This window comes from Sminthopsis crassicaudata, chromosome 3 (assembly GCF_048593235.1).
Source record: "Sminthopsis crassicaudata isolate SCR6 chromosome 3, ASM4859323v1, whole genome shotgun sequence".
NCBI lineage: Eukaryota > Metazoa > Chordata > Mammalia > Dasyuromorphia > Dasyuridae > Sminthopsis > Sminthopsis crassicaudata.
The window spans coordinates 496,226,462-496,298,550 of record NC_133619.1 but is presented as its reverse complement, the minus strand read 5'-3'; the positions used below and the strand labels follow the sequence as shown (position 1 = coordinate 496,298,550).

The 72,089-nt window shown below is 34.2% G+C and overlaps 1 long non-coding RNA gene across 1 annotated transcript; it reads left to right on the top strand.

The window, feature by feature from the left end:
- The first annotated feature begins 15,667 nt into the window (after nucleotides 1-15,667).
- On the top strand, nucleotides 15,668-58,841 carry LOC141559728 (uncharacterized). Its single transcript, XR_012487538.1, has 5 exons — nucleotides 15,668-15,731; nucleotides 23,765-23,901; nucleotides 37,560-37,711; nucleotides 55,308-55,426; nucleotides 58,615-58,841. It is a non-coding gene; the product is annotated as an uncharacterized LOC141559728 (long non-coding RNA).
- Nucleotides 58,842-72,089: the final 13,248 nt, after the last annotated feature.

Below are 72,089 nucleotides of genomic sequence, written 5' to 3'. Positions count from 1 at the left end.
ACTGATTCCCAACAAATGGTCAGCCATATACATGGGTATTTTACAAATTGCACTAGAGTAGCTTACTTTTTCTCCTCCCTTATCCTGTAATACTTTATCAGCTTTTAATTATGTGATTAAGGTGTTAACAACATTTGTATTCTCAAAGCACAAATGTTAGTCTGAAATCCATGACTGCTGGGCATATATATCACAAGACATCTTGAAACCATCATGAAACATTACAAACATTAGACAGAAAGAAGCCTTATATTATTTCTCATTGCAGCATTAAGACAGTTTCTAATTTGTAATTATCCTCCATTTATGTTAGCATTTTTCTCTCTGGTGATCTTCAAATGACTGGATTAGAAATACTTATTAGTCATTCAGTAAAGTTATGAGATTATAGCCATTGTGCTGTGGTAGAAGAAAAGGAAGTCATAGCTAAAGAGTTTCTTTTCATTTAAACGTTAGTTTAGTTATAAACATTGTTTAAAAATTAATATATGGAATTAATAAAATTCATTTATCATTTAACACAGCACTTTTCATTAGCCAATAGAAAAATTAAATATTTTATGTGATAACTAATTATTCATTTTTGATGTTTGAATAGGTAACCACATTTTTCATAATCTGTGTACACTGGTACTAGTAACATTTATCTGTAGGAGAGTGTCTTAATGTCTATAAATTCTTATAAAACAAAGTCATTTTAAGTAATATTCATTTGGTACAATTGTATTAATTGTGTTTTACATTTATTGAGTCAATATTAAAATAATTTTGTATATTTGTAGAAATAAATTTTTATTTTTTTTAAAGTTATAACAGTCCCAATGGATTGTTGGGGTTGGGAAAAAAAGACTTATGAGAAAAAATGTCAAAATATGCTAATTAACAATCTCAAAGTATTCATTTAGATTCATCACATTCTGATGAGGAAATTAATATTTAAATTGATATCAATTGAGATATCACTCAAAAGCTCTTGATTCTTAAATAATCCACAGATATTTAAAATACCTAGATTGTGACAGATATGGAAAAAAGGAATATGATGAATACATTAAATTTGTTTTTTAATTTCTTGGCAATAACAGATATTCATGTTTACATTGCTTTTTTCTGTTATGTAGTCAAAATACAAGTTATCCTAATTAATAAGCCTGTTAATTTTTTAAGTAGAAAGAACAAAATTTGAAAATACACAATGTTGGTTCATTTATTTCTTTTTTTTTTTTTTTTTTTTTATGCTAAAAGCTCTACAAAGTGTAAGCACAGAAGGACCTTTTTTTTTTAAATTCATTTTTCCGGTTCATTTATTTCTATGAATAAATAAGAAAGTGGAAAATCAATTGAAGTTTCATATTTAGTAAATTATCAAATTGCACAAAGTTGGAAAGCTCATACTATCTCAGGAAAATACATTTTTCCATGTGCCAAAGTAATTGCTAAATATATATTTGAAGAAAATTCTGTTATGAAGTTAAAAATAATCACATGATATACCAAGAAAAAGTCAAAATGAGTACATAATTTAGATGTGAGGAAGAATATCACAAGCAAATTAGGGGGGCATAGAAAAGAATTGCCTGTTAAATCTATGGAAAAGAAATAGAGAGTGTCATAGGAGATAAAATGAATTATTTTCATTACATGAAGTTAAAAGTTTTGTACAATAAAATGATGTAGCCAAAACTAGAAGAAAAGTAGAAAACAGTAGAGGAGAGAGAAGAGAGCAGGTAATTTCACCACAAGTTTGTTTGGTAAAGATCTTATTTCTCAAATACATAAAGAGCTAAGTCATTAGAAAAAAGCTCTAAATCACTATTGACTAGAAAAAATATCAATTAAAATAATTCTGAGATATCACTTCATACTTATCAGACATAATGGAAAATGACAAATGCTAGAGGGAATATGGAAAATTGGTACAATAATACAATGCAGGTGGAGTTATGAACTGGTCCAACCTTTCTGGTTGAAAAATTTGGAACTATATCCAAAGGCTTTAAAAACTGTGCATACCCCTTAACCCAGAAATATCACTACTAGGTCTGTATCCCCAAAAGATTAAAAACAAAAAGGAAAAGAGACTATGTGTAAAAAAAGATAAACATTTATATAATCTCTTTTTGTAGTGGTAAAGAATTTGAAATTTAGGGCAATGGCTGAACAATTAGTGATACATAATTATGATAGAATACTAATACACTATAAGAAATGACAAAGGAAATGATTTCAGAAAAACCTGGGAAAGCATATAAAATGATGCAAAGTGGAATGAACAGAACCAAGAGAATACTACACACAGTAATATCAATATTCTAACAATGATCAACTGTGAAAGATTTTACTCTGATCAACACAATGATCTATGACAATTATAAAGGATTTGTGATTTTTAAAAAAGCTATCCACATCTAGAGAGGGAACTGATGAACTCTGAGTACATATTGAAGCATATTTTTTCAATTTATTTTTCTTGCTTTTTTTTTTTGCAACATGGTTAATATGGGAATATGTTTGTTTGCTTTCTCAATGAGTGGGAGAAGGGTGGAAGGAAGATTGAAAAGCTGGAATTCAAAATTAAGAAATGAATGTTAATTAAAATAAAATCAGAAATGTATAACAATAGTCTTATTGAATATAAATGTTCAATGATGTTGAATTAGTTATTGTAGAAAAAAGTTTTTTAATAAAATTTATTTTTTTCAATTAAATGAAACAACTTATGTTTGTAATGGAGCAATTTTAATTGTATTTGGAAGATATATGCATGAAGTAGAAATGACTTTTTTTTTGCCATCAAGTAATAGGATGTACAACTGGAGGAGACAGTTCTAATCTAATTAATTCATATTTTGAAGAAAAACAAATCACTTAATCTTTTTATGAAATTTGTACAGATGGAACAAAATTAAATATAGAATTTTGGGAGCACTTTGCATATTTAAAAAATTAGCAAAATGTGAGATGAACACACTGTAGCATACATAAAGCAAATTTTGTTATCAATAATAGTGCAACCCAAAAATGTGTTAGGTAATACTGTTAAAATAATTACTTTTATGCAACTAAGACTTATTAACTCTTGAATGTTTACCATCTTATGTGGAGAGATGGGCAGTAAGCATGTTATATGTATTTATGTGTATATAATTATATCTCTATCTGTCTATGTCTCTATAATATGCATATATGCGATAAGAGTCAAATAGCATTTATTTAACACATTGTATGTGCTTAATAATAATAATAATAATAATAATAATAATAATAATAAACAACCCCAAATGGGATCTTCTTGGCAAACATACTGAAGTGGTTCTCTAGCCCATTTTTTAGGTGAGGAAATTAAGACAAGTAGGGTTTAGTGACTTATCCAGGGTAAGAGTCTGTCTATTAGCAAAGAGTTGGACGAAATAGCTCCAGAAAATTTCTTTTATTTCCTCTTCATTGATCATAAATTTGTCTTTTTCATTTTTGATACTAGTAATTTTGTTTTCATCTTTCTTTTCCCCCCTTTATTAGCTATGACTTATCTACTTTATTGTGTTGGGTTTTTTTTTCTTAAACCAGTTCCTAGTCTTATTGATTAATTCATTTTCTTTTTTGCTTTCAATTTTGTTAATCTCTTTTTTGGTTTTCAGGATTCTTGTTGTGATGTTAAATTGCTTTTAAAATATTTTTTCTTGTACTCTATATTGCACACCTAATTTGTTAATCTGCTTCTGGTTACTCCTTTTTCTTTTCCTGATAAAAGTGTTTTGAAATATACACTTTCCCTTAAGTACTATTTTGGCTGCATCCCCAAAATGGTGGCCTATGGTCTCATTGCTATCATTATCTTTAACTAAATTATTGATTTTTTTTCTATAACTGGTTCTTTGATCCACCCTTTTCTTAGAATTAAGCTAGTTTTCAATTTAGATGAAAGTCAGGTTCAAGTATTGCTGCTTTCCTTACTATGTAAACTTCTACTTGTGTAATATGGATGTTTTCCTTTCTCCCCATTCCAGCCAATATATTCCTCTTCCTCTTTCTATCTGTTTTCCTTTTTTAAATCATCAAAATATAGTAGTATTATTTCTAGGTATTTTGCCTAATTAAATTCCCTTTATAGCTCCTGATGTTGATAGAGCTCTGAAAAGACACATGTATCATCACACCATATAAGAATATCAACATATTTACTTTGTTTAGTTCCTTATAACTGTTTTCTCATGTTTAGTTTGTGATGCTTCTTCTGACTCCTGTGTTGGTACAGTGAATAGAAAGAGACAGATCTAGGATCTAGAAGACCTGAATTCAAATCCAGCCTCAGATATTTACTAACTCTATGACCCTTGGCAAGGCACTTAGCCCCCCTTCCTCTTTTTTTTTTCCTCTTAGTTTAATCATCTGTAAAATAGAGATAATATAGCATATATCTGCTAGGGATCTTGTGAAGATTAAATGAGATAATAATTATGTTTAGCATAGTTTCGGGCATATAGTAAATGCTATATAAATGTTAACTATTATATTTTTTCTTTGACTTGAGAACTCTGAGATTTTAGCAATAATATTACTAGTTGTTCTTACTTTGGAGTTTTTTTTTTTTTACAGGAGGCTCAATTTCTATTTTGCCATATAGTTCTAAGGCATCTAGATAGCTTTCTTTCATGATTTAAAAAATATGTGCCTGGTTTCTTTTATTTTGGGTCATGGTTTTCAGGTAGCCTATTGTCTGCCCTTGAGGTATTTTCTAGGTGAGTTTTTTAGCCTATGAAATACTCATCATATTTTTCTCTCTTTTTTTTGAAGTCATTCATTTTTTTATTAATTTTTATAATTATAACATTTTTTGACAGTACATATGCATAGGTAATTTTTTTTATAACATCCCTTGTACTCCCTTCTGTTCTGAATTTTTCCCCTCCTTCCCTCCACCCCTTCCCCTAGATGGCAGGCATTCCCATACATATTAAATATCTTATAGTATATCCTAGGTACAATATATATGTGCAGAACCGAATTTTGTTGTTGTTGTTGTAGTAAAAGAAGAATTGTATTTGGAAGGTAAAAATAATCTGGGAAGAAAAATTTAAAAATAAACAAACAAAAAAATGCTCACACACTCATTTCCCAGTGTTCCTTTTCTGGATGTAGCTGATTCTGTCCATCATTGATCAATTGGAATTGGATTAGCTCTTCTCTATGTTGAAGATATCCACTTCCATCAGAATACATCCTCATACACTATCATTGTTGAAGTGTATAATGATCTCCTAGTTCTGCTCATTACACTCAGAATCAGTTGATGTCTCTCTGTATTCCCTATCACCAAATATTTTGGTGGTGGTTTTTTTTTTCTCATTCTTCTAGCTGACTTTTTGTCATTGGACTTTATGTTAGTTCTGGGTTCTGTGCGCTTGTCAAGAGAATATCTGGGCTATGCTTCTGTTCCCTTGGGTCATTCTCTTGCTTTGTTAGAGTATTGAGTGTTGTTTTCAACACTCAATAGAGTGTTGAATACTCAATAGAGTATTGATTTCAGAGACAGCTTAGGATGGAGGTCCAAATTCTTTCAGGGTTCCCAAAGTGATATGATTCAAATTAAGTTTGTTTATTGCCTTCTTGGTTTGGCAATTTTCTGATACAGGTTTAAGTCTGAATAAGAAGACATCTTTTGGCTTGTCCTAGTTATAAATTTTAGTAGATTACTGCTAGCCTCAGCCACCACTAATTCTCTGGAAAGTGCTGTGGGTTCAGAATAGCTAAACTTCATGTTCCTTTGTATAATGTTCTGGTTCATTTTCTGGACGTCTTTGGACCAGCCTTTGTTCAATAGAGCAATCACCACAAGAATAGCCAGAGATAAAGTCCAAATTCTTAATGTCTCCTTGCCTGGGGCCTGGGCTAGCTTTCTGGAGGCCCTTCAGATGGGCCTTGGTGGTCTCATGGAGATATGAAGGACAGGTCAGCCACCACGGTGGTGGGAGATGGAATGAAAGTCTGAGTCCAAGGCTTGTGCTCCAGCCTCCAACCACCACAAAGGTGGGAGATGCAATGAATGTCTCCCGCTGAGTTTGTCCCAGTTTATATACTCTATTATAATTACATCATCGTAGGTGTGAATCTTGTAGGATAGGTGTCAATCTTGTAGAACAATATTAAGTACTAAATACATGTATTGAACTAGAGAACTATTAATCACCATGCTAAACTAGATAACCATTGTATTATCAATTCCCTCGAATTAACACCTTGTAAGAATCCTTGCCTCAAGTATATTTCTCCAGAGTTCTGGCTCATTACCCTTGGGTATGGTTATTCTACCATAGGTTTCATATTGGGCTAGAAGTCCAGTTCCTCTCTGTTCCTAAAACTAGAGGCATGATATGATTTGTTTCTGAGCTTGTTCTTTGCTCAAGACATGGTGAAAGCCTCCTCTGTGCCTGCACCACCCTAAAGTGACCTGTGAATTTTTTTCTTGGATTTCTCAATAAGAATTAACTTGGGAGTGTTTTCTAGATCTTTGTGATAGAGATTTGATGAAGGAGCTAGATTGTAGTTCTTCAGCCTTCTTCAATCAGCCTTGTCTATTTGAATTGAGAAAACTAAGTAGTTGTCTTCTTCACTGACTCCATTTCCACTAAATGAATGTACAAATGTTATGACATAATTAAAAAACCATCTTTTTAAAATTCAGATGTCTTTTCAGAAAAGAACAGTCAACACATCATTATAGGGTACAAATAAAATAAATTCAGTGTTCAAGACAATAAAACATATGATCAAAAAACTATAATTTTAGGAACACACAATTGGGAACAGTATTGAATGCTTTATGACATTACATAATTTTTTTGGAAAATGAATTATCTTTGAATTATGTTGTTAAGAAAGATACCAGTGACCATCCAAAAATTTTAAAAGCGACTTTCAATGAATATTTTTGGGAAAATTTCAGTGAGTTAAATTATACTAAAAACTAATTTGATATATCTGTTATGTCTCTGTTTATGGATTTGGCAAGAGACAAAAAAGACAATTTAATTCATAATCAATAGGATTTGGACTACAAATATCATTCAAAAATGGCAGCCTTATGAATTTTTGACTAAAATTTTTAAAATGAATTTCTATGTTTCAGCAAGAGAGCTTATAAAATTCCCCTATAACTTTTTACCACTGCTTAACTTCAGGCACAATCAGATTTCAGACTATGTTTTTCTGGTACTTACCCAAACATTGCATAGTTTTGTTCAAGTTAAAAAGTGCAATATTGAAATTAAGTTTATTTGTGATCATTATGTCAAATGTCTTCCAAGTTATATCCTATCCCATCAAAAATGTTATTTATATTCAACAAAATTTGTAAAATAAATTTAATATGAAGTCATATATATAATAGTAAGCAGATGACATCTTTTAATTCTTACAGAATAAGAATTAAAGTAAGAAAGAAGATCATAAATATACTATTTATGATCATCCTGTAATTAGTTTTACAGTCTATATAGTTTTATAAATTATAAATAAAATTACTTTATATTCTATAATTACAAAACATAAATTTTAATTTCAAAGTTTTTATGGCAAAAGTTGTCATTGTAGTTATTTTAAATGCTTTATATATAAATCTAAAATAATATGAGCAATATATTGAATTAGCCTGAGAGTTCACAACATATTTTCTTTTTTTAGTTAAAAGGGATTTGAGAACAAAAATACTGAAAATCACTGATGTATTTCATTACACCAAGTGCAAATTTCCCTCATTTTGCTTTGTTCTTCTATTTAGATGAGAGAGAAGAAAGGACAAAAGGAGAGAAAGAGAGGATATATAACATTGAAAGCCAATATACTTTGAATCAAATCCTATTCCTGCTATTTACCCTCTGTAAAATATTAACCAAACTGTTTAAATTCTTTCAGAATTAGTCTCTTCTTCTATAAAATGAAGTGATTGAACTAAGGTCCCTTCCAGCTCCAAAATCTCTTGATTATTTGAAAGATCTTTTAGAGAGAAGTCAACTATTGTTGCCTATCACCCAAATGGGATCTATTTCTACTGCCAAAGGAAACTCCACTACTCCAAATGATGTCACCTTTATCTCCAAGATGATACCTAGTTTTAGTTGGCTATTGTTCAAATTCCACATCTGCTTTAACAGACTCTACCTGTTTGTTGATTCCTCCTTTCTCACTTCCACTAAAGATATACTTCTCTCATTAAGTTGTACTTCTTTAATATTCTCAAGTAGCAGGACTTTCTTCATGGGTCAAGATGTAAGATTCTCCTTTGTAGGTAACTTCATCATCTTCTTTTGGAAAGGTACATATGACTTACTCAAACAGAATATTAACATGGTTTTAAAGCAGATATCCACTGGTCTTAATGAACTCTTCCTTACAATTTTTGGCAAGGAGAAGGGTAGGCACTCTGAACAAATTCCCATTAATTAATGACCTCCTATCTCTCTGAATTCTAACTTCAAGGAAAGTTTAGAAGGGGCTTTGGGAGCAGGTGCATATCTGTGGTTGAAACTGACCCCATGGAAGCTCTTCTTGGATCATATCCATTGGACCAGAAGCAATGTTCTCCTCCTATAAGTGTTCCCAAGATGAAAGCAAAAACCTGTTTCCATTTGTGAGGCATTTTCATTTACAAGACCTCATCATGAGCTCCAGGGTATCTATATCTAGCTATTAGTTCTGGTCACAGAGCCAGGAGGAGGAACAGGGGGCATTGTGTAGACTCGAGAAAAAAATGGTTGGTGTTTATAAGGCACTCATTATAATGAGATGGTTTGTATACATGCCTAGGTATCTATTTTGGCAGCCACCTGACTGTGGTTGGCCATGGATATATTTCTTAATTGCTCTTGAAATCCTATCTCTTACAGGAAGTCCTACAGATTGATCAGAAGAGAGCTAAGGGGCATTCCAAAACCCCATCTTGTGTAGACTTCAAACTCCCATGTTTTATTCCATAAGATTTTCCACCCTCATTATGCATGTATTATCTGGCTTGAATCACACCTTTTAACACTCTTATTATATGATTCAACAACACACATTTTAAGCGTGTATTTTTAACACATCTTAGTGTTTTGCTCTCCTACTAAATGCTAGCGCCTCAAAGATTGTGATTGTATCTTGTTTATATTCATATCTTCAAATTTTCAGATATATCTGGCATAATACATTATATAGTATGTATGTATACACATGTATATATATATTTTATATAAACATCACTTTGAATATATATATATATATATATATATATATATATATATATATATATATATATATATCACAAGTTGTGTATATGTAGATACAGTAGATCCTCAAAGGAAAGGTAATATTTTTATAAAATGGACTGAAAGTTTAAAAAAAAAAACATGAATATTGATACTTTGAACCTATGGAAAATAGGGGATGAGTTCTCATAACCACCAAAAACTTTTATTTTTCACTAGAGATTGCTAAAAATGCACTTTTTTCTGCACATAATTGTTTATAACAAAATATTAATTCTGATAATATGCATTTTCTTTAACACAGTAACTACATATATGTATAAAATGCACTACACAAAATAAAATTGGTAACATGCAAAATATTTTTCTTACTCTTAATTCCTTAGATTTCTGTGACCATTTGTGGTAACATCTCAATTTTTAAAAACAGACAATATTCACTTTTCATAACACATGAAATCTACAGTACCTAAAATACTATATAGTAAATAAAATTATTAAAACTCATACCTTTTAAACCTGAATCCGACTTTCCACTGTGTCAGACAACAGCATATACTATACTGCTGTAAATTTGCTATCTTGGCCATCTTTTGAAGATCAAGGGTGAGATTGCTGGGACTTTATTTGCTTCTGTCAGAAGATGCCAATACTGTCTGGGTCTTGACATCACTTCTGACACTCTGTTCTTCATGGCTGGTGAATGGCATTGGCGATTATGAAGAACAGACCAGCTTAACATACTTTCTTTTTGTGAATGTAATGAATCATTAATTCATTAATACCAAATTTGAGGCTAACAAGGGCCAGAGAAATTTCAGAATGAAGTTTATCTCTCAGCTTTTTTTTTTTTTTAACACCAAGTCACATCACTGATTCTGCATGCTTGGGCTTAGCACCCAAAAGTTTGATCTAGGTTTGGGGGCCATAATTGCAACATAGAACTTGAATTTTAAAGACAAACAATAAAAATACACCACAAATGCACAAAGAACTCTTTACAATGATATGATGAACAAGACCCGTGAAGCACCTTGTGGGGTACCAGCTGCTCCACAAAGTTGCCCATATCATGACTTTTATTTTTCTTTCTTGCCCATACCTATAATTGTGCACAACTGGCAATGTGAAAGTAAAAGTGAGGTTACCGATAAAATCGCCTGAATGCTTGAAATCACAAAAGTTAAATGTCTCAGTGTTGAAGATTGACTATGTATTCTGCCAATGTGTGTGTGCATAATATATATATATATATACATATATATATATATAAAGGCACTCTATATACTATATACAATAACTATACATTGTCACTATATATGTGTTGTACATATACTATGTACATGCATATATATGTATATATACATATCACTTTTGACTATGTGTATGTATGTATGTATACTATTGATGTATTTGTATATTTGTGTGTATATGAGTGTATGTTATATACTATATCTAGTTTCTTATTCATGTTGCCAGCATATTATGTATATATATATGCTATACACATGTTACAATAGGTACATATACTCTTTATATATTATAATATGTATATACATATACATATAAATGCGTATATGTGTGCCTCCTCCCCTTACCCCAACCTCAGCTAAACAACAAACCATCTTTAATAACAAATTTTTTTAAAGATGAAGAAAGAGAAGTTTGGCAAAATCAGGATGCCAACTGAATCTGATAGTACTTACAATATTCCATATCCAGAATTTCCCACCTCTGCAAAGATGGGAGGCACATTTTTTCAGCTCCTGACCGGGCCAAATTTGGTCACTAATTTCACAAGTCTACTTTAGACTATTAACCCCTAGAAGCCAAGGACTATGTTTAGATATTTCTCCTTGTGTAAACCTTAGTACTGGGTCATTTGTATAAGTGGGTATCTAACACATTCTACTTGACATTGATAACCTTTCCATGTAGCTTTATTGGTTTGAGAAAGATTTGCCATATGCAGGGGCCAGTTTCTCTGGATCAAATTATATTCCAGAACAGTGATAGAGAGATAGTCCAAAAAACAGCTTGCTAATGACTCTGAACAAGATCAGATTTAAAGAGGCGGCAATCCTTTAATCCTAGATGCTATCGCTTCCGCTATGAACCCTGGAGTCCACATACTCATGCAGCTGAGCCTTGGCTACAATTCCCACGCACCTGGTCCGGCAGTGGCAGAGGAGGTTGCCAGTTCCAAAAGCAGCCAGGATGGACCTGCCATGGGGGGGGGGGGTCGGGTCAATCTGTAATTTCAGCCACAGCCTGGTACTTCGAGAAGGTCTCTCTGCTGGCCGAAGTTAGAGTGTTTGAGATGTGGAGATGCTGGGAACCTTAATCCTACCTTGGCACAAAAGGCCTCTGACATTAGCCAGGACTTGTAGCCCAAACATTCTTCTTTATAAATAGAAGGATTGGAATGCAAAGTTTACTGTGAGGGGCACTGAGGCATAGTGCATGGTGACAGAGAGAGGGAATTTCTAAGAGATGCAGAGTCATTTTGAGTGCCGAAGTTCTTGCGGATTGCAATTTCTCAGTATTTACCCTGACCTCATTCTCCCCCTTCCTCCAGCCAAGAATGAATCGTGGACTTATTTTGTTTCTTGCTCCTACCACTAGGACATTTCCAATTAAGCAGTTAAGTATGTGGATACAAACTGAGCTCATTAATAACAATAACAACAACAACAACAACAACAACAACAACAACAACAACAACAACAACAATAATAACAGCTAGCATTTAGATAGTACTTCAAAGTTTGCAATGCACATTACATTATTTTCTCATTTGATCCTCATAAAAAATAGGTGCTTTCATTATATCTACTTCTCAGATGAGGAACTGAGGCTGAGAGAATTTGTGACTTCCCTTAGAATCACACAGCTAGTAAATGTCTGAGGTAGGGTTTTAATTCAGCTGTTCAAAGTCCAGATCTCTATCCAAGTCAAATCAAGGCAAGACAAGAAAAAAAAAATTTATTAAGTTCTGACTTTGTGCTGGGCTGTGTGAAGTCCTGGGAATACAAATACAGAGAGTTCCTGCCCCTCAAGGAAGTTTCATTCTAACAAGGCAAGACAAAACAATGAAAAGAAGCTGAAAAGGGAGGGAAGGAAATCACACAGAGGCTTAGTAGACAATGTACAGAAGGTTAGTAGTACAGCCTGGAGAGACTTGAAGACAAAGTTACCTGGGTGTTAAGTGGGAGTTCTGGGAGGAACCAGTCAATCAGAGGATGGAAGCACAGGGTTCAGTAAATTTATAGGAACAGGAGGGTTCTGGGTCATGGTGAAGAAAATCCAGAGTAGGATTACATCATAGAGAAGAATGAAGGCTATCTACTACATCATGAATTTTCCTAACACTTGAAAGACTTGAGACAACTAAAAAGAAGAAAAGTGATACACATTTAAATTCTTGTATGTATAACTTATGTGTCCATAATCATCAATGCCTATTGATTGATATTAACTGAAATAAAGCAAAGCCTCAACGAATCAGAATTATGCTAGCTAGAAGAGAGGGAAATCCCAAGGAAACAAGCTGATAGTAGGAACTTAAATCAAGAAAGTAACTTTTAGTTTTCAAACTGTCCATGCTTTTTGATTCAGCAGTATTTCTATTGAATTTATATCCCAAAGAGATCTTAAAGGAGGGAAAGGGACCCACATATGCAAAAGAAAGCAGCCCTTTTTGTAGTGGCAGAAAACTGCAAACAGTGGATGCCCATCAATTAGAGAATGGCTGAATAAGTAATGGTATATGAATGTTATGGAATATTATTGTTCTATAAGAAACTATCAGTGGGATCATTTCAGAGAGGCCTGGAGAGACTTACATGAACTGATACTAAGTGAAATAAGCAGAACCAGGAGATCATTATGCATGGCAACAAGATTATATGATGATAATTTCTGATGGACTTCTGATGGAGTGGCTCTCTTTAACAATGAAATGATTGAGGGAAGTTCCAATGATTTTGTGATGAAGAGAGTCATCTATACTCAGAGGGAGAGGACTGTGGGAACTGAGTATGTATTACAGCATAGCATTTTCACTCTTTTTGTTGTTGTTTGCTTGCATTTTGTTTTCCTTCTCATTTTTTTCCTTTTTGATCTGATTTTTCTTGTGCAGGAAAATAATTGTATTTAACATATTTTAACATATTAAACATATATTGGATTACTTGACATCTAGGGGAGAGGTTAGGGGAAAGGAAGGAAAAAATTGAAACAAGGTTTTGCAAGGGTCAATGTTGAAAAATTATCCATGCATGTTTTGAAAATAAAAAGCTTGAATAAAAAAAATGAAAAAAGAGAAAGTAACTTTTAGAATGTCTATATTTAGCTCAATCTCTCATGCCTTCTTCCAAAATAGTGCTATACAATGAATATTAATTTTAGAACAATGACTTTGAATCGCTGAAAAATCCTCCAACTTAAAAGAAAGCATGCTGGGGATATCATCTTAAACAAGGCAGGAAAGTGTAGTAGTATAGAATAGTATAGTGACATATTGATTGATGAGGCTTCTGAGAATGAAGATCTTTTACAATGAAGAGAACTGTGTGTGCTTTTAAAACAATCTACATACCTAGATGGATCATGTATGTCTTAAAATGACTCAATGATACCCTCCCTGCTGAATAACATAGTCCTAATCCTCCCCCTCCCAATTTTTCCCCTCATCCTTCCAGTCTCTAATTTCCTCTATCCTTCTATGAAAAATAGATGGAATCGGCAACATAGGTTCAGAAGAACCCACATGTGATCCAGCTCTGTGGAGCTGGAGGGAGCCTCAGCCTTCTCATTTTATAGATGATGTGCATAATAGTGAAATGTCTTACTTAAAGTTACACAGCACTCATCAAATGACTTCTCAGATATGTCAGTCATTTTACTTGTTGTTTGATTGACTTGAACCAAAATGAATTTTGATGTTACCTTGGGAAACAGAAAAAACAGATATTGAGTTTGAACTTAAAGAAGCTGAGTCTTTATCCTGACTGCCACTTACTATTTGTGTAATATCGGACAAGTCACTTGACTGAACTGAGTTTCTGTCTTCCCATATATTAAATAAAGGGATTGAACTAGCTAAGTCATTGATCTCTTCAAATTCATGATACTGTAACTTCCACCAGGACCTTTATTTTAAACCTGTCTATGACAGTGACATAAAAGATTTATTTTTTAAAGGAATTTCAAACACCAGCAATCCAATCTGGAAGCTGGAAATGTTGGGTTTGAGCAGAAGGTCCTTAAATCATCCAAGAGGGATATCTTTGAAAGTAAATATATAACTTAGTCCTTTTAGAATTTCTGGCAGGGATATAGGAGAGAGGATGGCAAAGAAAATATTTGGGGTCTACTCCTTTCCTCTTAGGTTCCTTTTTCTCTTTTCTCTTTTTTGGGGGAAGTGCATGTTATGTTATATTAGTTATTTAATATCTATTGATTCTATTTTTTGTACCCAAATTCCTTTTCATTGACAGTTTGGAATGCATACCCATACCTCCTATATGAATTCTCTCTCTCTCTCTCTCTTTTTTTTTCCCCCTGAGGCTGGGGTTAAGTGACTTGCCCAGGGTCACACAGCTAGGAAGTGTTAAGTGTCTGAGACCAGATTTGAACTCAGGTCCTCCTGAATTCAAGGCTGGTGCTCTATCCACTGTGACACCTAGCTGCCCCCTCCTATATGAATTCTAACCCTGATTAGTTTCTGAGCTCAGAATGTATCATTGTACTGGTTCTTTTTTATTACCAAAGGTATTACTGCACATTGCAGCAAATTCTTTTTTTAAATCATTGTTTCTTGATTAACTTTCACTTAACCAGATAATTAATTTAAATAGAAATCAAATTTAAAAAAAAAGAACCCTGATATCATGGTCCACTAAGGCAGAATGGCAATTGCTTTCAGAATTAGAATCTCAAAGTATTCCCTGGGGACCCTGAGAGCAGGATCATACAGTCAGCATTTGTTGGAAGCAGTACCCAAACCAACTTTTTCCTTGTTGTTGTTCATCCTTAATTTTTGAAGAGGACCAGTGATATCTATGTTGGGGTAAAACTGAGGGTGGAGGATGTCAGGTGGTGATGTCTTAACTTGCACATGAACTGAATTTAAGTGAGACAGAGTTGCATAAGGTCATCAATCTTATTCTCTCTTCCAGTCATCAAAGTCCAGGGGCAAGACAAAAGACAGGACTGTAAGGGCCCTTTAAATGGGCAGCGCCACAGCGCAGCAGGAGATTTGAGTGGTCCAGAAGTAATCTCTGTGGATATAGGACTGCCCTGTGGGTGGGATCCTGTCCATATTGAAATAGCTTCATAATGGGTGACAGCTCTCTTGCTGATTGGCTTTGTGTGTGACCTCACAGGCCCTTTATGAGCCCACTGCAGACAGCAGTCGAGCTCTTTAACCTGGCTCCCTAGCCTGGGGTAGCCAAGCCAAGCCAAGCGAATGGATAGCCGAAAGAGGTAAGGAGTTTGATAGTGAACATGTGGGTCTTCTGACCAGGAGTTCACTAGGGAACCAACAAGTCAGGGCATCAACCAGGGCATTATGTGAGTAGGTATAATAAGGCTTTTAAGATTACATGTGGCTGTTCTTGAGTGCATTACCGGTTATTAAACTACTATTCAAGAAATTGTGGCCAGAGACCTTTGAAGGCCTCAGAGGAGGCAAGCCGGGTAGAGTTGACACTGCAAAGGACAGTGGTCAAAGGTACTCTGTTGGGCCTAGGGCAGACTAGTAATTGTAACTGCCAGGAGGGCATGTTACACAGGACGACTGGTGATGGTACAGGATGCAGTAGGTGACCTGTGTGTTTTGATGTCTGACCGAGCTGTAAATGCTCTACTGCACCTACTTCAGCTACCTTTTTGGTTGTTGGAACAAATTGTTCTCATCTCCCCATTCTGCTGGAAGAAGTCCTCACACACAAACATTCCCACAATTCTATGATGGATTTGAGGCCTATTGGTTATCCTCCTTCTGGTTTAGCACAACTGCCAATAAGGTAGATTTAACAGGGTATGGTTGCTGTGTATGCTGCAGTTTCTTGGATCCGTGGGTGAGAGCTGGGTAGCAGATGGACACCAAAGGTGGATGTACAGCCCCCAGAAGGGCTCAGCAAGCCCTCATACACGAGGTGCTTGTCTCCCTGAATACCCCACATACATCAAAGCCAAACTCCATATCCATTCAACTATGTTACTTCTCCATGGAAGGAAATCCTTCACAAAAAATATGCAGTCAGATTTCTATCTATACTTCTGGGAAATGAGATGAGGATTATCATCTGATGTAAAGGAATAATAAAATCTCAACTGCATTTGGAGTCAGAAGCCCAGGATTCAAATCACCCTTTTGCCACTTACTGTATGACTCACTGTCATAAAATGCATGTCATATATACCATGCATGTCATACAACTGCCACTGTATAACTTCCAAAGTTCCATTTTTCATCTGTCTCTTGGGGCACTAAGGTACTTACTATCTGTGTAATTTGGATCAAGCCACTTAACTGAACTGAGCCTCAGTTTTCCTATCTGTAAAATGAAGATATTGAACTAGATAATTACAGAAAAGGTGCTGATCTGTATTAGTAGAGGTCTGTGCATACCTTTTGACCCAACAATGTTACTACTGTGCTTATATTCCAAAGAGAATTCTTCATATGAACATTCTTGACCTTTTGTTTGTCCAGATGAATTTTGTTGTTATTTTTTCTAGTTCAGTGAAATAGTTTCTTGGGAGTTTGTTTGGTATAGCACTAAGTATATTAGTTTAGGGAATATTGTCATCTTTATTATATTTGCTGGACCTATCCATAAGAACTTGATACTTTTCCAATTGCTAGATCTGACTTTATTTGTGTGGAAAGTATTTTGTAGTTTTGCTTATATAGTTCCTGAATTTTCTCTTGGCAGATAAATTTCCAAATATTTAATACTACCAACAGTTATTTTAAATGGAATTTCTCTTTGTATCTCTTGCTGTTGGATTTTGTAAGTGATATATAAGAATGCTGATGATTTTTGTGGATTTATTTTTTATCCTGCAACTTTGCTAAAGTTGTGGATTATTTCTAATAGGCTTTTAGTTGATTCTCTGGAGTTCTCTAGGTACACCATCATATCTTCTGTAAAGAGCGATAATTTGGTTTCCTCATTACCTACTCTAATCCCTTTAATCTCTTTTTCTTCTCTTATTGTCAAGGCTAGAATTTCTAATACAATATTGAATAGTAATGGTGATAGTGGGCAATTTTGTTTCACCCTTGATCTCATTGGGAATGCTTCAAGTTTATCCCTATTATATATGATGCTTGCTGATGGTTTTAAATAGATGGTACTGACTATTTTAAGAGAAAGCCCATTTATTTCTATACTCTCTAGTGTTTTTAGTAGGAATAGGTGATGTATTTTATCAAATGCTTTTTCTGCATCTATTGATATAAACATATGTTTTTTTGTTAATTTGGTTATTGATATAGTCAATTATGCTAATAGTTTTCCCAATATTTAACCCACCCTTCATTCCTGGTATAAATCCTACTTGTTTGTGGTGTATTATCTTGGGGATAATCATCTGTAATCTCTTTGCTAATATTTTATTTAAGATTTTTGCATCAATATTCATTAGGGAGATTGGTCTATAATTTTCTTTCTCTGTTTTTGTACTACCTGGTTTAGCTATCAGTACCATATCTGTGTCATAAAAGGAATTTGGTAGGAGTCCTTCATTTCCTATTTTTTCAAACAGTTTACATAGCAATGGAGTTAATTGTTCTTTAAATGTTTGGAAGAATTCACATGTAAATCCATCTGGTCCTGGGGATTTTTTTCTTAGGGGGTTGATTAATAGCTTGTTTTATTTCTTTTTCTAAAATGGAACTGTTTAAGTAATTTATTTCCTCTTCTGTTAATCTGGACAATCCATATTTTTGTAGGTATTCCTACATTTCACTTAGGTTGTCAAATTTATTGGCATAAAGTTGGGCAAAGAAACTCTTGATAATTTCTCCTTTCCTCTTCATTGGTGGATAGTTCTCCCTTTTCATTTTTGGGACTAACAATTTGATTTTTCTCTTTCCTTTTTCTAATCAAATTAACTAAAGGTTTATCTATTTTATTGGTTTTTTCATAAACTCCTTGTCAAATTTTTATTTATTTATTAATTCAATAGTTTTTTTAGTTTCAATTTTACTGTTCTCTCCTTTTATTTTTAGAATTTCAAGTTTGGTATTTGATCAGGGTTTTTTAATTTGTTCTTTTTCTAGCTTTTTTAGTTGGAAGCCCAATTTATTGATCTTCTCTTTCTCTATTTTATGCAAGTAATTATCTAGAGATATAAAATTTCTTTTATTAATGCTTTGGCTGCATCCCACAAATTTTGATATGTTATCTCATTATTGTCATTCTCTTGGATGAAATTATTGATTGTGTCTATGATTTGCTGTTTCACCTATTCATTCTTTACAACAAGATTATTTAGTTTCCAATTTCTTTTTGGTCTATTTTCCCCTGAACCTTTATTGAAGAAAATTTTTATTGCATTGTGATCTGAAAAAAAAATGCATTTACTATTTCTGGCTTTCTGCATTTTATTTCAAGGTCCTTATGTCCTAATATATGGTCAATTTTTGTATAGGTTCCATGAACTGCCAAGAAGAAAGTATACTTTTAATTTTCTCCAAAGATCTATCATATCTAGCTTTTCTAATATTCTATTTATGTCTTTAACTTGTTTCTTATTTATTTTGTGATTTGATATCTAGTTCTGAGAGAGCAAGGTTGAGATCTCCCACTATTATAGTTTTGCTGTCTATTTCTTCTTGCAACTCTCTTACTTTCTTTTGGAATTTAGATGCTATACCACTTGGCACATATATGTTTAATATTGATATTGCTTCATTATCTATGGTACACTTTAGTAAGTTATAATTTCCTTCCTTATCTCTTTTAATTAGATCAATTTTTGCTTTTGTTTGATCTGAGATCAGGATGACTACCCCTGCTTTTTTTACTTCATCTAAACCATAATAGATTCTGCTTCAGCTTTTTATCTTTTCTCTGTATGTATTACTCTGCTTTAAATGTGTTTCTTGTAAACAACATATTGTAGGATTCTGGCTTTTAAGCCAGTATGCTATCCACTTATATTTTATGGAAGAGTTCACCCCATTCACATTAGTAGTTAAAACTACTAATTCCATATTTTCTACCATTTTATTAACCCCAAATTATACTTTTCTCTTTCTTCTTCCCCTTTCCCTTCTCCCCAGTATTTTACTTATGAGCACTACTTGCCTCAAGCAGTCCTCCCCCGTTAGAGATCCTCCCCTTTTTTATATCTTTCTACTACTATTTCTCTTTTCCCTTTTATTTAGCCTACTCCTTCCCTTTTTCCCTTTCCCCTCCCACTTTTCTATAAGATGAGAGATGTTTCTTGGTGTAATCAAATATATCTAATATTCTTTCTTTGGGCCAAATCTGATGAGAGTAAGATTCACACAATATTCGTCATCCTCCCTTCTTTTCCTCAATTATAATATGTTTTCTTTGCCTTTTCCTGAGATGTAATTTCCCTCATTTTACCTCCACTTATCCTGTTTTTTCCTGTTACAATCCCCTTTTCACCTCTAGTTTCTTTTTTTATATTATAACAGTAAAAATCAGATTATACATGTATTCTCAATGTATATCCATAACATGGAATATTATTGTTCTGTAAGAAATGACCAGCAGGAGGAATGCAGAGAGGCTTGGAGGGACTTACATGAACTGATGCTGAGTGAAATGAGCAGAACCAGAAGATCGCTGTATACTTCAACAACAATACTGTATGAAGATATATTCTGATGGAAGTGGATATCTTCAACATAAAGAAGATCCAACTCATTTCCAGTTGATCAGTGATGGACAGAAACAACTACACCCAGAGAAGGAACACTGGGAAGTGAATATAAATTGTTAGCACTACTGTCTCTCTACCCAGGTTACTTATACCTTCGGAATCTAATACTTAATGTGCAATAAGAAAATGGTATTTACACACATATATTATATCTAGGTTATATTGTAACATATGTAAAATGTATGGGATTGCCTGTCATCAAGGGGAGGGAGTAGAGGGAAGGAGGGGATAATTTGGAAAAATGAATGCAAGGGATAATATTATAAAAAAATTTACTCATGCATATATACTGTGAAAAAAAAATGTATATCCATAACAGAAATACAGTTAAGAGGCTTTTTTTTTTTGCTTTTTACCTTTGCATGCTTCTCTATATTTGGAAGTCAAATTTTTTATTTAGCTCTGGTCTTTTTATAAAAAATAAATGGAATTCATCAGTTTCATTGAATGTCCATCTTCTTCCCTGAAAGAAAATGTTCAGTTTAGCAGGGTAATTTATTCTTGGCTGCATTCCAAGTTCCTTAGCCTTTTGGAATATCAGATTCCAGGCCCTTTGATCCTTTAAAGTGGAAGCTGCTAGGTCCTGAGTAATCCTTATTGTGCCTTCTTGGTATTTGAATTGTTTCTTTCTGACTGCTTTTAATATTTTTTTCTTGGTCCAATAGTTCTCAGATTTGGCCATGATATTCCTTGGGGACTTAATTTTGGAGTCTCTTTCAGGAAGTGTTTCGTGAATTCTTTCAATGGTCATTTTACCTTCTATTTCTATTATATCTGGGCAGGTCTCTTTGATGATTTCCTGAAAAATCGTGCATAGGATCTTTTTTCATCATGTATTTCAGGAAATCCAATAATCCTTAGATTGTCTTGCATCTGTTTTCCAGGTCGATTGTTTTCCCAGTTTGATATTTTACATTTTTTTTCTATTTTTTCATTTTTTGGGGGGTTATGCTTGACTGATTTTTGTTGTCTCATTGAGTCATTCATTTTCATTTGTTCAAATCTGAATTTTAGTGAATTATTTTCTTCATTTACTTTTTTTAAAAACTTCTTTTTTGTATTTGTCCAATTGAGCTTTTAAATGAGTTGTTTTGTTCTATGGAATTTTTTTTTCCATTTCATAAATTCTGTTTTTCTGGGAGTTTCTTTTTCCATTTTATCAAATCTAACTTTTAATTAGTAATATGCTTTTCCCATTTCACTAAGTGTATTTTGTAGTGAATTTTCTTCATATAGTTTTTATTATCTTTTCTAAACCCTCTTGCAAATCTTTCATTTCCTTTCCTCATTTTTCTTCTAGCTCTCTTTTAAGATCCTTTTTAATTTCTTCTAGTAGAGCCTTGTGTGATGGGGACCAGGTTATATTGCCTTCTGGGGCTTCATCTAGACACAATCTACCTTTAATCTCCTCAGGGTTTGAAATCTATTCTTCTTTTTTGCCATAAAAGCTGTCTATCGTCAGTGTCCTCTTTACTTTTTTTACTCATTTTTTTTTTTAAAGTTAACGTCCTCCTTTAAAACAAAGGAGGTTTTCCAACCCACCACAGCTGCGCCGAATACATGCTGATTCACTCCCAGTGCTGGGTGGGCATGGCCAGGTCCAATGAAATTCTGGCATTTCTGGGTTCACTATTTACCTTTTGTGTTTATGTTGGATGTTTTCTAACTTCTCTGCTGATCTATTGGTTTTCAAGCAGGAAAGAATAGCCAACACTGCTGTAGATTCCTATAGACTCCTCCCTGTAGATTCTCTGCCATGTGGAGTCTGTACCACCCCAGAGTCAGTAATGCCCTGGGACTCTGTGCTGTCTGCAGTGGTGTTTATGGTCAGCTGTTTGTGTTAGGCTGCCTCCCTCCTGTTTCCAATTGAAACAGATATTTTCTGGTCTGTTTCCTCCCATAAACTCTCTGCCCTGGGACTCTGCACTGTCTGTGCTAGCGTTTGTACTCAGCTGGTTGTGCTGGCTGCCTCCTTCCTGTTTTCAATTGAAACAGACCTTTCATGAAGATCTTCGACATTATCTTCTGATGATAATTTGTTGCACTCTCAATATTTGTGAGTTTTGCAGACCCAGGGCTAATTCAGAGGCTGGATTTCATAATTAGGGTGAAGGTTGGAGAGAAGATCAGAGAGAAATGAGTGTCGTCTCCACCATCATCTTTCATATATATTTTTTCAATAGTATATTATTTTCCAAATACAAGTAAAGGTAATTTTCAACATTCAATTTTAAGACTTTGTGTTTCATATTTTTCTCCCTTCTTCCTTTATTTCTCCACTCCCCAAGACAGCAAATAACCTAATATAGGTTTACTATGTTTTTTGCCCCTATTTTAAGGAAGATTATGGATAGGATTAGAGAAATGAGGGAAGAGTCTTTAGTAATCTCACCTGGTATGTGTGTGTGTGTGTGTGTGTGTGTGTGTGTGTGTGTATATATATATATATATGGAAATTTTCACTTTCCCAAACTGAGTTCAAATTTCAGTCACATGATTAGCTATATCTTCCCTTACAAAACAATAAAGGATGACATATTCTGGAGAGCATGCATTCTTGGGTCACTGGCTGGAATGGAGAGAGATAAGACCCTGGTAAAAAACTCTGTGGAAGGAAGTTTCCAGGATCTTTCATGTCAATTTATGACTTGAATTAGTTGTTGAAATCATAGTTCAGAAGATGTGGCTAGTAGAGGCTCTCAGTTGCCTCAGTTCACGTTGATATTAAATTAATAGGGAGGTACTAAAAATGAGAATTCTATCATTCAGCTTTAGGGTTCTTTCCATCTAACTCTGAGAATTGTGGCTGAAAAGGATCACTGTGGTATTAGGAAATACTGTTTTTTAAGACCCCCATTTCCTGCTACAATTTTTCTCCAAGTTTTCCATCCAAAACTTTTTCAGACTGAATCTACCTCCTGACAAGGGAGGTCATGGATTTAACTGCAGAATAAGATGTATATTTTTGGATTTTACCAATGTGGGAACTAGTTTTATATGGACTTAGCATATTTCTCCTGAGAGTCCTCATTTTCTTTTTAATTGTTCAATGGAGTAGGAGAGTAGGAGGAAGAGATAAATATTCATCAAATAACTTTAAAAATAATAACTATCATTGATTTGTGGAATTTTAGAAAAGGCATTAGTCACTAGTTCTAGATTTTAATCCTGGATTCACCATAGCTTAGTGTTTTACCTTAAGCCAGACCCTTCACTCCTCTGGGATCCAGTTTCATGCTCTGTAAAAATGATCATTACATTAGCTTTCCTGTAAGGTTTCTTCTAGTTCTATAATTCTATCATTTTATACTTTAATATTCTTCAGCTTCAGCCACTGGAATGGTGACAGTGACTCATCAATACTAATGGCAGTTAATGGATTTTGTCATTATTTTTGTCATGTTAAATATCTTATTAAACACTAGAAATTATTGCAGTAAAGTTTTTGTTAATTCATACAAATAATTCTGTAAATTTTGGGGACTACACAAACTCTGAGGGTCCAACCAGCTCAAAAAACTTAAAATCTGACATTATTTATTGATATAAATGTGCAAAAAATGTTTTCTTATCTTTTTCATATGCAGACCTTTTAGTCCTTGAAGATCTTGAAGAAGAAAATATTACACATTTACAAGTGCCAAGTAATATTAAAAATTCAAGAAGCACCAAGCCAGAAAAATAATCTAAGGCAAAATTAGTCAGAGGAGGCTTCTTGGAGGAGGTGAGTCTTAAAATGAATTTTTAAGGGCAAAAGGTCACAGCTGTTCCTTTCCATGTTCTGGAAAGGTGCCCAAACTCTGAGGTTATTCTTGAAGCTACCAGTGATTCCCCCCATCCATCTCTCATCTCCTCCCAGCTTTCTTCACTGATACAGCCAGGCTGGGGACCTCTGCAAGGAGAAGTTGGCATTAATAAACAATAGGATCCATTGAAGGGCCCTGGGAGTCTGGAAAGGAAAGCACAAAAAACTGGACTCTTCAGCTGTCTGCCTGGATGTTGCATAAATGCTGGAGGGGAAAGAGGAGTGGCTGGGTCCCGGTAGTTCACAGCAGTCACAGTCAATCGCTGACTTCGGCCGAGCCAAACCTGCTGACAGGCCCAGCCTCTCCCACCTGTTTTCTCTGGGTCTAGACAAAAGAGGAATGGAGAGAAGGGAAAGGGTGGAGGCCTCAAATGAAAATTAATTAACACTATCTATTTTACCTCCTTCTGTTTAAAGACAATCCCTTAATCCTAGTCACTGGAATCCATATTTTCCCATTGGTCCATGGTAAGTAGGAGAGAGAATGAAGGGCTTAAGAAGCTCCATCACAATCAAATCCTTCCCTGTTGGGTGATTTCCTTCCTGGGTAAACATCACCAAGGATACCAGTGGCTCAGTCAGTTCTATTTCTGAGGAACTGAACATTAGATGGGTGTGGAAAAAGGAGTTAGACTTATTCTTCATGGATCCAGAAGGCATAATGAGGAACAAGGGCTGAAAGGCAGATTTTAGGTAATATTAGGAAAGCCTTCCTAACAATCAGATTTGTCCAAAAGTAAAATGCACTGAGTTCCTAGTCACTGAAAATTTTCAAACAGAGCTTGAGAATTTTCTTCTCCGTGTCCAACATGCGGGAGCACTCTGTGAGAGATTTATATAATGGGTGGTATGTGACATCAGACTCTAATATTCTATAAATCATTACATCAAAAGACTTGATTGTGAGGGGAGGGGGAAAGAAACTAGAATTTTAAAAATCTCTCAGTAGTACTTTTGGTTTAGTGATCTAAGTTGTGCATACATATAGAACACAGATTCAATCTTTGGGGTCTTTGTCTCCAAGAATAATCACATTTTTACCCAGGTTCTCTACTGGGAAGATTAGATTTGTGGCTCATGTTTCTCTATAAGGGCTTTGCTCTTCCTTAAAGTAGTAAGACTAACTAAATACTAGGAAAGAATGGATTTACAAAAGAAGAGTGATTCCAATAAAATAATCTAGCCCCTCTTGCCCAGTCTAATTGTCCTATTCTCATGAACCAATGGCTTTTTTATAAAACACAATTGTGTTTTATAAAACACAGTTCCACTTAGTGTCAGATGACTTGAGAATCTTGCTGAAGACTCAGCAATTTTTGGTCATTTGCCTACTTCTACATGAAGGGGGTTCATTCACCCATAGTTCAAACAAACTATATTCCAGAATATAGAAAGTAATAGAAAATGAGATAGCTAAGCCATTGTCAATAATCCCTAATAGATTTGGAGAACTGAACATGTACCATAGAATAGAGAAAAGGCAAAAATCTTGATTTAAAAGGTGAGTGAAACAGTCTTTGTCCTCTTAGAACTTACAGACTGGTAGGTAGATATAACATATAAATAAATAGCTATAGCAAAAATATTTGTGATAAGCACATAATTTGTATTTATCAACAAAGCCATTATGATGTCATGGAAAGACTGCTGGATTTGTAATTAAGTAGATTTGGGTTTGACTCCCCATTCATACATTCACTAACCGTGTAATTATGGGCAAGTTAATTAACCTCAGTAAGCATCAATTTCCTCATCTGTAAAATGGGGATATCCATGCCAGCACCCACCCTCCTCAGAGGGCTTTTATGAGAAAAACACTTTATAAATCTTAATACATCCCAGAAATATGTTATTATAATATCAAGTCTGAAAGTTAATAATTAAGGAATTTAATTAAAAAATAACCAAAAAAAAAAGCCAGTTTTTGTTCAAATTTTTATACTGGATGTCCTATCCATTAATCTTCTTTCTTCCGGGTTCGGGACATTTGGCCAAATGTTGATCCACCTGGATCAGTTGAAAGTTGATAAGAATTCAAAAAAATTTCACAAGTCTTGGGGGAGGCGATATTAGATATTAATTCATCTAAAAAAATCTGGATTTTTAAAAAATGAACTACAATCTCAATGGATCCACCTTGTGTTATGATAGTCAAGAGTTGCTGAATCCTTAGGCTACACTGGGAAATATAGTATCTAGAACTAGGGAGATGGAGTCCTACTCCACTTTGCCTTATTCAATAATGTCTAGAACTGGACAGTATGCAAAGGAATAGTTATTTTTCAATTGTGATCCCATTGGAAGTTTTCTTATTAAAGATATTGGAGTGGTTCCCTATTTCCTTCTCTAGCTCATTTTACAGATGAGGAAACTGAGGCAGATAGGGTTAAGTGACTTGCCCAGAATCATAATTAGTGAGTGTCTAAGATCAAATGTGAACTCATGAAGCTGAGTTTTCCTGATTTTGAATCCAGTGGTCCATGCACCTTGTCACCTACCTGTCAGAGAATTAATACTTGGCTATGAGTTAAAAGACCTTTTGGCGGTTTGAGTCTTCAGTTTGTTAGTCTTGAGACCTTGGTTAAATCATCTGAGCCTCTTTTAAGAGAAAGCTGGTTGTCTACTTTTGGTAAGTATTGTAGGGAGAATTCCTGTTAAGGTATGGGTTGGTTAAGGTTGACTCAGGAGGTTCCTTCCATAGCAAAATCTATGAGGTCCCGGAATGTTTCCCAGTCTGAAAAAAAGAAGTAATATCTACCCTAGTCAGGTGTAGTAAGGAAGGAACTTTGCAAAGCATGACATAAATATGAGTTATTAATATTATTGTGCTTTAAGTGGCTGGGTGACTCTGATATTAGATATGATTCACTAGTGATTAAAAGAACCGAAGGAATTGAGACAGGACTGCATTCCTGAAGCCAGAGTGTAAAAGGAAGGAGAGTTTTTCAGCCCCTATCAAATCACAAATGACTGGCCTGTGATGTTCCCTACGTTTGGGCTACCCTGGCCTAGTCACAAATATTCACTCAGCTAAATAAAAACATAGGCACAAATTATAGGTAAATAAATGGTTATATCCTACCCAGTGAAATATCTTACTCCTTTTTTTTTTTTTTTTTGGAGGAGTGATCTTAAAGGCTCTTAGAAGGGACTTGCTTCCAAGGAGTCTATAAAATGACTTTTGCTTCTTTTCCTACAAAACCATTGAAGCTTTGAGTTCCAGAGAAATGAAAGATTTTTTTAAGTGGATCCTGGAATAGCATTATAACATGTGTATAATATGCGTATCACATTTGAGAAGTAGCATGGGACTAATGTGGGAAAGGCACTGATTCTAAAGTCAGATGACCTGTATTCAAATCCTGACTTATGTGTCCTCTTTAAGTAAGTCCCTTAATGTTCTTGGGCCTCGAGTTTCCTCATCGGTAAAAGGAAGGGAAGGAATTATATGGTTTCTGAAGAATCTTATAGGCTATAGGAGAATAAATAGACTTTAAGGATCATATAGTTTAATTCTCTCATTTCCTAAATGAGAAAACTGAGTCCCAAGCTCTACCTGCAACATCTCACATCTATTTCTTTCTCTCTATTCACACAATTACTATTCTAATTCAAGATCCCTTTGCATATCTCTTCTGGACTATTCCAATAGCCTATTTTGTCCCCCTGCTTTCAGTCTCTATCATCTCTGACTCATCCTTCACAAGGCTGCCAAATCAATCTTTCTAAGGTACAGGTCTGACTATATCATTTATCTCCTTAAAAATCTTTAGTGACTTTCTATTGCTTGAGAATAAAATAAAACCATTCCTTCCCACCCTCATTGCACATTCTTCTTCTTTGCATACAATAAATTCTAGTCAGTCTAATCTACTAATTGTTCTCTAAAAGTGATGGTTAGTCTCCAGCCTAGGCACATTAATATAAACTGTCCCTCATTCCAGAAATATCCTTTCCTCATCGCTGCCCTCCCAATCTGTATATTTCATTTAACTTCTGGTCAGGTGGTGCCTTCTTCATGGAGCCTTTTATAGCATCATACATACTGGAGGGATCTCAGAAGCAATATTGTCCAGTCCCCTCATTTTACAGATGAGGAAACTGAGGCTAAGGGAAATTAAATGATTTTCCTGGAGTCAAACAATTAGGAAGTTTTGGAAGCAGGATGTAAACTGAGTTTATATCAGTGTTTTATTTACTGCAACATCTAGTGGCTATTAGGTATCATGAATCCTCTCTTTTTCCTCCTATTGCCTATTGCTAGTATCTTCTCTTTCCTTAGGTTACCTTGAATTTCCTTGTACATGGATAGGTAGAAAGTTTCACTGTGGCATATCATTGTATTTGGAATCAGAAGGCTTTAAGTTGTAGTTTGCCATTTACTAACTGCTTGACTTTGTCGTTCCATGATGGGAAAGACATGTCCCTCATTTAGATCTGCTTCCCTGTTAGTAAAAATGAGGTCATTGGACTAAATGACCTAAAAAGAGTCTTCCAGCTCTAAATCTGTTGTCTGTGGTCTACATGGTCCTAACTTTATCTGTCCCCATTAAAAAATCAATCTCTCAAAGGTCAGGGGAGGTTCCATTTAAGTTTTTGCTTCCCTATTAATTTGCCTTGAGCTTAATAAATGTTTATTGATTTGAATTGGAGCTTCTCAAGGTCAAAATGATGGCTTATGAATGCACCTAGACCAGACCTCAGGTCCTATCTGCCTCAGAGGACTAGTATGAAGATAAAATAAAATAATGTATGTAATAAATGCTTCTTGAAGTATTATGCAATTATATTATTTGTACTAAATTTGTGACTTGTTTTGTGTAGGGAACTCCTGCTGAGTTAAATAACCCTTTTTATCCCTATATAGACATCTGTTCTGCAACCTACAGTCTCAGAGAGTTTTTTTGAGAAAACTGAGACATTAGGTGATTTTCCCAAGGTTGCATAGTATGTGTCAAGAATTATGCTCCTAAGTCAGCTTCCCGTGCAAGGCTGCCTTATTCACTATGCTATATTGCTTTTATACTAATATTTCTAATCCAGTGCTATTTTCACTAAGCCATTTTGCTTATTGAGCCACCTTATTGTATGGAGAAAAGGACAAACAGAAGAAAACTTAAGACTAGAAGTCAGAAGCCTGAATCCCTATAAGAATTGAAATAAGACTCCTCCCTAGCCTAAGCTTTAGTTGCTATCTTAAATGGAGTGTGAAGCATATCGACAAGGGTGTCTTGATAATTAGCACACTAGTGAGTGTGTGTCACCTGGGAAATACAAATCACTCTATTTTTAAAGACAGGTAGAACAATTATCTGCTCCTTAAGCAAAAGAGGGTGAGGCAGGGATAACTGGGGCTCAAAGGATCAGGCCAAAGATAGAGACATAATTGTTTTTGTTAACAATGATAATCATTTATTACTACTCAGGCTGAATCTAGGCAGCATCCCCACCCTCAGAGCTTAAATGTTACAAAAGTCCAGTTGAAGCCCTAATGTTTGCAAATGGAAGTTAGAAGGGATGATTTGCAGAGAAAGATCAAAAAAAAGCAGAGAATCAGATTGGAGTATTAGCTACACAGTGACAGGGAGCATCTGTGATTTGTACCATATTTCAACATAATGCTTCAAATAGTATGGAGATTTTAGAGTTTACAAAGTATTTTCCTTATAATGAGAGCATAAGATAGGTACAATAAGTGATGTTTCACAGATGAGGAAATAGGCTAGTTAGCAAATTTAGCACTAGAACCCACTTCTCCTGAGGCTCAGTCTAATTTTTTTATTATACCCCGTGGCCTCTCTTGAGTGGGGTTTCAGGGGAGGGTCAGTTGACTGGGGGAAGAGGAAGATCCAGAATTTTAAAACGGAGTTTAAATATAAGTCTGAATAGATTGACCCATGAGGACTGTATCCTCTGTCCCTTCTTAAACAGAAACCAGATGTGTTGGAGACAGCCCAAATATAGATCCAAGTTCTCATAACTTCATGATCTGTACACTCCATAGCTGTACAAGAATCAGTCAGGCTTCTGGCAGTAGTAGTGTGGACTTGAATCACTTGATATTTAGCCTTTAGCATTTGATATATTAGCTCACAAAGAATGAAAGAAGGCAGTGGACTTACACTCGGCACTTAAAAAAAAAAAAAAAAAGTCCGGTATCAAGCTAAGAAGACAATATGGTAATATAAATTGAATACTGAATTTGATGTCAGGAAAATTCTGGAGTTAAATCCCATCTGTGTGGCTTACAAGCTATGTGATTCTAGAAAGCCTTTATTTGCTTCAGGCAACTCTTTAGGATTTGTCTAGTGAATCATAAACTGGTTGAAATCTGTTTTGTTGGAAGGAGTTCTTACAGGGAAGTTCCCTAAGTTAATGAAATAGAAGCTACTTATTTCATATATCTCAGGAATCTAGACAATAAAAGGCAAGGTAATGATTCCAAGAACTGATCCCATAAGCCACCTATCTATAAAGGGTTTGCAAAGAAACCTTCCTTAATGAAACACACACCAAGGAACTGCTAGATTTTTTTGAGTATCTAGCAAGAATTAAAAAAAAAAAATTGTAAGTGAAATAGCACTCTGGAGGGGAAAAATAGAAGAAGAATAAATACTTTAGAACAGAAGATGAGAAATTTTATCTAGATATTGGAATATCCTGAAAATTAAAATAGAACAAACAGAACTAAATAACTTCTAAAACAACAAGAAATATTAGAACAGAATTATAGAACTAGTTTTTACTTTTAAGTATATATATATATATATACACACATATATGCATATAAAAGTTAATCATGTAATTTCTAAATCTTCCTACTTTTCTGTTTCCTTCTAGCCTGTTAAACATTTTAAAAGTTTCAATGACTTTTTTCTTTCTTCTTTCCTTCCTTTTTTTTCTTCTCCTCTTTCTCCTCATTCTCCTTCTCTTCCTTCTCCTTCCTTCCTTCCTTCCTTCCTTCCTCCCTTCCTCCCTTCCTTCCTTCCTTCCTCCCTCCCTCCCTCCCTTCCTTCCTTCCTTCCTTCCTTCCTTCCTTCCTTCCTTCCTTCCTTCCTTCCTTCCTTCCTTCCTTCCTTCCTTCCTTCCTTCCTTCCTTCCTATATATATACATATATATATATATATATATATATGCATATATACTTAATAGGAGTGATATCTCTTGGTCAAGGAATATTTACACAGTTTACTAACTTTGTGAGTACAATTCCAAATGATTTTTCATAATGACTAAAGCAATTCACAGCTCCAATTGCAATGCATACCTCCTCCAATAATGATCATTTCTTTTTTCTGTCAATCTAATAAGTATAAGATAGAAGTAGAGATTTTAATTTTTATTTATCTTATGATTGTGAAGCATTTTCATATAACTGTTAACTTATAGTCAAGGGATATAAATAGGCAAAAATCAAGAGAAGAAATCCATTATTATTGGGGAACATCTCTTGTATGTGTATGTATATGTATGTATGTATATGTGTACTCATATAGACACATACACACAAACATATATACATATATCTCTCCAATGATTGTTTTTATTTTTATGAATTATATTTTCTAGTTATATTAACATAATTTCTGTCTTTCTTGGTAGCAAGAATCCTAAATGTTGCATACCTTATATTTATTTTGAATTTATTTTGAAATTTATCCATATTTTCCTGTTAGAATGTGTCAGTGATGACAGAAATAATATTTGATATCATACCAATTTATATCTTGGTGTCATGTTGATATTAATTAAATTTAGCTGATTCTCTAAAATTCTCTAAGTAAATTATCATATCATCTAGTAAAGTGATAATGTTGCTTCTTATTTGCCCTACTCATTTCCTCAATTCCTTTTTTATTACCTTAATAGTATAGCTAGAATTTCTAGAATTATATTAAATAATATGTGATAATAAGCACCCTTGTACTATCCCTGATCCCATCAAGATGGCTTATAACCTTTCTCTATTACAGATAATTCTAGATCTTAGTCTTAGATAATACTATTTGCCACATTAAAGAAAGGAATACTTATTTCTCCATGTTTAATGTTTTTGAATTGAAATAGACATTGCATTTTGCTTTTTTTATATTTTTGTCTTTCCTATATCTATAGATAAATCATGTTGTTTTGTTATTAATATGATTTTCTATATTTATAATTTTAAAATATTAAACTAATTCTATGTTACTAATATAAATTCAATTTGGTCATGGTATGTAATCAGTTTAATATGTTGCAATAGCCTGTTTGTTAATATTTTCTTCAATGTGTTGGTATCAATATTCATGAGGTATTGGTGTGTAGTTTTATTCTGTCTCAAGATCATATTTGTGTCATAGAAAAACAGTTCATGTAATATGTAGATAATTCATGTAATATCAGAAATAATTGTTTCTTTGAATGTTTGCTAGAATTTACTTGCAAACTCATGTAGATGTGAGCTTTTTTCCCTTTAGAGGTTTATTAATGACTTGTTCAATTTATTTTCTGAAATTGGTTTATTTAAATTCTCAATTTCTTTTTTGGTCAATTTGTCCACTACATTATATATGCATATAACATTATATATTGTATATATGTATGTATATGTACAATATATATTTATTTTACGTATGTATATATATGTGTATGTGTGTATATATAATATGTGTGTGTGTGTGTGTGTGTGTGTGTGTGTGTGTGTGTGTGTGTGTAATATATAGTTTGTGTGTGTGTGGTAAAAAAAACCCAACAACAGACAGAAGTATCATGAAAACTTGGAGAAGAAAGAGTATACAGGAGGAGAAGATAGTCAAAAGTGTTAAATGGAGCAGAGAAGTCAAATAAGGTCAAGATTAAGGAAATATCACAAGATTTGGACAAATAGATCATTTAATTCATAAATTTTGTTAATATATAACTTGTAAATAGTTTCTAATAATTTCCCTTACTGTTTCTTAATTTATAAAATTTTCTTTATTTTTGGTATCACCAATTTTATTTTTGTCTTTTAAAAAAGTCTTATTAAGCTATAGTTTTCCTATTTTTAAAAAATAGCTCCTTGTTTTATTTATTCAATTTTTTGCTTTCAATTTTAACTTCTTCATTGATCTTTAGAATTTTAATTTTTGTGTTTGGAGTTTTTAAAATTTGTTGTGTTCTAATTATTATTAACTGTGTATTTCATTCAGTTCATTGATGAAAGTGTTTTGAGATAAGATTTTCCCCTAAAGGACAAATTGGCTACATACCTAAAGTCTGAATATGCTATCTCATGGTTGTCATTTTCTTTGATGAAATTATCTATTATTTTGATGATTTGTTCTTTGACGCAACAATTCCTTAGAAGCAAATTACTTAATCTCCATGAATGTTTTAATTTAAAGACTTCTCCATAGTGCCTTCTTCCATCCATTTGCTCAGATGTTAATTACTAGTCCTGCTCCCCTTTTCTCTTACTTTCTAAACCTTTTTATAATCTAGCCTCCAAAACTAGTTTGTTTTGCTCATGTCTATTCCCTCTCTGATTCTACCTCCTCCCTTTAGACCTTTTTCTTCTCCCTGTCTTCACTGAATGTACTTCTACTTTGAAGTGTGTGTGTGTGTGTGTGTGTGTGTGTGTGTGTGTGTATTCATTTTTCCTTTGGCTAAGAGTAAAATTCATGCAGTGCCTTCACCCTCATTCCTTCTTCCATGTTATATAGTCTAATTATAAAAACTAATAAACTCTATTCTTTCTGTCCTCATCAGTACCCTTTATTCTTTTTTCCTTCCCTTACTTTCCTCTCTTAAGACCATCAAAATAGAAGAAAACTATTCTCTTTTTGTTTTATCAAACTCTTTCTATGGCCTTTGAGAACTTTAGGGTTCCAAAGTGCATTTGTCTCTTCTTCCCTTATTAGAATGCAGGTATTTTTACTTTACACTGTTGTGATTATGAATGTTGTACTCTTAGATCTTATTTTTCTACTTTTCAATTCATGCAAATAATGTCACATATCTTTGAATTCCTCTAATTGGTTATTTCTTTTTGAACAATAATAATTCATTACCTTATGATATCATAATTGTTTTGTTTTCAGCCATTATCTGGCTAATGGACTTTCACTTTGCTCTTTGCTACCAAAGCGTGCTGAGCAGGTAGTTAGAAAGGACAGGAAGATCTGAGTTCAAATGCAGTATCAGACACTTAATAGTAATTTACCTTTATTTGTCTCAGTTTCCTCATCTGTAAAATGAACTGGAGAAGAACATGGCAAACCATTCCAGTATCTTTCCCAAAAAACCCCAAAGTAGGTCACAAAGAGTGAGAATAATTGAAATGACTAAACAATAACATCAAAGAGTACTTTTTGGGGTCATATTAGAACTTTATTTTTATCTTTTTTTTCAGTAGGTGTCTAATGTAGAATTAGACATTTTGCATTGAGAGTCTTTAAACAGTTCCTCCATTTTTTCATCAGAATAACTTTTGGTTTTACCTTTAGAATTTCATTCTTTAGAATTGCTTTAATTGTCTTTAATAAAAGTTTGGACATGAAATTTTCTTTTCTTTTTATGTATCTTTGTCATCTTATCTCCCTAAATCTAATGTTTTGTACCACACTCAACCTAGCTAAGATTTCTGATCCAACGTGGACCCAAGGAAATAGATTTGCAAATAATTAGAGGCTCTTTGGTTAGTAACAATGGCCAATAAGCAAAGACTTATGATCATGTGCCATGATTGTGTTCAGATTCTGAATACTCTAGGAGTCTGCAGAGTAGAAGGTAATTGTAGAATGGGTAATGCTTGACCTAAGCCCTAAAAGATACACAAGAGTTGAATTGGAAGAATAGAAGGGAGACAGATCACATGCTGAGGGAAATCATCAGTAAGGACATGGAAGCTTAAGATGAATGCAATATATTCCTATGACATTGAGAAACTCCATATAAGTGGGTTTATATTAGAGTCAGCAAACATTCAGCTTGAGAAAGTATCTGTTAATCATGCCCCAAAGTTCAAATTTGGTATGATGAATAATAGGGATCCATTATTAGACAAGTCTCTGAGCAATAGAGTGACAAATATAGTATTTTAAACAAATCATCTAGTGTTTGTGTGCAAAATACAGAGGGAAGAGATTTGGGAAAGGGATACTAGAGTCTTAATGTTCAAGTGAAAAAGCATCTTTGAGAAGACAAATGGCAGAGGACATTGAACAAGGAGTCAGCAAACTCTATTTTAATTTCCAGTTGTAGTGTGCCAGCTGCCTATCAGACATTGGAACTTATGTCCTCTAAATATTTCAGACTCACCATGTCTAAAACAGAACTTATTTTCTTTCCTAAAAATCCATCATTGTTCCAGATTTTAAATCTCTAATAAGGGTACCATCCATCATCCATCTAATCATTCAGGTTAAATTGTAAACTTCTCAATTCCTCATTCTCCCTCACCCTACCTATTCAATTAGTTGACAAGACTTGTGAATCCTACCTCAACAACCTCTGATATCTACGTATTCCTTTTTACTCATATGACCATCATCCTAGTTCAGGCCCTTATCACTTCTTGATAGGACTAGAGCAGAAGTCTTCTAACTTGTCGTCCTGCCTCAAGTTTCTTTCCTCTTCAATCCATCCTTCACATCACTGCCAAAGTGATTTTCTTAAACATAGGTCTACCTATGACTTACCCATCCTCATTAAACTCCATTAACTTACTGTTATCTCTAGAATCAAATACAAATTCTTCTATTTGGCCATTCACAACTTGGCTTCTTCCCACATTTCCAACTTAATCATACATTATTCCTTTTCAAACATTATATAATCCAACCAAATTAAACATCTTGTAGTTCAAACATGGCACTCATGTCTTCCATGCCTTCATCCAATCTCTCTCAAGTCTGTAATGCACTACCTATTTACCTCCACATATGGGAATCACTGGTGTTTTTTTTTTTTAAATTCAATTTAATTACCACCTCCAGATAGTGTTTCTCCCCTTCCTTCCTCCCCAGCTACAATTACATTGTATTTATTTTGTAGACATTTTGTTTATATCTATATATGTATACATCCTCTCTCCCAATAGAATGTAAGTGTTTGAATGCAGGGACTATTTTTTTTTTAATCTTCATCACTTAACATACAACTTGAAAGTAATTAGTTAGCTATATGATTTTGGACAAATTGATTAAATATTCTGGGTTTGTTTTCTGATTTGTAAAATGAAAGTGATTATATTATTTGTTGTCTAAGGTCTCTTCTGAAATCTTAAAGAATAATTTCTTGTAAGCTATATCCCAGTATAGGAAAAAGTGGAGGATGGAGAGAAAGAAGAGTTCATGCTCCCTTGCTGGGACTTGATAGGAATATATAGGATAGGTAGCTGTAGAGTACAGCATAAAGATAAACGGAACAGTTTGGGGATGAAAGGGTAAGAAAAGGTGTTTTGTGTAAAAATTTTATATTAATTGTCAAAGGTTGTAAGTTATTGCTGCTGCTATAGATGAACATTTTGATACCAAATAGGAATAGAAAAGCTTTTTAAAAAGATACATTGCAGGGGTGTGTGTGTGTGTGTGTGTGTGTGTGTGTGTGTGTGTGTGTGTGTGTGTAAATACAGCTTTTCAGATGGAATTTGGGCAAATGAGAAAAACATTATCTGTGCAAGTAAGACTGATTTTAGTGAGGAATGGTACCGTCTCCTCTGTAGGAGCAGTGTTATGTTATAAAGAGTCAGACAATTAACTTACAAATTAGAAATTACAAATTACAAAAAAAATTAATTACAAATTAGGGGCTTTGGACTGCAACCTTTCCCTCTTGTTTAAGAGCAACCCCCACTCCTCCATCTTTAAGCTCTGGATGAGGAAGATGATGATCAGATATGGTTTGGTCCTTTGAGATCTTGGCTTCTAATAAGAAATGCTAGTCTCCTTTATTTGTTCCTTTTTTAGTTCATTAAACTTGTTAGTCCAAAGGAAAAGTATTTAAAACTTAGAGTTGCCATATGTTTCATGTTTCTCCAGAAACTGATAGCAGTATTGACAGAAAAAACTTAAACCAACAGAAATATTAATTATTGTTATGTTCTCCTATGAAGTTGAGACAAATATCAGAACATGAAGTAGTTAGAGGGACTGTTGAGTAGGCATTTTACATTTCACTTGGCTTTGTAGATGACTTCCTGCCACTCCAGGTAAGGGATTGGGTTCATCTTCTAATTATTGTTATTTTCTTCAAGAAGAGTAACTCCACTAGTCAGCACTAAACAAGGGACTCAGGATCTCCAATCACTTGAATTTACAAGGTGATCTCCAAGACTACATACTTCTATTTCAAGATTTCACCTATACTTAGGAAATGGAACCTAAAGCAGAAAAAATCACCTAGGGCCTTAAAAGTCTAGGCTTATTTTTCCTAGACAGCAGGGAAGTGATAATCATTTCTTTCTATGTTCAAGAGAGAGTGGTTGCTTTTTCCCTTTATATTTCCAGGGACAGACTTCAACTAGGCAGACATAATGTATAGCTAAGAAGAAAAGAGAGAGCTGGAGGTGAGTCCCTCCCTTTTGAAGATTTATTATATTTTTCCTTCTCAGAAATCAATAAGAGGATTTCTTCAGCAATGACTCACACTTGCTGTCTAGAAGCTGACAAGGACTTCCTGGATCCCAAAGCACCCAAAATGGAGCTTGGTACATGTGGACAATCAGAAGCAGCAGAGTAGATGCCCTGTTTTATATATACATATGTATGTATCTATGTATGTGTGTTGTATATAATGATGGAAATATTTAAATTAAATAATACTATTAGTAGTAGGAATTTTGAACTAATTGGATCCCAGAAATAGCTAAAAAGCAAATGCATCTTTTCTATAAGGAAGGAAAAAAAAAAAAAAACCTTTTTCAATAATTGTTACTGGCCAGCAATCAATTGATTCAGTTCTTACTCCAAGGGTAAAAGACCTGATTCTTGCTGACTGACAGCTCAGCCAGGCAATAACAGAGGACATAGGAAAGCCATGGAACACTAGGATTTATCTTCCTTCTCTTCTTCCCCTCCACTATTTCAATATGAGAAGGTCCTAGTCAACAGGAAAACTGAAGAACAAAACATACACAGAGTTATGTCTAAAACACCAGTGGAAACAGCAATGAACAGACACTTTTGAATTCTCTGGTAGCTTCTTGGTGTAGCCCACCAATGGGTATGGCTGGCTCAAGTCTCTCCACTCCGATCCATACTCTATTCAAACACCAACGAGGATCAAATACAAAATATTCTGTTGGGCATTTATAATTCTTCATAACCTAGCTTCCTCCTACATTTCCATGGCTCTTCTCACCTTCTTTCAGTCTTCCCATCATGGGCTCTTTGATACAGTGACACTGGCCTCCTGACTGTTCTCTGAACAAGATATTCTACCTCTTGGCTCTAGGCAGTTTCTGTCTCTCATTCCTACAATGTTCTTCCTCATCTTTGGGGTTTCCCTAGCTTCAATTCCCAACTAAAATCTGATCTTCCTAAACCGTCTAAAGTCTTCCCTCTCTTAATCATTTCCTAGTTATTATGCACGTAGCCTGTTTGTTCATATTTGATTGCTTATTGTTTCCCCCATTCGATAGTGGATTCCTTACAGGCAGGCACACTGTCTTTTGCCTCTTTTTTATCCCCAGTTCTGAGCACAGTGCCTGGTACATAATGGGTTCTTAATAAATGTTTATTGATTGATTGATTGACCTAATCCTCTCTACTTTGTAAATATGTAAGAATGAAAGAAGGATGTTTAGTCGGAGCTTGCACCCCAACCTTAGGGAATGCCTCCAGTGTGGAACTGCAGGGACTATATAGCTGCATTATGGCTTAAATAGGCTTTCTGTGGACTGCCCTGAGAACCAAAGTACCTGAATTCTGAGTTCCATATTGCTGACTAACAGATGAACTTTTGTAACACACCTTTTTAGTCAATTCTGGACTTTTAGGATGCACAAAGTTTCACGCTGGGTTTACACAGCTTATACAGGAGAATTGAACCTAAGTATTATCCTGCAAGTGACACCATGAACTCTCTTTCAGAGCTGCTCAAAGCTGCTTCTTTTCCTGAGGTTTTCAGAGCTAGGATTAAAGTCTGCTTTTTCAGAGATTATTGGTGCAGCCCAGCTTTTACCTGCAGGGGACAAGTGCACTTGCATGAACTCCGGGATTAACATTGCATCATGGCTGAGTGCCATTCACTCTGTTTAGGTGCTGTCAAGAAGGAGATAGAACAATGTCTCAGGAATGTTCCCTGCCCCTCTCATCCCAGAGTATGCTGATGAGGAGGTCAGCCACTTAAGTTGCCAGAGGGATGGAAATGTCGTTGAACTTCAAGTCTGAAGACTAGGGAAGCTCTGGACTAGCTTTGTAATTGGTTTTCCTGCCTCAATACTCTATTTTAATGCCTCCCATAATTGACAAAAGCACTGATCTGATGATTTTATTCACTTATTCAATATAAACTCTAGTGGTCTCTATTACAAGATCATAGATATATTGTTATAAAGAACCTCAGAGATCATTGTGTCCAGCTCTCAGGATTTAAAGAAGAGGAAATGAAGCCCAAGAAAGAGAAGTCACTTGTTCAATATCACATAAGTAATAAGTAGGTTAAAATAGGATATGAACCCCAGTCTTGCCTCGACGCTACTATGTCCAAGAGATGATGGCATCTACTGATAGACATTGTTTTAAGAAATATCATTTAGAGATCCTATTTGAAATACCCAAACTGTCTAAGAACCCACAGTCATGGGTAAGACATAGAAATATCATGCCTATAGTACTAAATTAAATATAAAGTAAATAGAATAAAAGAATATGGTCTCTTTTTCCTGCATCAGTAAAATGTGATCTTTATGATCTCTAAAATTGCTAACAGATTTAAAATTGTATCCTACTCTATTGTGATTTGGAAAGTTCTGTCAGTTGCTATATCATAATAATTCTTTTTTTTTTTTTTTTGATGCAAATAAGATTAAGTGACTTGCCCAGGGTCACAGAGCTAATAAATATCTGAGGCCAAACTTGAACTCAGGTGTTTCTGCTCCATCCACTGTGCCATCTAAGTGTTCCTATGTCATGCTAATTCAAATCCATTTCTTTTCAACCTTTTGAAACTATATAGTGCATCAGGGTTTTGCTAGTCAGCAGGGAGAGCAATATTCACATCTCTATGGAAGTTAAGTTAAAAAGCATTAAATGTTTAATGTGTGCCAAAGGCTATATCTAATCATGAGGATATAAAGAAAAACAAAAATAATCCCTATTCTCTAAATGCTCAGAGTTGGAAATGCAATGTGCAAATGTCAGAGAAGACAATTCTCAAATAAGACAATATGTAAACAACAATGTACAAAGCAAACTATATACAGGATAAATTTGAAATAAATAATAGAGGAGAGGCATTTGAGTTAAATATTTTAAATTTAACAAAATGTTTAGATCATAGGCACTACATGAAATTGAAAAAATACAAATATTGTACTTATGAATAAGGAAACTGAGGTTTAGCAATTTCTTTTTGGTAAGATATCTTAAAAATCAGAGCCAGGTGGGGATCATGATCTTAGACCAAAAAAAAAAAAAAAGCATAACTAGACTTAGTTAAAAGAGATAATCATGGAAATTATATTTTAATAAAAGGTACCATAAACCAAATGGCATAGTGTCCAAAAATCTTAAGGAAAAAGTTAAATGAGTTACAAGAGGAAATAGGTAATAAAACTATACTATGGGGAGTTTTAACATATCTCTTTCACTACTCGTAAATCAAACTATAAAATTAATAAGAAAGAAGATGAACAGAATTTCATAAAATACAAATTTGATAAGTCTGGAGAAAATTGAATGAGAATAGAAAAGAATATATCTTTTCTCTGCCATACATGGCAACTTCACAAAAATTGGATAATATAAAAGCATAAAACCTCATAAACAAATGAAGTAAAATAGAAATATTAAATTCATCCTTTTCAGACTATAATAGAGTTAAAATTTTATATAATGAAAGTAAACAATCTAATCCTAAAGAATGAATGGGTCAAGGAACAAATCACAGAAGCAATCAATAATTTTTGAAAGATAATAATAGTAATGAGACAACATACTATAATTGTGGGATGTAGCCAAAACATTTTTTTAATTAAAGTTTTTTTTTTATTTTAAAAATATATATATGGATAATTTTCTTTTTTTTTCCTTTCCTTTTCTTTTTTATATAGCTTTTTATTTACAAGATACATGCATGGGTAATTTTACAGCACTGACAATTGCCAAGCCTTTTGTTCCAATTTTTCCTCTTCTTCCCCACACCCCCCCCCCAGATAGCAGGTTGACCAATACAGGTTACATATGTTAAAGTATAAATTAAATACAATATATGCATACATGTCCAAACAGTTATTTTGCTGTATAAAAAGAATCGGACTTTGAAATAGTATACAATTAGCTTGTGAAGGAAATCAAAAATGCAGACAGACAAAAATAGAGATTTTGGGAATGCTATCTAGTGGTTCACACTCATTTCCTAGAATTCTTTCATTGGGTGTGGCTGGTTCTTTTCATTATTGAACAAATGGAGCTGATTTGGTTCATCTCATTGTTGAAGAGGGCCACATCCATTAGAATTGATCATCATATAGTATTGTTGTTGAAATATATAATGATCTCCTGGTCCTGCTCATTTCACTCAGCATCAGTTCATGTAAGTCTCTCCAGGCCTTTCTGAAGTCATCCTATTGGTCATTTCTTACAGAACAATAATATTCCATAATATTCATATACCACAATTTATTCAGCCATTCTCCAACTGATGGGCATCCACTCAATTCCAGTTTCTTGTCACTACAAAAAGGGCTGCCACAAATATTTTTGCACATGTGGGTTCCTTTTCCTCCTTCATGATTTCTTTAGGATACAAGCTCAGTAGAAACACTGCTGAATCAAAGGGTATGCACAATTTGATAACTTTTTAAGCATAGTTCCAAATTATTCTCCAGAATGGCTGGATGGATTCACAATATGGATAATTTTCAATATTCATTCTTACAAAACCTTGTGGTCTAATTTTTTCCCTCTCTTCCTCCTATCTCCTCCCCTAGATGGCAAGTGATCCAATATATGTTAAACATGTGCAATTCTTCTATACAAATATGCTGCATAAGAAAAATCATATCATAAAGGAAAAATAACTGAGAAAGAAAACAAAATTCAAGCAAATAACAAAAAATATTATGTTGTGGTCCATATTCAGTTCCCACTGTCCTCTCTCTGGATGCAGATGGCCTTCTTCATCACAATATCATTGGAACTGGTCTGAATCATCTCCCTGTTGAAAGAGCCACATATATCAGAATTGATAATCGTATAATCTTATTGTTGCCTCATATAATGTTCTCCTGTTCTGCTCATTTCACTTAGCATCAATTCATTTAAGTCTCTCCAGGCCTCTCTGAAATCATTCTGCTGGTCATTTCGTATAGAACAATAGTATTCTATAGCATTCATATACCAGTTTATTCAGCCATTCTCCAACTGATGGGCATCCATTCAATTCCAGTTTCTTGTCACTACAAAAAGGGGTACCACAAATATTTTTGCACATGGGGCTTCCTTTTCCTCCTTCATGATTTCTTTAGGATACAAGCCCAGTAGAAACACTGCTGGATCAAAGCGTATGCACAGTTTTTTATATTGATATAAATTTTTACATCAATAAAAGAGAGGAAGAAGAGATCAATGAATTGGGCATGCAACTAAAAGAAAAACAACTAGAAAAATAACAAATGAAAAGTCCCCAATTAACCACTTAAATAGAAATCCTAAAAATCAAAGGAAGTTGAATAAAATTGAAAGTTTAAAAAAAATTAACTAATAAATTAAAGTAGGAGGTGGTTTATGGAAAAAAAAATAAAAATAGGTAAACTATTAGTGAATTTGGCTAAAAAAATTACCAGCATCAAAAGAGAAAAATGTTAGTATACAAACAATAAATATGAGATTAAAGCTCTTATTAGGAACTACTGTACCCAATTGTGTGCGAACAAAACTGACAATCTAAATGAAATGGATAGAGATTTACAAATATATAAATCACACAGATTAACAGAAAAAGAAATAGAATTTTTTAGAAAGAAGAAATTGAACAAGTCATAAATGTACTCTCTAAGAAAATATCCTCAGGACCAGATAGATTCACAAGTAAACTGCCAAACACTTAAATTGCATATAATTCCAATGTTATATAAATTATTTGAAAAAATGCATAAAGAAGGAATGCTATCAAAGTCCTTCTGTTACATAAATATGATTTTGAGAACCAAACCTGGGAAATCAAAAACAGAAAAAGAAAACTATAAACCAATTTTCCTAATAAATATTGAAGCAAAAAAAATAAATAGAATGTTAACAAGTTGACTATAGCAATATATCAGAAAATATATGTACTATAACCAGTGGATTTTATACCAGGAAGGTAGGACTCATTCAACTTTAGTAAAATTATAAGCAAAATTGATCATATCCATAACAAAAATTATAAGAACTATATGATTATATCAACAGAGGCAGAAAAAACTTTTGAAAAATACAATACTCATTCTCATTAAAAACATTAGAGAACAAAGGAATGGAATTTATCTTAAAATTTTTAATTATAATTTTTAAAAATTATATCTGTTTAAAACTGAAAGCAAACATTATCTGTAATGAGGATAAAATAGAAGCCATACTAATTAGATTAAGGGGGAAGTGATGATTTCCATTATTGTTCAATATTGTACCAGAACTGGTAGAAATAGCAGCAGGTAAAAAACAAAGAAATCAAAGGAATAAGAATAGGCAACCTCTAGAGAAGCAAAATTATCACTCTTTGCATATGATATAATAGTATCAGGACTTAGAGAACCAGAGAAAATCAGCTAACAAATTAGGTAAGATGATTAGCAATTTTGGTAAAGTTAAAGGATATAAAATAAATCCACATAAATTATCAGCATTTCTATATGTTACCAACAAAACTCAGCAAGAAAAGATAGAAAAATTCCATTTTAAAATGAGTGCAAACATTATAAAATACTTGAAAGCCAAAGATGTATATAAACCCAATTATAACAGAAATATTTAATGCTCATAGCAATATATATATAAGCCAATATAATTAAAATGACAATACTATCTCAATTAATTTGCTTATTCAGTACCATATCAATCAAACTACCAAAGAAACCATACCATAAAACTAAAAAATTCCTTTGGAAGAACAAAATAATAATATCAAGGGAATCAATGAAAAAAAATGTGAGGGAAAGTTGCAAATTTTTCAAACCACATTTGTAGATGTGCAGTCATATCAATTATTTATGACCCTTTGGGATCCCACTTGGTGCTTGTTTTCTTGGCAAAGATTCTCAAGTAATTTTCCTCTTACTTATCCAGCTCATTTTATAGTTGAAGAATAGATGCAAATGAGGTTAAGTGACTTTACTAGCATCATATGAATAGTAAATGTCTAAGGTCAGATTTGAACTCAGGAAAATTAGGTTTCCTGACTCCAGGTTTGGCACTCCTGGCATTCTCTCTAGTTACCTTCAAATCATATTACAAAACAGACATTATGAAAATGATCTGTAACTGATTGGCTAAAAAAGAGTATGGATTAGTGGAATAAAATAGGTAAACAAAAAGCAGAAATAAATAATTACAATAGCCTAGTGTTTGATAAACCCAAAGATCCCAGCTATGGGGGCAAGAACTCACTATTCAAAAAAAAAAAAAAACTTCTAGGAAAATTAGAAAGCAGTATAATAGAAACTATGCATAGGCTAATGTCTCACACAACACATTAAGATAAGATCAAAATTGTTACCTGATTTAGACCTAAAGGGTGACATTATAAATAAATTAGACATGAATGGAAAAAAATTACCTGTCAGAGGTATGGATAAGGAAAGAGTTTATCATGAAAAACAAAATAGAAATTATCACAGGAAGTAAAATGTAAAAAATTAAAATTTTGATTACATGAAATTAAAAGGCTTGACTAAAAAAATATAACTAAAATAAGAAGAAAATAAGAAGAAAAGATTAGGAAATTGGAGAAAACTATCACAAGTTTTACTGATTAAGGTTTCTTTTCTTATCTATACAGGGAAGTGAACCAAATATATAAAAATAAAAGCTATTTCCCAACTGATAAATGGTCAAAGGACATAAACAAGCAGCTTTCCGAGGAAGATATCGATACTATCAGTAATTACGTGAAAAAATGCTTTAGAACATTCTTGATTACAGAAATACAAATTAAAACAACTGTGCTATATACCACATCACATCTATCACATTGTCTTACATGAGAGAAAAGGAAAAATAAAAAATGCTGTAGGAAAAAATGGGACACAGATGCACCTAATCTAGAGAATAATTTGGAACTATGCTCCAAAGGTTATAAAACTGTACATACTGTTTGACCCAACAATACTACTACCAAGTCTGTACCCCAAATGTATATATCCACATCCTATGTATGTATGTATGTATGTATACACACAAATATTTATGGAAGCTTTTTTTTGGGTGGAAAATAATTGGAAATTGAGGAGATGCTCATCAGTTGGGGAAAGGCTCAACAAGTTGTGGTATATGATTGTAATGAAATACTATTGTGCTATATGAAATGATGAAGCAAATAGTTTTAAAAAAATCTGGGAAGATTTATATGAACTGATGCACTGAAGTGAGAAGAACCAAGAGAACATTGTATACAGAAACATCAATATTATAACAATGATATTCTGCAAAATATTTAGCTATTCTCATCAATACTATGATTCATGATAATTTCAAAAGATTCATGAAATGAGTCTTGCTGTCCACCAGTGAAAATGCTATTCACCTCTGGAGAAAGAATTGATGAACTCTGAGTGCAAACTGAAATAGTTTAAAAAAACTTTCTCTATTTTTTTTAACAACATAAATAATTTGGAAATGTTTTGCATGATTTCATATGCAACAGAAATATTATATTCTTGCCTTTTCAAATTGTGGGGAAAGGGCTTGAAGGAGAAAATTTGGAAATGAAAAAAATACATATATTTAAAAATTAGAACCAAGATTTGATCTGAACTATAGCATCTTGACTCTAAATCTTTGTTGTTCCTTTTTTAGAGTATTTCTTCTTTTAGATAGACCTTTGATTGGAGACATCAGAAAGAAATGTTCTTATGCTACACAGAAATAAAATGAGGCAAAATATTGTATACAATAGTGATTATTGGGCATGTCCAATGAGATAGAAAGATATTCTATGGGTGGATGAATAGTTGGATGTATGTATTGGAGACAGATATTGATAGGTAGGTAAAAATTAATCAATGGTCTTATTGATATAGATGGATAAATGGATGAATTCATAGATAATAGACAGATTAAATAAACAAATAAATAGATGAAACATTAAATGCTTCCTATGCTCAGTACTGGGAATATAAATACAAGTAAGCAAAACATACCCTAACCTCAGAGAGGATATACCCTATTAGAGAGAGAACACACATACAAGGAGTGTTAAAAATGGGGATTAAGGGAATATCTTCCTAGGCAAATAATGAAGAGATAGCTGAAAAGGATGGTGGAAACACAGATCATAGCTAAATAAGAGGAAAGCTCTTTTATCAAAGCCAGGGAATCAGGGGCAGAACTCAAGTTTAAATATTGGGAAACTCCCTTCACCATTGGCTCCAAATTCCAAAATAAACTGAAAAGGCTGGATCAGATCATCTCTAGGAAGTTTCTTTCTAAATCATAGATAAAGAAGACAGCTTCAGATTTACATTCTCAGACAGTCATTGAGCCTGAGCCTGAGTTAATTTTTATTAAGGACTAATTGCAAGAACTGCAGGAAAATAACTTATTCCTGGTTTGGGAATAGAATGGTATTGAGGAAAAGGAGGGAAATCCCCCAGTTATCATTTGAGTGTTACTAAGGCCATCTATATCTACATACACTATATATATATATATATATATATATATATATATATATATATATATATATATATATATATATATATACACATACATACATAAATCCAAATCCAATTAACATTTATTAAGTACCTACTATGTGCCAGGCATTGTGCTACCTGCTGGGGAAATAAATTAATAAAAAGAAAGATAGGACCTATTCCCAAGCAGCCTAAATTCTAACTTGGGGACAACAAACAATAGGTAGTAGGAAAGGATCATGAGAAGACCAAAAGATACCTTATTCCATCAAGTTGGAAAAAGATAAAGCAGCAGACACTAAGTGAGGTGAGCCAAAATGTTCAAGGAAGGCATACGGGGGTTAGTATTCCATCTTCTATTCTATGGACAAGGCACAAAGAAAATGAGTAGAAAAGTCAATTTTAGAATGATGAATATTGATGACATATGAGTTTTGATGAGCTATATTTTAAAATATGTTAAAGTATATGTTAAATACTATACATATACATATATATATATATATATATATATATATACACATACATACATATCCATACAGTTATTTTGCTGCACAAGAAGAATCAGACTTTGAAATAGTGTACAATTAACCTATGAAGGAAATAAAAAATGCAAGCGGACAAAAATAGAGGGATTGGGAATTCTATGTAGTGATTTACAATCATTTCCCAGAGTTCTTTCACTGGGTGTAGCTGGCTCTATTCATTACTTCTATTGGAACTGATTTGGTTCATCTCATTGTTGAAGAGGGCCACGTCCATCAGAATTGATCATCATACAGTATTGTTGTTGAAGTGTATAATGATCTCCAGGTTCTGCTCATTTCACTCAGCATCAGTTCATGTAAGTCTCTCCAGGCCTTTCTGAAATCATCCTGCTGGTCATTTCTTACAGAACAATAATGATTCCATACTACCGTGTTTCCCCGATAATAAGACACTGTCTTATTATTTTTTTGGGACTAAAAAACACCAGAGGGCTTATTTTCAGGGGAGGGCTTATTTTAATGAACATTGACAGCAATTTTAATAAACAGGTAAATGTAAACAAAAATTGTTTTTACTTTATCAATAATGATCATGTCATCTTCTTCAACAACATCGTCATAAGTATCCATACCCTGAATTCCAGCCTGGATGTCTTGCGCCAGCAAGCAAATCACCAGGGAAGAAGAGGATGAAGCGCTCACTGCTGCAGCTCTGATTGGATGCAGCTCGGAGCGCGACGTGCGTTTCACCCGGGAGGGGAGGGCGGCGCTGCTTACTGAAGGTACCGCTACGCAGCATATAGCGCAGGGGATCACCATGATGACCGTTTTCATAGTAAGTTCGATAGGGCTTATTTTCGGGGGAGGGCTTATTTTAGCGGAATATTAAAGAGTATGTGGGTGTCTTATTTTCAGGATAGGTCTTATTATCGGGGAAACACGGTATTCACATACCACAATTTATTCAACCATTCTCCAATTGATGGGCACCCACTCAGTTTCCAGTGTCTAGCCACTACAAAAAGGGCTGCCACAAACATTTCTCCACATGTGGATCTTTTCCCCTTCTTTAAGATCTATTTGGGATATAAGCCCAGTAGTAGCACTGCTGGATCAAAGGGTATGCACATTTTGATAACTTTTTGGGCATAATTCCAGATTGCTCTCCAGAATGGTTGGATTCTTTCACAACTCCACCAACAATGCATCAGTGTCCAGTTTTCCCACAGCCCCTCCAACATTCATCATTATTTGTTCCTGTCATCATAGCCAATCTGACAGGTGTGTAGTGATATCTCAGAGTTGTCTTAATTTACATTTCTCTGATTAATAATGATTTGGAGCCTCTTTTCATATGGCTAGAAATAGTTTCAATTTCTTCGTCTGAAAATTGTCTGTTCATATCCTTTGACCATTTATCAATTGGATAATGGCTTGATTTCTTATAAATTAGAGTCAGTTCTCTATATATTTTGGAAATGAGGCCTTTATCAGAACCTTTGACTGTAAAAATGTTTTCCCAGTTTATTGTTTCCCTTCTAATATTATCTATATTAGTTTTATTTATACAGAAACTTTTCAATTTTATATAATCAAATTTTTCTATTTTGTGATCAGTAATGATCTCTAGTTCTTCTTTGTCACAACTTCCTTCCTCTTCCACAGGTCTGAGAGGTAAACTATCCTATGTTCCTCTAATTTTATTTATTTATTTATTTTTGTTTGTTTTTTTGTTTTTTGTTTTTTTTGTTTTGTTTTGTTTTGTTTTGTTTTTGAGGCTGGGGTTAAGTGACTTGCCCAGGGTCACACAGCTAAGAAGTATTAAGTGTCTGAGACCAGATTTGAACTCTGGTTCTCCTGAATTCAAGGCTGGTGCTCTATCCACTGCGCCACCTAGCTGCCCCCCCCCTTTTTTTTTTTTTAATAATATCATTATTTATGCCTAGATCATGAACCCATTTTGACCTTATCTTGGTGTACAGTGTTAAGTGTGGGTCAATGCCTAGTTTCTGCCATACTAATTTCCAATTTTCCCAGCAATTTTTGTCAAACATTGAGTTCTTATCCCAGAAGCTGGGATCTTTGGGTTTGTCAAACACTAGATTGCTATAGTTATTGACTTTTTTGTCCTGTGTATCTAATCTGTTCCACTGATCAACTAGTCTGTTTCTTAGACAATACCAAATGGTTTGGTAACTGCTGCTTTATAATATAATTTTAGATCTGGTACAGCTAAGTCATTAGTGATGAGCTATATTTTCAAAACTGCTTTCATTCTCACCATTTCACTTAATTTTCATGACAGTCAAGAGAGTCATTGTTATTTCTCTTTAATAGCTAAAGACACTAAGCCCTCGAGAAATGACTTGGATGAGATTGTGTTATTGTTCAGTCATGTCCTACTTTTTGTGACCCCATTTGGGATCTTCTTGGCCAAGATAAGGGAATGCTTTGCCATTTCCTACTCCAGCTCATTTGATAGATGAAGAAATGGAGGCAAATGAGATTCAATGACTTGCCCAGGATCACACAGCTACTAAGTGTCAAGGCCAGATTTGAATTCAAGAAGATATCTTCCTGATTCCAGGCCTAGAGCTCTACCCACTATGCCACCTAACTGTCCCAGATGAAATCATAATAGTAACTTTTTCACCTCTGAGGCAATTGGGGTTAAGTGACTTGCCCGGGATCACACAACTAGGAAGTGTTAAGTGTCTGAGGCCAGATTTGAACTGAGGTTCTCCTGAATTCAGGACTGGTGCTCTATCCACTGCACCACCTAGCTGCCCCCATAATAGTAATTTAATGGAGAAGCAGGTGTGGAACCTGGGTCCCATGAATACACCACTTTATCAGGTCCCATCTTTCAACTTCCTGACACCTTCTCAGGATTGAGGAGGGAATATACAGAAAAGAAAGATTAATGGACCAGGGACAGAAGCCTTAGTCATAGTTTGGCTTGGGTATCCTTAGATTAAAGTAAGTAAATCTTACTTCTGTGGCCTTATTATCCACTATTTAATCTATTTGTTTTGGGTCAATAACTATTTTTTGTCTGGGTTCACAGGGTAGTGAGATCAATTAGCAAATTAAGTTTTCCATTTCCAATTCCATCTAATTCAGCAAACATTTACAGAGTACTTATATGTGATGATTTGGCAAACAGATACAAATATATGAAAATAATAGTCCCTACATTTCAGAATTTTGAAATAATAAGGAGAAAAGAATGTCTATGCAAATTACTGTGACAGGGGCTTAGTCCAAAGGAGAGATATAGCTAGGGAGGTGTTAGTAAATGTTAATAACTGGATCTCAAAAAAAAAAAAAAAGATTTAGACATTACTTAAGTTTGTTTCACATTCAGAATTCTGGCCCATAACACCCACCAATTGGAGAATGATTGGGTAAATTGTGGTATATGAATGTTATGGAATATTATTGCTCTGTAAGAAATGACCAACAGGAGGAATGCAGAGAGCTTGGAGAGACTTACATGAACTGATGCTGAGTGAAATGAGCAGAAGCAAGAGATCATTATATACTTCAACAACAATACTATATGATGATCAATTCTGATAGACGTGGCCCTCTCCAACAATGAGATGAACCATATCAGTTACAATTGATCAGTGATGAAAAAAACCATCTATACCTAGAGAAAGAACACTGGGAAATGAGTATGGATCACAACATAATATTTCCACTCTTTCTGTTATTATTTGCTTGAATTTTTGTTTTTTCTTCTCAGGTTATTTTTTACCTTCTTTCTAATCTAATCTTTCTTGTGCAACAAGATAACTATAAATATGTATACATATATTGTATTTAACATATACTTTAACATATTTAACATGTTAGGGACTATTGGTCATCTGGGGGAAGGGGTGGAGAGAAGGAGGAGAAAAGTTGAAAAAGAAGTTTTTTCAACAGTCAATGTTGAAAAATTATCCATGTATATGTTTTGTATATAAAAAGCTATAATAAAAAAAGTAAAAAAAGTAATGCTTTCACAAAAACTTGGGAAGACTTATGAAATGATGCAAAGTAAGTGAACAGAATCCAGGAGAACCATGTACTTAGAAACAGCAATATTGTAATGATGATCAAGTATGAAAGACTTAGCCACTCTGATGGAAACAGTGATTCAAGACAATTCCAAAGGACCCATTGTGAAAAATATTATTTATCTCAAGAAAAAATTTTCCAATAGACTCTGATGGAAAGAGCCATTCACATTCAGAAAGAAAACTGCTAAGATTGAATATGAATCAAAGCATACTATTCTCACCTTTTTCTTGTTGTTTGCCTTTTCTTATGTTTTTTTCCTTTTGATCTGATTTTTCTTACACAGCATGACAAATACGGAAATATGTTTAGAATTGCACATGTTTAATCTATATTGGATTGCTTATTATTGGGGCAGGAGGAGGGGAAGGAAGAAAACACTTAGAACACAAGGTTTTGAAAAGGTGAACGTTGTAGGGACAGCTAGATGGTGCAGTGAATAGAGCAATGGCCCTAAATAGGAGGACCCTGAGTTCAAATTCAGCTTCAGATACTTAATACTTTCTAACTATATGACCCTGGGCAACTCACTTAAACCTAATTGCTACACACACACACACACACACACACACACACACAGAGTGAATATTGAAAATTATATTTGCATGTATTTGGAAAAAATGAAATACTACTTTTTTTTAAATTAACTAACAAAGAAAAAAGAATCCAACCATGGAAATTTATTGTGGGAATAGAGAAGACTGAGGTTTATCAGCAGAGGAAGACAGTGAAGTAAAAAAAGCCTCTTCTACTCAAAACGTAATATTAAATGGTTACCTCCCCAGAAAGAATTTATAGAAGAACTCAGAAAAGCCTTTAAAAATCAAGTGAGAGAGATTGGTGAAAACAAAAATTAAAAAAAAACCATCCAAGAAAAACAAAAAGAAAAGAATATACAGTCCTAAATAATTCATAATTTAATAATAATTTGCATTACTAATTCAAAGAATTATTCTCTTTGAAAATTAGAATTGGGTTAGGGGAAATCAATGACAAAAATAACAAAATAAAATATAGAGAATGAAAACGAATAGAATGTGAAACACCTTCTAAGAAATACAACAGAGATCCAAAGAACTAGTCAAGAAGAGAAAATATAAGAATAATTGGACTACCTGAAAGATGTGACTAACAAAAGAACATTGACATAATAACGCAAGAAATAATTTAAGAAAATTGTCTTAGAGTGATAAAACATGAGAGAAAAGTAGAAATAGAAAAAAATTCAACAATGACTACCTCAAAGAGATCCTTTGTGGAAAATACATAGAAATATTATTATAATAGTATTGACAAATTGTGAAAACCCCAGATCAAAGAGAAAATTTTTCAAGAAACAAGAAACAAGTCAAATATGCTGGAGCTCAATTAGAACTATACAGGATTTATCAGTAACCACATTAAAAGACCACAGATCCTGGAATAATATATACTGGCAATCAAAAGAACTAGGCCTGCAACCAAAAATATCATAACCACTAAATTATCCATAATACTGAAGAAAAAAATGGACATTCAACAGCCTTACAAAGTTTCAGGATTTTGTCTCAAACCTGAACTTAATAGAAAATTTAAAGTATAAGATCCAATATCAAAGATTAATTCAAGGAACTTAACATGGTCAATAATTTATGTTTTTTACATGGAAATGTATACCCTATGTTTAAGATTGACATAAGTAATTGGTTAGCTCAAAAGAAAGATTGGAACAGAGTTGAATATCTCACTCAAAAAAGAAAAACTATCTAGGAAAAAGTTAAAATAGTAATTGTCATACAAATGAGGTGCAGAGAAAGAATAGAGACAGAGTCCTTAGAGAGGGGAGAAGGGCTCTTTCTGATAACCTACTCACATTGGGAGTGGGTTAAATAGACGATATTACATTACATCATGAAGGATATCACCCTCCAAAATTTATAAAGAAATAAGGGAGAAGGGAATAAAATAAGATAGGGTATAGAAAGGTGTGTAGAGTTATAATAGTGGGATAAGGTGTGTAGATTAATGGGGAAAAGATAAATGGGGGGAAGGTAACATAAGATAAGATGGGGTACAGAAGGGTATTTAGATTAATAAAAGCGGGATAAGGTATATAGATTAATGTGAATGGGATAAAGAGGGAATGACAGGATGATGGGGAGAAGAGGTGGGCTCCATGGGTGGAGGGAAGACAAGTAATAGCAATTACAAATTAAGGAGCAGAATTAAAGTAGAAGAGTTTGCAGGGATAGGAAACAAGATATACACAAACACTATAACAAGGATTAGGAGTAGAATTTATTAGGAAAAAATAGGGCTAATAATCATTGAGCTTAAATAAAGTCAAACTTAGAGATTTAATCAAGAGAGAAATCAACATTACATGTCCTTCATATTTAATATTGTTTTAGATGCGTGTTAACATATGGGTAAATGCATATTCTACATATATGTATCTGAGTATATGTATATATTTGTATGTAGCTATACATAGGTGTGTATGCAAATATATGTGTGTGAATATATATATATATATATGTATGTGTGTGTGTGTATATATCTGTGCTTAACTGTAGCCCGTTTGGAAAAGTAGATGAGGGATGAAGAGGAAAAAAGAATAACATAAAAAGTACACATTAGGGAACAAAAGAATAACCTACAAGAACATAAATTAAAAATGGATACTTATGAATATAATCTCTTCTGTTATTATATATGCTTTCTTGAAATGGAAATTTATTGTTTTATATTTTGAATCTTCCCTGATGTTCTGCTGAGCACAAGACAAAGTTATTTCTTCTTTTCTGTTTTTTTCCTATTCTGTTTTTTCTTATTTTGCATTTAATTCTGTTGAGGTGTGAGAATTGAGGGTTGAGAGATCCCCTAACAGCAATGGAATCCCTTTTGGCTAGTGGCAGGTTTTTCGAAAGAATTCACAAACCCCAATGAATACAGGTTCAAAGTTTGTAGCAAAGAATGGGTTGATTTACGCTAAGAAAACAGCTTTCTTAGCAGGCAAACTCCTGATTAGGAATTACACAGAGATGGATTGACAGGCTTTCAATTTTATAGGGTTTGTTCTGGTCCAGAGCTGGGGAGCAGTTTGGCTAAAATTTCCAATTGAATGAGATTATTTATCTGGAAGAATAAGAATTACTTATCCTTAAGAATGGATGTGGCCCCTCCCAGAGGTCCAGAGAGTTTGAGACCCAGGAGCACCCTTCCCCCCAGATAAAAGGGGATACAGTTTATACCAGGGCCTCCCAAAGATTAAAGGGGACAGAGTTTATTGGTTCAATAAATAAATGAAATAGCAAGATAAATTAAGGAGCAGAATCAAAGTAAAAGAATTTGCAGGGATGGAAAATAAGATATACAAACACTATAAAAAGGATCAGGAATAGAATTTATTAGAAAAAATAGGGCTAGGGGCAGCTAGATGGTGCAGTGGGTAGAGCACCAGCCCTGAAGTCAGGAGGACCTGAGTTCAAATTTGACCTCAGACACTTACCACTTCCTAGCTGTGTGACCTTGGGCAAGTCACTTAACCCCAATTGCCTTAGCAAAAAAAAAGAAAGAAAGAAAAAGAAAAGAAAAGAAAAAATAGGGTTAGTAATCATTGATCTTAAAGTCAAACAAAGATTTAATCAAGAGAGAAATTTACGTTTATATATAATAACATTTTTTGCATGTGATTGGGAAATATGTAATGAAATAAATAAAAGTATGCTTTTTTAAAAAAGAAAAATTAATACCTCGTTCTCCCTAGTCAATAAAAACGGATTCCTATACATCCCTGGGGATAAGTAAAGTACAATCAGAAGAAGAAGAAGAAAAAAGAATGCATCTCTTTCATTTGGAGAAGTCAGTGAAGACTTCTTGAAGGAGGTAATCTCTGTACTGGGCTTTGAAGGAAGGAAAAATTCAATCAACAAAATAATGGTTTCCTTTCAGGGTTTAAACAAAGGTACAGAGTCACAAGAGGACCAGACAAGAATGAAGTTTAGAAAGTAGATCAGTTTTTTGTAATTATATATTTTTTGAACATTTTTTATTAATTTTTATAATTATAACATTTTCTTTGACAGTACATATGTATAGGTAGTTTTTTTTTTTTTTTTTTTTTTTTACAACATTATCCCTTGTACTCCCTTCTGTTCCGAGTTTTTCCCCTCCTTCCCTCCACCCCCTCCCCTAGATTGCAGGCACTCCCATACATATTAAATATCTTATAGTATATCTTAGGTACAATATATATGTGCAGAACCGAATTTTGTTGTTGTTGTTACAAAGGAAGGATTGTATTCGCAAGATAAAAATAATCTGGGAAGAAAAAACAAAACAAAACAAAAACAAAAACAAAAAACAATGCTCTCAGTTTACACTCATTTCCCAGTGTCCCTTTTCTGGGTGTAGCTGATTCTGTCCATCATTGGTCAATTGGAATTGGATTAGCTCTTCTCTATGTTGAAAATATCCACTTCCATCATCATACATCCTTATACAGTATCATTGTTGAAGTGTATAATGATTTTCTGGTTCTACTCGTTTCACTTAGCATCAGTTGATGTAAGTCTCTCCAACCCTCTCTTGTATTCCTCCTGTTGGTCATTTCTTACAGAACAATAATATTCTATAACATTCATATACCATAATTTACTCAACCATTCTCCAATGGATGGGCATCCATTCATTTTCCAGTTTCTAGCCACTACAAAAAGGGCTGCCACAAACATTTTGGCACATACAGGTCCCTTTCCCTTCTTTAGTATTTCTTTGGGATATAAGCTCAGGAGTAGCACTGCTGAGTCAAAGGGTATGCACAGTTTGACAACTTTTTGGGCATAGTTCCAGATTGCTCTCCAGAATGGTTGGATTCTTTCACAACTCCACCAACAATGCATCAGTGTCCCAGTTTTCCCACATCCCCTCCAACATTCATCATTATTAGTTCCTGTCATCTTAGCCAATCTGACAGGTGTGTAATGATATCTCAGAGTTGTCTTAATTTGCATTTCTCTGATCAATAGTGATTTGGAACACTCTTTCATATGAGTGGAAATAGTTTTAATTTCATCATCTGAAAATTGTCTGTTCAGAGCCTTTGACCATTTATCAATTGATGAATGGCTTGATTTCTTATAAGTTACAGTCAATTCTCTGTATATTTTGGAGATGAGGCCTTTATCAGAACCTTTAACTGTAAAAATGTTTTCCCAAATTGTTACTTCCCTTTTAATCTTATTTGCATTAGTTTTGTTTGTGCAGAAACTTTTTAATTTGGCATAATCAAAATTTTCTATTTTGTGATCAATAATGGTCTCTAGTTCTCCCTTGGACACAAACTCCTTCCTCCTCCACAAGTCTGAGAGGTAAACCATCCCATGTTCCTCCAATTTATTTATGATTTCGTTCTTTATGCCTAAATCTTGGACCCATTTTGATCTAATCTTAGTATGTGGTGTTAAATGTGGGTCCATGCCTAGTTTCTGTCTGTAATTATATTTTAATAAAATTAATAAATAGCTTAACTTGGCCATTGCCAATTGTCTTGAGTTAGTTTTATCATGGGCTCTGTTATCTCTGAAGGCATAAGGCTGATGACTTTGTACAACTCTGTCTCACTTCAATTCAGTTGCAAATCAATGGTCCTAATGTCACAATCCTCTTCCAGAAGGAAGGACAAACCAACAACAAATATCTAACATATGTACACTTTTTAAGGTTTACCAAATACAAAATCATTCAATTCTCAAAGCAAATCATTGAGGTAGATACCATTGGTATCCCATTTTTACAAATGGTGAAGCTAAGCAAGTTCTAAATAGAAGTCTTCCTGATTCCAAATATTGCAACCATTCTAACCACTGCAGGACTAGCTGGCACCAATTGAAGGCAGTAGCAAACAAGGCTAAAAAGATAGTTGGGAACAAGATTGTGGAGGGCCTTGAAAGTCAGGATAGGAGCTTTATATTTCATTTTGCAGGCGATTAGAATCCCCTAAACATTATGAGTAGCCATGATTGATTAAATCAATGAGTTTGGAAAAATATTTAGGCAGTGGTGCTAAGAACTGATTGGAGGGGAACTCAGGTAGAAAGGAATCCTGCAGCCAATAATGGGACTGGATTCTGTCTACAAATGAAATCAAATTCATCAAGATCTGTTCCAACTCCTAAATTTAGTGATTCTAGAGTTAAAGTGGTCCCTGCCTCCTCAGTAATTTTTTCCATGACCTTCTTTTGAATTATTCTTTTCTTTTCACATTTTCTGAGAATTGAGAGAGAACTGGAGAAAAATTCCATGATTCCCCAAAGACTCAATTCTAATAGCCTAAGCAATTCTTCCCAACTCCCTCTTCCCTGTCCTTAGCCTTTGCTCCAGGACTTTCATTCCTGTTTTCTTTTTCTCCAGTGTCTGTGCCACTGTCCTTCTGGACCAGAACACATAAATCATCAGGATTGACAGAGGACAACTTCTAACCCCAACAAGTGCCAGCATTATGTTCCAAATAGCATCTAGCATAGCACTGACCAGTCTTGCCAAGGAGAGGAACTAAAATTCCTTAATGATGCTAACAGAACTCTACTAACATTTTCTTTTAAAATTATAATTCATTGTATACTTGTTAGAACAAAAGAATCATTCCTGGATTAGTTGTGATGATTTTTATGTCTCTGAATGGACATAATATGACTCTTAATCAAAATGTAATGAAATTGCTCTTGTAATTTTTTTTCCATTTGCTTTGAGGGCAGAAATTTCTATAATAAGCCCCAAATGGCTTTAGGTGGGCCTCTGCACTGAGAATTATCTCTATATATACTAAGGAAAGGTCACTATCTTATCAAGAGAGAAATCTATTTTTAGCATGTAAAAGGTCATAGGATCAGATCTGAAGCTAAAAGGGACCAACCTTATGAGTCATCTGATCCAACCCTTTCATTTTGAATATGAGGAAACTGAGTCCCTAAAGGTAAGTTAGTGACTTGCTTTAGGTAACACAACTATTAAGTGCACAGCTAAGATTCTAACCCAGATTCTCTAACACCCAGATCCATTATTCTTTCCTCCAGGTCTGAGTTAAGGAATTTGCATCGTACAGGTGACAACTTCTGAAATTCTAAAGGGAAGCAAGCAGGTGATTCCATTGAGGGCAGATGAAACTTGGAAACAGGAAATTGCTTATCCTGAGTCAGGCACTTTTGTTCCTCTCACTCAGAGAAATCTCTGATTAATCTAAGAAAGATCCACCCAGAATCAAGAAACCTTGGTGAAGACAAATAAACATGTGCCAAACAAACTTTGTCTCTCTGGAGGATCTGACAGGAGCAGTCTAGTCTCTCTGAACCAAACTTTGCCAAGAGAAAAGGAAAATAGAAATCCCAGAAGTAGGTTGCTCTGAGCTATGGTGGAATACCCACAAGGAAAGTATCAGATGAGTCCAATGAAGCTGAGACCAGTCACATACAGAAGAACTCCAGTAGGGAAATGAGAACTGACTCACAACACCCCTTAACTTCTTAGCTGGAACATTGCCCACAAAGTGAAGATGCTATTCCATGTAGTGTAAATTCAATAAACATTCAATAAAAACATTAATCAAATTCAATAAATATTAAATCTTTACCTTGTTCAAGATACCACTTTCAACCTAGATAATTAAAAAATAAACAAAGACCTAGCTTTAGGAAAATTTGCAATGTAGGGGAGAGGGAAAGAAGAAATGAAGTAAGAAAGCATTTATTAAATACTTCCTAGAAAAATAAGACAATATGACCATTTTTGTAACTTTGCATACTGACAGATTATTTCCAAAGAAAGTCTACATTCTATAATTCTAAGTACAATGTCAGCCGTGAATAAGTATATTTTTTTCCTCCATGACTCTTTAACATAGTTTCATTTATTCCAATTATTTTTGACAATTTGATAAGCATGAAGTAGTATACATTCTGGACAAATCTCCATGTATATGGATCTTCTAAATAAGATAAAACCTTTTTAAGATCTCAAAATTTAAAAAAAAAGAAAAATAAGATAATCTTTGTTCTCAAGAAACTTATGTTCTTATAGAGGAGCAAAATTGTATGGAAGTTTTCAGCTGCAAATAAGATGGAAAAGTTCCATGATCCTAGGGACCATAGAAAGACACCAGCAAAGCAAATGCTAATGCTTCTTCTTTAATGTAATTTGGAAGGGAGAAGGACATATGATTTTGATTTTGATAAAAGAAGAATGGGATAAATACAAAGGAGAGGTCTAGGCAAAGTGCTATAAGAAATTTATGGAAGGAGGGCTTTCACCTGCAAGGTAAATTTAATGGAAGGAACTAACTTAAAGGGAGAGATTGTGTTTTTAGGATTCTTTCATAACTGTAAAATAACTAAATAACTGTAAATGTGAAATATATTTGTTTGGTCAAGACTTTTTAATTTCAGTTGATTAAAAGGGACAGGAATAGTCCATCCAAGGCATAGGAGATAGATGGACGAAGGTGCTGAGACAAGACAGAAAAGGATAAGAATGGCTAAATAACAGATTAGTTATTTGTCTTAAACAATCCATGAAGGGAGATAGTATGAAATAAGATTTAGAGCTGGGATTTAATAAAGATGCTATCTAATCCAAATTGCTCATTTTTACTTAGGAAGGTAAGGGACTTGCTCCTGACCACAGAGGTAATAATATTCAGAGGTAGAATCTGTATCTAGATCTTCTAACTCTAGAGTGTTCTTACCACATGTGACCAAATTACAGAGTCTTGAATGCCAAGACCAGAATTATATATTATATTCACAAAACAATGGAGAGCCATTAAAACTTTTTGAATTAAGGAGGAATGTGACCAGAGTATAATGTTATAAAGATTGTTATATAATATTATATAATGTTAGAAAATAGCCCTGTTGGGGGACAGGAATAGATTAGGGAGCATATATTGACTAAAATGAAGTGGGGAAGACCATTTAAGAGTCTACTGTACTAGTTTTTGTAGGAAATGATAAAGACCTGGATGAAGGATACAAGAGAATGGGTCAAATGCTTCAGATGTAGGGGAAAAAATTCAACAACTGATTAAATTTGTAGAATAAAAGACAAGGAAGAGTCCAAGATAATTCCAGTGCATTTCTTTTGGAGAATTGTGAAACCATTTACAGAAACTGAGATGTTAGTGGGAGAGATAGGTTTAAATGAAAAGATGACAAGTTCCAGTTTAGATATGTTGAGTTTGTGGTGCTGATGAGATAGTGTTTTGGAGAGATTCAGCCACGGGTTAGAAATACAGTACTGGAGCTCTGGTATGACATGGGGATGGTTTATTGAGTAATTGAAGCCATGAGCATTGACAATCATCTTGACATTCCTGTGAAATCTCAGATAAAGTCTGTCCTGGGGATCTTCCAAAGTTTCTCTTCCCCAAATCAGTGCTTAAACTTTTTCCACTGGTGAACTCTTTTTCCCAGAGGAATTTTTATGTGAGCTTGAGTATAGAGGTATATAAAATAGGTATACAAATCAAACATTTACAGATAATATATTATAAAGAAATTCATTTTTAAACAATTATTTGGTATACATATAATCTTACCATTTATTAAAAATGAAAACAGATTTGCATATTAATAAGAAAGATGTGCTTGTTTATTTTTACATAAAGTATTAAATCTTGGCAGAATATTTAATACTGCAGGATGCAGAGCATTCAGAAACTTTTACTGTTGTCAAATCTTTTGCAACCCCTACAGTCAGTTATGCAACCCCACATGGGGTTATGATCCACAGTTTAAGAAGCTTTGCCCTAGATGAATAGGGAAGGAAGATTGCATGAGGTTTTTTCTTGGAAATCCCAAGACTTGGAAAAGGACCAGAATACTCAAGGGATTCAGAAGATGGCTTTGACTGGGATATTTTTTGTGCAAAATTATTGCTGATTGTAGAATCATTCTCATACAAAGCTCTTCCATCCCAGAATAAGACAGGGAAAAGTCAGGCTCTTTCAACTTAGATGTCATAGTCTTCCTCTATAGAAATCTTCCTATCTTCTGGGCTCTGGATCCTTTATAGGACTAGAAGGATTGAGGATTTAGAGAATAGAAGGGAAAAAAAGCAAATGTAATTTTTTTTTTATTGGCTCTGGGTCATCATCAATTTTATAGAGCTAAAATGAATTTTATCTGGCTAAGAAACTGGGCAGAGAACAAAGCAATGGCCAAAGTAGATTTTTATTGCTACCCTCTTATCCTTTACTGCTTCTCTCTCCCTGACAAATCCCTCCTAACTTAGGATAGGTTGAGCAGGAAGAGAAGAATCAAGGTATAGTGGAAAAAACCACAGTATTTGAAAGCCCAATACTGGATTTAAAATCCTATTTTGCTACTTAACTTTTTGCGTGATCTTAGGTAAACCCCCTAGTCTCTCTGGGTCTCAGTATCTTCACCTATCAAAAAAAAAAGAGTTATGTTTCATGATTTCTGAAGTGAGCCATTTTTATGTGAGAAGAAGAGACTAGGATATTTTAGTAATATCTTTCTATCATCCTTTTTCTGTGACCAAGTTAAGGTATCTCCAGAAGTTTGAGTGGCAAGAACAAACTTTCAGATTAATTACTATCATCCAGTGAACATAGGTGATGATAAAATTTCCACTTCCAAGAAAAATTTGTATTTGGCTTTGTTATGATTCCTATCCAGTCAGTTCTTGTCCCATAACCCTCATAAGGCCTTTTCTTTTTTTAAAAAATATTTTATTTTCCCCAATTACATATTAAAATAATTTTTAATTTTTAAATTTTGAGTTCTAAATTCTCTTTCTTTCTTCTCCTTCCCCTTCCTGAGGCAGTAAGAAATGAGATATATGTTTGTCATGTGAAACATTTCTATACTAGTCATTTTGTACAAGAAGATAGAAAAGAAAGAAAAAAAGAAAGAGAGAAAGAAAGATTAAAATAGCATGCTTCACTCTGTATTCAGACAGTATTAGTTTTCTCTGAAGGAAGATAGCAAGCTTTATCATGAGTCTTTTGGGATTGTCTTGGATCATTGTATGGCTGAGAATAGCTGCCATTCATAATTCTTCATTGAACAATATTGCTGTTACTGTGTACAATGTTCTCTGGGTTCTGCTCACTTCACTTTGCATAAATTTGTATAAGTCTTTGCAGCTTTCTCTCATGAAGCCTCCTTTAACTATTTGATCCACTTCTATCTCTCTCTATGTAAAACTCTTTAAGCAGGATACCTAGCCTTTAATTTTATAATGCTTTCTTTATTCTCTAATTGTTTGGTATGCATTCTTCTGGTCTCCCTGATTCCTTGTATTCTGTCTTCCAAAATGACTAAAATGTTTCTACTGTACTCTATAAAGAAGAGTTATTACCTATGCTGATGTGCAGTAATAAGCACAATAATTGAAGGTTGGCCTAGTTAATTGTCCTAGACAATCATTGCAAGGTCCTAGACAAGAGGGGCTGTGTTCTTAGGCTTCCTTCATAATCTTTACAGTTTTGTTTGAATGCTAAATATATTTGCTGGATGACTTTGTAAAAGGCTTTGGACGGTTGCTGGCTTTGTAAAATAAGAGGGTTGGACTACTAGAGGATATCTAAAGCATATTTCATCTCTAAAATTCTTAATTCCATGATTTTAATAGACACCTCACAAATGTTTGTTGAGTTAAATTAACTGCCCCCCCCAAGTGACCTGGTCATTAGGAATCTGGACTGGACAGGGATCAGACCAAAGCTATGGCATGGAAATCTTAACATTACCTATGATCACCAGCTGATAGTAATGAACTTGAAGGTGTATTTCTGCCACTTGAACTTCTGGAGATAGCTTAACTTGGTCACAGGAAAGGGATGATGGAAAGCGTGATCTCCCCCTTCTTCTCCAAAAGACAAAGATTAGAAAGAATTGGAGCATCAGGGAAGAGGAAGGTAGATGCCTTGTCTTGGTTAAATAGAATCCTAGGGATGTTGTTGACTCACAAGTCATTTACTTCTGGGACTTGTGAGGAAGTATACTCACCATTCAGAGAAATACTATTTCATCCCTTCCCTCAGCACCAATTTTCCTATCCACTCCCCACCAGTCCTCCCCCTAAGCTCTGAGAAGAGGGCTAACTCTCATTTTTCCTACTTATCTCTGAGTCCTATTCAAACTCAAATTCATTTATTATTACCTTTTATTTCATGTCCTGCTCCTATTATCATTATCTAATTGCCATATCTCTAAGTATGGCAAAATTCTTTAATTCATTATTTCATATAATCCTTCCAAAAGGTAAGTAATAAAGAGGGAAATAGAGGCTCAGAAAAGGGAAGCATTAGTATATGACATATAGCTAGTATGTTATAAGAAACATTTAAATTTAAGTTTATCCTGAGTACTGCAAATCTATGCTTCTTCGCACTACATATAAGTTTTCCTATTTGGTAATAATCAAACTGGACACTTATGTAAAATAATAATAACTAGCATTTATATAGTGACTTTAGGTTTATAAAACACTTTATAAGTTATCTCATTTGATCCTCAACCCTATGAGGTAGAATGTTACTATTGACCCCACTTTACAAGTGAGGGAAACAAGGTTGGATGAGTTTAAGTAGTTTGTCCATGATAATATAGCTAGTAAACATCTTAGACAGATTGTTGAATCTGGGTCTTCCTGACCCCAAGCCCATCATTCTACCCACTATGCTATTTCCATAACTGAACTTAGGGAAAAACATTAAGAATTCAAAACAGCTGAAATGTAACTATATTATAGAAGTGAATCACAAACTGTGCTGATGTGCAATGATAAACACAATAGGTAAAATAATATACTAGAATCAATGTTCAGAAGTCTTAAAGAGATTGATTTTAGCTCCCTTTGAAAATATTCTTTCTAATTATTTGAGTTGTACCAAATGGAATAGATTAACCTATAAAGCAAAGGTGGGAAGACGATGGCCACTTGTTAGTTATGTTATAGAAGAGGTTAATGTTCAGGTATGGATTGGAATAAATGTACTCTAGACTCTCATCTCTGATATTGAAATAATTGTGTGAAAACAATGAGATCTATTATGAGACACTTGTAAGAGAGTGAGGTTGGGTGATTTGGTTTAGAGGATTAAGAAACACAGAGCAGGATCACAAAACTAATTCTCTTTGTAAAGGAACTTGTTTATAATTTTTAAGGTTTCTATACAGATGGACAAGTCTTGCCCATTGACTCTGCAGTATATAATCCATTTTTCTGCATAATATCAGCATAAACCTTGTTTTAACACTATTCTTACTAATCCAGTGGGTTCCAAACTTCTTAACTATAAATTATATATATAATTATAAATGATAAACTCCTATCAATAATAATAATAAAAATAACAAAATAAAAATAAATAATTGTGATTAAATAATGAGGGAAGTCAAACAATATATATATATATATACACTACTGCATTAAAAATTATGTATATTATAAAATATACCAGAATTAGAAAAATTCAAAAGGATGATATAAAGATGAATTAATATTTAATCTTAGGGACAATAAGAAAGGAGCCTATAGAGTTTATTGAGTAGAGAAGAAACATGATCCGACCTACATTTTAGAAGAATCACTTTGGTCACTGAATAGAGGATGGCATAGAGTTGGGAAGGGGAAGGGAAGATTGAAGCAAAGAAGCCAATCAAGAGGCTTTGCAATGGTCCAAGCTAGAAGTGATGAGGGCTTGAACTAAATTAGTAGTTGTGTGAGTAACAAGAAAGGGGATGAATATAAGTGATGTGCAAGTTGAAAAAGACAAGATTTACAAATAATTAGATATGTGAGGACCTGAGAATGGCAATGAGGTTGTGAACCTAGGTAATTAAAAGAATGGAAGTTTCTTGACAGAAATAGTAAAATTTGAAAGAAAGATGAGTTTGGAAAAAAATATTATGTGACAAGAATTGTGATATGGATCATCACTGGTCCATTCATGCTCATTCTTTATCCTTAAGGAATTCACAATCTAAGACAACACATAAAAAGAAAGTGAAGAGGAGTGGGAAGGAGAGAATGATGACATTTAAGAATATAGTGAGGTGAGAAATGAAGAGATGGCTGGTCTGGACACTTTCTTTAAATAGAGTATTTGGAGGAACTTTCTTGCCACTCTCTCCAATTAAAGTCAGGGAGGTGGACCAGGTATAGGGATACTGACAAAGTATGAATCCAGAGCTGCCATCTTGCAAGAAGATGAGGTTCATGAGGAGCATGTTAAAGTTCATAGGAGTGCAGCCAGGCAGAAAAGAAGATATGGGTAGCTTTCTTAAATGGAAGATCTGGCCATTAAGGAATGTCCATTGTCACAGAGATCAGTTCTCTTACCAAAGCCACAGACTCTTGGGAATGTATGGCTTCCACTTTGGAGACAAGTCTGCATTCTCCAGGCTTGAATAATCACGATGGTTATTAATCATTCCATAGGCCAATGAATCTTTACTAAGCACTTGATTACTTGTGTTTAGAAATTTTTATTGGGAATGAAGTAATAAAGTATGTGTAGTTATGTAATCATACATAGGACCAAAGAAAGTACCATGGTAAGTTAAGCATTAAATAAGTCCCTTTTATTATGATACATATATTTTATAACCCCACCCGAACTATAAGTATCTGAAGATACATTTATTTTCTTTCTTTTAATTAAAACTTTTTTATTTTTCAAAACATATGCATGGACAATTCAACATTAGCCCTTGCAAACCCTGTGTTCCAATTTTCCTCCTTCCCCCACGTTCTCCCCCTAGATAGCAAGTAGTCCAATATATGTTAAACATGGTAGAAATACACTTTAAAAAAAATTCCCCATAATTCCTATAGAGCTTACCTCACAGAAAGAACTCAATAAATATTGGCTGCCTTTTCCAGCAGGAAGTTAAAGCAATACTCATTTATTAAGCACACTCTGGGTAGATGCATTTAAAGTACTAGGCGTTATGTTCAAGCACTGGGGATATAAAAAAAGACAAAAAGAAGTCCCTATTCTCTCAGAGCTCACAATCTAATGTGAGCAGTGAGAAGTAGGGATTGTATATTGTATGGATGCTTTCAATCCAATATGGTATTCCTTGGGCATCATTACCACTGCCATCACTATTACCACCACCATTACCATTGTAAGAAATATTTACTAAGGGTCAGTTAGTTATAAGAGATACTGTCTTAGGATCTGAGGTTTAAGAAAAATAAAAGATAGAGCTTGCTTTCCTCTCCATTCCCTCTGCTTAGAGAGCTTCTAACCCTCATAAGCAATCACCCAACCAGATCATTATAATAGCTTCCTCATAATTCTTCTTATTTTCCATTGCCCATTCCAATCTCCCTACACTCACTGATCTTCCATATTAATGCAAGATTAGTTTTCTTTATTCAGAGATGTAACTATCCCTCCACGACCAAAGCTTTGTCTCAGGGTAGGAATTTTAGAGTATGCGACAATGTAACACCTTCCTTCACCATAACAGATGAAGGTGAGCTCAGAAGTAGCAAAGGAGTTGGGGAGAGAGAAGAGGTTGGAGTTCTTGGTGATACGAGTCATTTTTATGGTCCCATTAAGTTATCCCCAAACTCTTCTGCCCCAGGGCTTCTCCTTTCTCCCATCCTTTTCAGGGCACCCTACATAATGGAGACATTATTCTTCAAGCAGTAATCTTGGTATGAATTCATGACCATATATTAGGAGGGAGTTTCATCAAGAACTTTCTGGTGGAGCAACAGTAGTTAACATTTATATAGTATTTATGATGTGCCAGGCACTGTGCCAAGCACTTTACAATAATTATCCTATTTAATCCTCACAACAGACCTGGGAGGTAGGTAGTATTATGATTGCCATTTATAAGTGAAGAAATTGAAGCAAATTAAGATTAAGTGACTTGCCCAGAATCACACAAATAGCAGGTATCTGAGGTCAAATTTGAACTCAGGGCCTCCCGACTGCAGTCCTGGTGCTCTAATCATAACATTGAAAAATGAGTTGAACCAGATGGTCTCTAAGATCCTTCACAACTCTGTCTCCTAAGTCACTATGGTAACTGATTTTCCCTGTCATTCAATTGCATTTATCTTAAATATTTCTTATATTATTTTTAAAGATAGATCTCTTTGTTTTTGTTCCTAGCATCAATTGTCCTGGGTATCAAGTCTCCTGGTTAGGATTTTGCCTCTCTTCATAGATAACAGATAGAAAGGAGCAATATTTATATTAAGTAATATTTTATTCCTTAATTTTAAAATATTTTATTGTGAACTTAACAATGATCTTAGAGGCCATGAAATGCCAGTCCAAAGATTTGGGCTACTAAGCAGTTTTTTGAGTAGAGTTTCCAGTCCAAGGAGTTGAATTACTGAATAGTATTTTTAGTAGAGTTTCCAGATCAGTCTTGGAGAGAACAATATGATAACTGGGTACAAGATGAATTTCAATTGCATCTTATCCCTTCAGTATCACTCTATCTTTGCCTTAAGAGTTTGCTAATCAATGGACAAATCTGTATTTGTTGGTGCTCTTCACTATATTAGTTATTTTGAGGAATAGGAAGAAAAATCCAGTCTCTCAAGTTTATATAATTAAGTGATAATTTGTACAGTGGAGAAAATTAGTGCCAGAGGAATTCAGAGAACAGGTGATTGAGAACTAGTCTATAGAGGCTTCATGGAAAAGGCTGAGCTGAGCTTTGAAGTTAAGTGAAGGAAAACATAAGAGGGTTGGAGCCAACTCCAACAGGCTTTAGAGAGCCAATTTTAAAATTTTCAGTGTGAGTATTTATACTTTGGAAATTGGCTGGCACAGATAGATGGAACAGTTGGGACAGCTAGATGGAGCTGTGGATAGAGTCAGGAAGACCTGAATTCAAATCTGAACTCCAGGCACTTAATACTTATTAGCCTTGTGATCCTGAGCAAATCTCTTAAACCAATTGTCTTTCAAAAAGAACAACAATAACAAAAAAAGGAAATTGTCAAAGGCTATAAATTAGGGCTTGATTTATTATTTTGTTGATTATCAATAAAGTGACAGAGAAATTGTGAACAGGGCAGGATAAATTTAAAAGTGTGCCATGTGGTTTTTGCACAGCCTTCTGTTAAAAATTTACCATCATACTCCTGGTAAGTGGTTATTGTTCCTCCTTAACTAATGACACCATGGCATGATGTCTTGGATTTAAGTGAGGCACTATGATAGGAAAGTTAGAATTTAGGCTGCTTAAGAATAGGTCCTATTTTTCTTTTTTATTAATTTATTTTCCTGGCAGGTAGCACAATGCCTGGCACATAGTAGGTACTTAACAAATGTTTATTGGATTTGGATTTATGTGTATATATATATGTATATATATGTATATATATTCCATTTGAGATGTAAGCCCCTGACTTTCTAAGATGCTTCCAGACTGGCCCCTGCTCTTTAATCTCTTCTATCCATTTAATGACATGACTGAAATGCTCTGAAAGGGACATTTCCAAAAGCCAAGATTAATACTGTATTGATTCAGGCAAGTTCACACCTAGAGAATTTTGGACCAATTTGGACATGAATTCTTGAAAGCCTTAACACACCTACTTTAATCTCATTAGTGCAAACTGGACTGACAGGCACTCAAGAAATCCTTGGGGGGAGAAGGAGAGGCAACAAAGACAGTGTAAACTTAAAGGCCAATTTCCTTAGCACCTGGAGATGAGAAATCACTGTTGTCAGCCCTTCTTTTGAAAGACAGGGAGATTGTTGATAAGTCTGAACTGTACTCAAGAGGTGCTTACAAGAACTGTGCATTCCATTCTCTTCATGTGGGAGATGTGAGGAGGAAGGGGGAAGAAAGGGAGAGCATGGAGGAAAGTAGAAAAGGGAAGGAGAGGAAATGATCCTGGATTTGAAGATCTTCATTCATATTCTGGCTCAGCTGCTTCCTTACCTCCCTGCTTTTTTTTTTTTTTTTAATGAAAGTATCAGAGTTACCATTTCTTTTAGTTCTTGACTCTATGAGTTCCAAGGAATGAGGGGAAGATTCATGGTAAGAAAAGAAGAATTATATCTTGTGGCTGTCTACAACACAGAAGGAGAGGGATAGAATCGATGAATCAAACAACATTTATTAAGCACTTTTATGTGCCAGGTACTGTGGTAATTAGAGTTACTGAAAGAACTAGTGTATTTCTGGTCTTTTTATTTATATTCCTCCCTATTCCCTCTCCTTCCGGGATCACCCACTTCAAGTCCCTGAACCCATCAATTATCACTTTCATCTGCAGAAAAGATCAGGAGCCCAGGATATTCACCAGTCATTCCTCCCAAAAAGAAAGTCAATATTGTCTATGTCATTCCCTCTCTTTCTTTAATTCAATGGGCGTGTATTGTTGTTTGTTCAGTCTTTTTCAGTCACGTCTGCCTCTTATGACCCCAGTTGGGGTTTTCTTGGCAAAGATATTGAAGTATCTTGCCATTTCCTTCTCCAGGTCATTTTACAGATGTGGAACTGAGGCAAAAGGTGATTTGTCCAAGATCACACAGTTAATAAACATGCATTAAGACCCTGACACACCTGGCACTATGAGGGGACATAAGAAGAAATAGACATAATTCCTATCCTGAAAGAGCTAAAACTTTATTTGGAGAGAGAAAGTATATGTATGTGGCAATTAGAGAAGATTAAGGAAAGATTTTGTGTAAGCAATCAATCAATCAACAAGCATTTATTAAGAGCCTACTGGGTGCCAGGCAATGTGCTCAACTCTGGGAATGCAAAGACAAATGAGAAATAATTCTTGTCTTCCAAGAGTTTATATTCTCTTGGAGAAAATAACATGGATTATGCACATATAAGAAGATACAAAACATATAGAAAGTAAATATATTGAAAGAGTGATGGATTAATGTATTTATTTATATTTATATGGAGTTATCCAAAGTGAAGAAAAAGATGTAGTTTTCCAGGGAAGGCTTCTTGGAAGATGTGAATTCTCTTATGTGCCTTGAGAAAAATGTAGGATTTTAATTGAAAAAAAGATATTGAAGAATGAGTATAAGACAAGGCTAGAAGAAATTATATGAGGGTAAAAAACAACATGAGAACTTGGAGAGTATAAAATAGGGAAGTCAGTCTGCCTGGAGCCAAGGACTACTTTTGAGGGAGTTATGAGATACAGAGTTGGGAAGGTGAGGTGAATCCAAATGCTAAAGGGCTTGAATGACAGGTAAAGAGAAGACTTGGGGAATCACAGGATGTTGGATCCTGGAGACTTTGAGAAGATTTTTGGTACAATTTTTTTTTCATTTCATAGGTTAGGAAACTGAAGGAAAGAGAAGTTAGGTAATTTTCATAAGATGAATCAAATTTATATGCATTGAGAGGTAGTAGGGTACAGGGAGGCTAAGTGGCAAAGTAGATAGAGCACAGAGTTGGGAGTCAGGAAGACCAATATTCCTAAATTCAAATCCAGCATCAGATACTAGCTGTGTGATCTTGAACAAGTCATTTAACTTTTTTTTCTGCCTCAATTTCTGTATAATAAAAAAATAATAATAATACCATTTCCCAGGGTTATTGTGAGGATCAAATGAGATAATAATTGCAAAACACTTAGCACAATGATTTGCATATAGTAAGTATATAAATGTTAGTTATTATTATTATTGATAGATGGATAGATGATGGATAGATAGTTGTTTACATAGATGAATAGATGGATAGATAGTTAAATGATAGATTAATAGATGGCTAGGTATTTAAATGATGGATAAATAAATAGACGAATAGATAGCTGGATAGACAGATTTTGCTTGACTATACTAAATTCTGGGGATCAAATAAATGCAAGAAAGTCACTACATCAGTGAGAAATTGGAAACGTAATAATAGCTAGATGGTACAGTGAATAGAGCACTGGGACTGGAATTAGGAAGACCTGCATTCAAATCCAGTTTTAGATAAGTGTTGGGCCTAGAGTAAGGAAGAGAACATTCTGAGTTAAAATCTTGCCTCAGATACTTACTAGTTGTGTAACCCTAAGCAAGTCACTGTTTGCCTCAGTTTCCTCATCTGTAAAAGGAGCTAGAGAAGGAAATGGCAAACCACTCCAGGGCCTTTGCCAAGAAAAAAACCAAATGGAGTCAGAAAGGGTCAGACAAGACTGAAAAATGACTGACTAATAATAACTAGATTTATATAAAGATTTAAAGTTTTACAAATGCCCTCCATGCGTTGTCTCATTTATATTTTAAACAACACTCCTGAAAGGTAGGGACTTTTTTTTTCTTTTTTTCACTTTCAGGAAAATTGAGGCTGGAAAAAAATTAGAGTGGTTTTCTCAAAGTCATCCAACTGGCAAGTGTATGAGACAGAATTTGAACTCATCTCTAGCACACAGAGCTCTATCCACTAATTGCCTCAAAAAGGAGACTAGAAAACAGGACTGGCCAAGAGAAGAGGTGGATGGTGAGAAGGAGAACAAAAAGTTGAGTCACAAGTGAAGTGAAGCATGTGTGAGCCCCTTCCCAAAAGAGTCATCAGTC